Source organism: Crotalus tigris, unplaced genomic scaffold (assembly GCF_016545835.1).
Source record: "Crotalus tigris isolate CLP2741 ecotype Arizona unplaced genomic scaffold, ASM1654583v1 scf7180000023780.715972, whole genome shotgun sequence".
Lineage (NCBI taxonomy): Eukaryota > Metazoa > Chordata > Lepidosauria > Squamata > Viperidae > Crotalus > Crotalus tigris.
In genome coordinates, this window is record NW_024100181.1 from 437,600 (window position 1) to 498,547 (window position 60,948).

At 37.9% G+C, this 60,948-nt stretch overlaps 2 protein-coding genes across 5 annotated transcripts; one reads left to right on the plus strand and one right to left on the minus strand.

The window, feature by feature from the left end:
- Positions 1–6,520: 6,520 nt before the first annotated feature.
- CRBN (cereblon) lies at positions 6,521–36,323 on the plus strand. 2 transcript variants are annotated; one of them, XM_039321673.1, is made up of 12 exons: positions 7,173–7,233; positions 10,599–10,960; positions 17,427–17,539; positions 18,458–18,660; positions 19,220–19,369; positions 22,680–22,842; positions 28,574–28,636; positions 30,380–30,464; positions 31,213–31,328; positions 32,246–32,310; positions 33,647–33,778; positions 34,796–36,323. In XM_039321673.1, the coding sequence occupies exons 3-12, from the start codon at positions 17,456–17,458 to the stop codon at positions 34,977–34,979; spliced, it is 1,245 nt and encodes a 414-aa protein (XP_039177607.1). In that variant the 5' UTR covers positions 7,173–7,233; positions 10,599–10,960; positions 17,427–17,455; the 3' UTR covers positions 34,980–36,323. The 2 variants fall into 2 exon arrangements, with proteins under 2 accessions (XP_039177606.1, XP_039177607.1); XM_039321672.1 differs by lacking the exon at positions 10,599–10,960 and having other exon boundaries at positions 6,521–7,233.
- Positions 36,324–42,199: 5,876 nt separating this feature from the next.
- On the minus strand, positions 42,200–51,868 carry TRNT1 (tRNA nucleotidyl transferase 1). 3 transcript variants are annotated; one of them, XM_039321674.1, is made up of 8 exons: positions 51,732–51,868; positions 51,261–51,420; positions 49,000–49,193; positions 47,742–47,880; positions 46,532–46,658; positions 45,893–46,086; positions 44,743–44,996; positions 42,200–44,357 (listed from the first exon to the last, which is right to left on the minus strand). In XM_039321674.1, exons 2-8 carry the CDS (start codon positions 51,418–51,420, stop codon positions 44,109–44,111), a joined length of 1,317 nt encoding a protein of 438 aa, XP_039177608.1. In that variant the 5' UTR covers positions 51,732–51,868; the 3' UTR covers positions 42,200–44,108. The 3 variants fall into 3 exon arrangements, with proteins under 3 accessions (XP_039177608.1, XP_039177610.1, XP_039177609.1); XM_039321676.1 differs by lacking the exon at positions 51,732–51,868 and adding an exon at positions 51,596–51,722; XM_039321675.1 differs by lacking the exon at positions 51,732–51,868 and adding an exon at positions 51,525–51,722.
- Between the last annotated feature and the right edge of the window lie 9,080 nt (positions 51,869–60,948).

Below are 60,948 nucleotides of genomic sequence, written 5' to 3' on the forward strand. Positions count from 1 at the left end.
GAAATCTCCTTTTTACAAGCAATTAATCATCTCTGTGTTTTCTAAGATTTTATTCAAAATATATTTATAAATAGAGTCTGAACGGGTTTCCTCCATTTATATCATATTTGAAGACATTCTCTTTTTGGGGGAGACTATATTTAAACACAGTCACTCAATATCCATCTCCTCCCAAGTTTCTTAGTCTATTTCCTTTACGCAAATTCCAAGAGAAAAGAAAAAAAAATAGCAAGAGCGATACATAGTTTTAGTAGAAGATGTCCCCCAATGAGTAATCAAAGTTAATCAAATAATCAGTCTTTTCAGAAAACATAAAAAATAAGCAAAAATAATACTCTCCAGATGCATAGCCTCTTAAATTTTCTCTAAAAGAAAATTTTGGGGGTTCCAAAGTATTCAAAAATAGAATCAGCCATTAAAACAAAAATAGGTTTCGTCCTTTTCTTAAGCTTCTCCTCCCCCCATTTAAAACGCCACTTCAACAAAAAGGGGAATAATTCCAGAAAAAAAAACCTTTTCACAGGTAAAAAAAGAAAATAGAGGTAAAAAAAAATCTCACCGAATCTTCCATGGTGGGTCTGCTTGCTTAGATGATCTTATGGTTTACGGTTGGCGCAGCTAAATGATCGGCCATTTTACTGGCTGATCTTTACCCTGTCGGCCCAAAGGAGATACTCGGTGCACAGAGGATGCCGCCGCTCCTCTGCAACCATCCAAGAAGCCTCCTCTAAGGGGTCTACCAGCAGGGGAAACTCGATCGGCAAAGGGACAACGCCCTTCACTCGACCGCACCACCGTGAACCAGAACCGGAAGCCAATACCTGGTGTTTCTTAATTTGGATAGTTTTGAAGATTTATTTATGGACTTTGCATCCCCCCCCCCAGTTTAGGAACCAAATTCTCAATTCTTACAATTATAAATCATTCAATCATTGATGTGCTTATACTGTATTTTTATATTTAAATGTTAATTTATCTACTGCCATCTCTATTTTACTGCATAAAGTACTGACTTTTGAACTACAGAGAATACCAAAATATTTGGCTACAATCTAAACAAAAATATCCCTGATTTCCAAATATTTTGAGTTAATCCAGGTCAAAGAAAGAGAAAGTTGTCAGAAAAATTATTTAGAAATTTGGGAGCAATGTTACTTCTTATTCCTCCAGAGTTAAAAATTTCAAGTGCAGCACTTCACTAGCTTCTATTAACTTGGTCTTTTTGTATTGGGCTGTGATTTCCCAAACCATACAGCCTACATCAGGAGTGTCAAACTCGCAATGCCACGTGACGTGTCGTGACGTATTGCAACTTTTTTCCCATTGCTGGCAATGGGGTGGGCATGGTTTCAGCATAACACATGTGGCCTGCGGGCCGGCAGTTTGACACCCCTGGCCTACATTATTCCTTGCAATGTAAAACTTCAATTAAACTTTGAGCTTCAAAATAGATGTTGGTATTTATCTAAGTATTCATGTGTCCATGGAGAATTCTACAAGTGCCTGTCAAGTTTCCTTTCTTTCCTTTTTTTAAAGCTTTTTTTTTCAATTTTAAAAATGCACCATTTTGCTTTCTGGTAAATGAATCTCAATCTTCTCTTATTGGTTATAGCAAGTATTTAGGAGATTATTCATAGCATGGTCCCAAATTCTAGCGATGTTCATCAGCGCCTTGATTTTACATATAGAGGGGACAGCATGTCTATCTATGACTTTTATTTGAGACATCCACTTCAATCAATTCAATCACAAGTAAAATATTTTGTCACAGAGATACTTACTAATTTACTGGCAGTAAGTATTCAACATTCTTTGTTTTGTCACTAGTGTTTTTTTATTTCTAATAAAACTATCTTTCTATCTATCCATCCATCCATCCATCCATCTATTTTCTATAGCTGCGTAACTCAACCAAATGGGCAGCGTACAATCTTAATTAAGCAACTGGTTCATATCCGGCTGCAATGCCCCGGAATCCCATGATCACCTTTAGTGACCTTCTGAAAAGAAAAGTCAGTGGGAAAGCCAGATTTACTTAAGAACCAGGTTACTCACTTAACAACTGCAATAATTCACTTAAGAACTGTGACAAGAAGGGTCATAAAATGGGGTAAACCTCACCTAACAATTGTCTCACTTAGCAACAGAAAATTTTGGCTCAATTGTGGTCATAAGTCGAGGACTACCTGTACTCCCTTTCTAAGGATATTGTATTACTAGGTAAGTATAGATCAAAACAGAATGAAAGCATAGGAAATCATTAATTCATTCTTCCTCAATAGATTCCCCTCTATATAGAGTTCCTACTCTATATAGTTTTGGGATAAATATGCCATTGGACAAATGGTTCATACGTCTACTGCTGCCCTTTTATATTTACACTGAAAAACCAAGCAAATGAATACCCACTGACATCTGAAAAGAAGCGTAATAGATCTCCTTGTGTAAGCTATGTCCTTGTCCACTCAACAGTTTATTATATTCTTTCTGTGCTGGAATCCTAATGTTTGGAGCTGATAAATATCTCTACCTCATATAGTTTTATGAAAACTGTGGTTCATATCCCCTTCTCCAGTACTTGTGCTTCACATATCTCATTCACATACACAACTCCATATAGTAATTTTTTGCATTTATCCTATTTATCTAGCCTTACTGCTTACCAAATGCCATTCTATTCCAAATTAAGAGGGTGTAAAAAAAAATCAGCTATATGGTTATTCCTCACACTTATAAGTGTCACAGCTTTCACTAGTCCAGTGGTTCTCAACCTTTTTAATGCCGCGACCCCCAACCGGTCGTAAGTCGAGGACTACCCAACCGGTCGTGAGGACTACCCAACTGGTCGTAAGTCAAGGACTTTCCCTACCCGGGAGTGCCATGCATGCGTGGTGCCATTCCCTGCGCCGGCCGAAGCATAGCTGGCAAGCGGCAGAGATGGCACAGGCTGACCACCGGCTGGCCCAGCCCAAGGGAGGTAAGGCACCTGCCGGGCCCCACGCACACCAGCAACCCTCCCTGCGCCCGCTGGCCTCCCACCCCTGGCCCTCTTTTACTTACATTTTTAGTAGTTGCTCAGCAGGGAGGGGTGGGATCTTCCACACAGCTCGCCTTCGCTGCAGACAACTTGCAGCACCGTTTGCAGAATGGGACTTTTGGCGGGCTCAGCAGGGCAGAGACAGCCTGGACAATTCCTATTGGCTTTTGAAAGCCAATAGAATTAGACTCTATTCAAGAGAGTCTATTCTATTGGCTTTCAAAAGCCAATAGAATAAAAGGGAGTAGCACAGCTAAGGAAAAGGGGGAAAAAATGGCAGACTGCGTTGTTTGGCGACCCCCGTGAAATGGTCATTCGACCCCAAATGGGGTCCCGACCCACAGGTTGAGAACCGTTGCACTAGTTACATATATCTATTTGGATGCATTGCAACAGGTGCACATTTACAGTCAGTGCAGCATCCTGTAGTCACATCATCATTCTCATGCTTCACAAATGGCTTTTGACATGCAGTTAAAGGAGAATGCAAAAATAAAATGTTGTGATTATGTGATTTTAACAACCATAGTGACTTGCTCAATGACTGAATGGGAAGTGAGGATGTAAGCCTATCATGGTCATGTGATTTTCTACTACGTGACCATGGCACTTAGTGACAGATTTGCTGATCCCAGTTGTGGATTCTAGGCGAGAACTACCTGTACTTCATTTCATTTAGAGGTTAAGTATAGAAAGGGGGGGGGATCACAGTCATGATCCTGATTTTTTGTCTCGATCAAGAATCATGAAAGCAATAGCAATTGTTCCCAAGCAGTTTAACTGATATATGGGTGTAAGTCGCCCAGAATCACTTCAATAGTGAGATGGGCAGCAAATGAAATTAAAACAAAAACACCAAACCTAATGGCCAAGTCAATTTCCTCACCAAGATAACATTCAATGGAATAATTTAACAGTTAAGCTAGATTGTTAAAGTTGAAAAAGAGCTGAATTACTGAAGCTGTTTGTTCTCTCTTCTTAAAAGATGTGTTTTGTATGTTTTTATAGTATACAAAGAAAGGTAAGATTTTCCTTTCTAATGAGTTATTCTAATTCATGCTATTTTAGAAAAAGAATGAAAGAGCACTTTTAGATTGACAAATGGAAAGGGCAGATAAATATGTATTAATGTATTGTTTTATTAGGCTCTATATTAACCTTGGAAAATACTACATCATTACATACAATTCTGTTCTTTTAAAAACAGTAAAATTCTTTAATGCATTCTTTGGTAACATTATCAAAAATGAATTAGTGATAATTCAGGAAATTTATGTGTAAAGCCTTGTTTCTAAAAAATATACCTTGTTTCCAGACCAGATTAAGCCATACTATATAATATAAAAATTATACATATGTTAAGAGAACTATAAAGAAACAAAATATGACAGTCTAGAGGCCCACATCAGGCTGATATCACAATAAATAATAAGGCAGTCTACTTACATAAAGGGAACAATAATTGCATTTCACAGATAGAAACAAATCATGCAACTTTCTATCCAACTCATCAGTATAAATTCCATATATTTTATGGGCAGTAGAAAAGGGTAGATTCACAGACAGAAACAACTCCACGTAATCAATGCCCCAGTATTTTGAACTACAAATATTTTGCCATTGGACCTTCTGACTGGATCTAGTGAGATAAAAAACTGGAGACATCAGATTTTCCACCTTGCAAATCATTTGGTAAGATCAATAAATCATACAATCTGAAAAGTATATACATTATTATAAAGAATGCTGGTCTAATTGATGAAGAAACTATTGATTGTTTATATCCTACATTTCTCTGAAGATAAATTCAAAACATTACAAGTGGGAATCTCAGCTTCCAAATGAGGCATTGATTGGGTTCAAATATTATTTGCATATAATACATAATTGAGTTTTCAGACTACATCATTAAGCAAGTTATTTGGGATGACTTACTAAAGCTTTGTAATCATAAAACATATTGACAGATCATGGGATTTTTAGAAAATGAAAGAACTTGACATTTAAGACTTAAATCAAGGTATTCTTTTTTTCAGTATTGAGGGAAGTTAGCCCAGAGAAGGAAATATTAAAAGGGCAGAAAAATATATTTTTCCTCAAAAGGATTTTTTAAAACCAAACCTGGCCCCAAATCTATCTCTCTGCCCCAAGCAAGAGCTAGCCCCATACAAATGCAGATGTAAAACCATCAGAAAGTTGAAGCCAGAGCAATCAAGACAAAGAGAAAATCTGCAGGCCCCACTCAAACTCTAGGAGTCATTAGCCCCATCACCTGGGAAGCAGGATATGATAATAGAATTAAACCACAGATATCAAGGCCTAGAAAAACACTCAGAAATAGCCTCAAGGTTCATGCCACAGGAACAGGAAACTATTCCAAGTAAGGCTAGAGCGGGTATAAAAACCTACTGCCCATATGCTCAACTCCTCTTTCCTCTCCTCTGCTCTTTCTTGCAAAGACCATCTTTCTGCTTCTTCAATACACTGTAACCTTCTTCCCAAAGTAGTCGCCATGTTGCTTGGATGAACCAGGATGAAGACTTACTTCTGATAGTATCATTAACCCAAAATAAATAGGGTGGTCCTGCGATAAGAATCCCATCAGTACCAAGTGAATAGTTATGCCTTCCTTTCTCAAGGAAAGGTATCACAGTAAGAGAGAATTTGATCCTCTCATAGGAAGGAGTTCCATATCTATGGCAACGTCATGGAAAAGTCCTTATTCCTAGTCATTATTTGCCAAATCTAAATCTGCTGATTGAACATAAGCAGAACCTCTCCATTCATACTTACTGCGTGTGTTGGATGATTTGGGTAGGGGGGTCTTTTGAATATCTGAGTATTAAACCACTAGGGATCTATAGCAAGATTAAAATTTGGCCTGCCACCCTGCAAGCAATGTAGTCACTTAATAACTGGGTAGGTGCACATTGCATCTGTTGCAGACTTCAGGCCATTTTGTATAGTGATTGCAGCAATCCAATCAAGATGGGAATCTGGACCACTGACACTGGGTTGTCTTCTTAGCTGATATACCAACCACAATATAGAGCCAGCTTCCCCACTCCCATGATATCAGTAGATGTACCAATCAAAAGGGCACCAAGCACAGAGGTATCTGCGGAGGAGTCAAAATGTGCAAGACAGACAGGTTTGCAATTAAAATTGCCATCCTAACCCCAGCTTCCCTTCCCATGTTTCTTCCTCTGTGCCTTTTGCAAAAGATTGGACCATTCCATAGAATCCTTCATAATGCCTTCATAATCCTTTGAAGGGAAGACGACCTCATGCAAAACGCCCATTTTCCAAACTTGCAGGCTGGACATACTCAGCCATCTCGTAATTCTGCTGCTTCCACAGATTCAGCAGCAATTTTTCTGACCTTCACTCATTGCATCACAGCCTCCAAAACGCAACAGAGTCTGCAATTTAATCTTGCCTAACCTTTAAAAATCTAGACTTTTTTTAGTTACAATTTATTAAATCAGGGGTTGGATTAGAAGACCTCCAAGGTCCCTTCCAACTCTGTTATTTTAAACACTTTATCCGATAGAGATGGGCGGTTAAGAAATAGTATATATTTCTTTAGGCCACTATATATAAATCAATCAATGAATCAACCATAAACAGAACCAGTCAAACTTTGGAAGCCTCGATGCTTTTCACCTTTTCTTACCCTAACATTTCTGATTACAAAGTGGGAGGGGCCGCAACCCTCTACGCCCCCGCCCCAGGTAGAAAACTAGAGAGGAATCTGCTTGGTTTCCATTTTCAGGGACTGCAGTACCCGTGAGAAGCGATCCGAGAACAGCTGTTTGCAGGGTTTATAAGACTGCGCCCATTGATGCTAGCAAGAGTAAAGAACTTCCGCGGCTGCTCCTTTTTCCAGTGCAAAGAAGGGCATCTGGAAAGCGAACGGGCAAACCTCCGGCGCGCCTTCTGCCTTAGACACGGCCGCCGTTTCCACTCTTGGGAGATGCACCGTAGCGGGAAGCTCTCGGGCGAGACAAGCCGCTGGGGGCAGCAGCGGAAGCCGCCAAGCTCCTCTCTCAGGGGCCTCCACCTCCTCCGCCTTCGCCTCCGCCCCTGCCGGCGGTGCCTTCCCAGACTCCTCTCCGGGTAAACAGCGATGGCCGCAGATGAAGGAGGCGGAGAACAGGATAACAACATGGGAAACCACTTGCAGATCCTCCCCGGTAATAGCCGTTGCTGCCTTACGCCGATGGGAACCGGGGAGCCTCCTGAGCGCGGCGGGGAGCGCTTGGGGTAGAGGAAGAGGAGGCGTCGGCGGTCGGGGGGTCCCCGAAAACAGGCGATCAAGGGGTTTCGGAGGGGAGGGCAGAGAGAGAAAAAGCGACACCCGCCAGTTGTCCTCCCCACCGATTAGGGAGAAAGACCTGAAGTTCTGGAAGGCGTGCGCACGGGCTTGAACTGGGCGCAATTTGGGTTTCAGGCCAGGCAGGGGCAAAGGGAAGAAGCGAAGGGGCAAAGGCTGGGCCTGAAGGAGGGCTGAATCGCGGATGGTAAGGAACTGAAAACCTGTGTGGGCAAGAGCAGGGCATAACTAGTGGGGGACCTGATGCGTCGAAATCTAGGGAAGGGAAGAGATGGGTCTGTGTCAGTGTGGACGAGGAGCTTTGATTTTCTTTGATAGTCAATAGCAAAGCAGTCAAGGAAATGAGATCAGTCACCATTTCCATTCTGGAGTATTTTTGCGGAGGATAACTCTTAGGAATTGTAGTACAGGGATGGGGAAGAGGGATGGACCATGGCAGAATTTGCAAAGCAAGAACTGGTTTAAATAAAAGCCAGGATGCGGGATTGGGGGTGGCACATGAAGAGAATCACTCCTATAATTTAGAAGAGAGATCTGGAACTGGGTGGTGGGTGGTGTGGAGTGGGGGGGGGGCTTCCTGACTACACGTCTGTCAAATGCACAAAAATCTTATCAAGAAACTGCATGACATCTCTTCATCAGCCATGACAAGGAGGAAAGGAAGTAAGTTGGTGATAATTAGGATACCTTGTATTAGAGATGACATCCAGAACTATAATAATATGGGTGTCCATGATATAAGGAGCTAGAGTACTGAGACTTGTAAGGTCACAATATTAAAATCTCCACTGACGATGTTACCTAGCCTGGTAATGAAACGTTCAGAAACCAACCTACAAGCTCGGAGAATGAACCTTCACCTTTATTAAAATCTCTTTTTCAAAAATATAATCTAAGAAAATAAGGAGAGTTGCTATTTGGGGGGGCACAATATAAAGTGAATTAAAAAGCAAAAAAAAGGTTTGACTTACATGTGGTCAGTCAATTAATTCTGATTATTTTGGACATCGTAAAACCTTTGAACAGGGGCATTTCACCAAACTGTTACAGACTTTTGTAAATATAGTCTTGCTGTAAAAGCTGGTAGCCTTTCTATTTACATTGGTTGCAGAAAAGGCAATTTGTCATTTTGGTCAGCATGGAACACAGGCCTCTCTCTAAGCTGTTTAATACAGAAAACGTATGCAGACAGCCCTCTACTGTTTTTCTAGGAAAAGATTTCTCTGCTTCAGCAACCAACCAGAAAACCTTTTGCTGGCCTCCTCAGATGCCTATCTGGAAATCATTGACATTTTTGTGAATTTGTTTAGCTTTTTTTTTAAAGAATCCTTTAAATCAATGATTATTAGCATACCTTGTTTTTTTGAAAACACAACTGGTTGCTTCATTTTGTCTATCCTGAGACTAATGTCACACAGTGTCATTACATGATTTTAGAAATGCCCACTTAGTCTTTCTTCCTATTTTTACATTATTTTGTAAACCCTTGTATCTCATTAGTCACCTTATTTTCTAAACAAAAATGCTTTGAACTTTTTTTCTGCATATAGATGGCATATAATTTTGATTGCTTTTTTATCCCTTACTTGAAATTATAATTGTAAATTATGTTTATAAATTATAATTTACATTTTCAGCTTAACAGTTAACCCAGGTGATATTGTACAAATATTTTTCCTGGGTAGTCATTGTGATTTCAAAACAAAATGTTATATGATTTATAAATTATCCTGTAAGGCAGGCTTCCATTCACTCCTTCTCCATTCAGCTAACTTTAGGGGAGCAGAAAACTATTAAAATGTTATGTCTATGATGAAAACAAAATAAATGTTTTTAAAACAAAGAAGTACATGCCACATGAAAGTAAAATTCATGTTCCCTAATAAAGATGAAGATAGCTTTACATAGAAAACAAACAAAGGCTGAAGTCTTGCTGTTTGCTGTAGACTGCTTAATTATTGATGTAGAAAGGGAGAGAAGTTATAGTGATTTGGAAATGTGAAACTGAAATATATAACCTTCAAATGAAAAAAAGAAGGAAAAATGTCTGCAAATACAGAATGTGTAAAATGTCCCAAAGCTGTGAACACAGAGTTGTAATGTGCTTTCCTAAAGTGTTTTATGCACAGGCTAACAGGTACTTAGAACAGTAGTGAAATGCTATTTGTATCTACTGTTTTATTAGCTTTATAGGGCCACTCAATTTGCAAGAACAAACTGGGTGACTTATGATTATGAAAAAACATGAAATTGAACTCAGAATAAGGTACAGTGTGCCTTTTCTACTTGAAACAATAGGAAAATAGAAAAATTGAAATAATTATAGTGACAGGAATAACTCAGGCCATCCAATACATAGCTCATTTGAGAGTTTTTAGGGCTTGGGAAGGGATAGAAGGATTGGGGCCATCCAAACCTCAGAGAGAATTATGTTCAATAGGGCAAGCACTGCAACAGAGAATGGTCCTGAATCCCACTAGATGATGTTTCATGGAAGAGACATGAAGAATGTGCAGTCTGTTGATTCTCATGGGATAAGCAGAGACAGTTGGAGACATACAAGTCACAGACCTTGAATTTCACCCAGAAGATTATATGAAGCAAACACAATTTGTGAAATAATGGTTTTAGGTGGATGCATAAGTACTAGCTCCATTATATTCTGAACCAGTTTCCATTTCTGGGTAGTTTTCAAAAGCTTCAGGGACAGCCCCATATAGTGTGTATTGCAACAATCTAGATGTGAATAAGGCAGGAGTGACAGTATGTCCTCCTGATTGAGGTGCTATTGATGCACAAAATGGATTTATGCAAAGTTTCTCTTGGCCAAGTCTGCCACTTCTTCCAGGAGGATCTGAGAATCCAAAAGGATCACCAAAGTATATATCACTTGTGTTTAGGGGAGTATGATCCCTTCCAGGACCAAAAGTGGAGAGTTCCCAGAGTCAAGGAACGCAAAACCTATAGCCCTTCTGTTTTGCTAGATTGAGGAAAACCTGTTTTTCTCTAACAGATCCTACAGGCTCCAAACACCAGAAAGAATCTTGATGGCATCTCTTGGTTGGACTAGTGTGAAGATATATAATTGTGTATCATTGACATACTGATGATGCCTGATTCTGTAGTGATCTTGCTCAGCAGTTTCATATAGAAATTAAATAAGACAAAAGTAAGAGTAGAACTCTGGGATATTCCATAAAGCAAGATCTTTTCTCCCCTTTTCAGCACTAACTGGAAATGATTGTGGAGGAAGGAGGAGAACCAACACAATGCTGTACTTCTCACTATTAAACCTCAAAGCCAGTGTCTATCAATGGTAACCAGAGAACCAAGAGTTCGAGAAGGGCTACAATGGACGGATTGTACTTATCCCAGTCTAAAGCCTGACTGGAAGGGTTCTAGATAATCCATTTCCTCCAGAACTCGCTGAAGCTTCAAGCCAGCCATCTTCTGAACAAATTTTCCCCAAAAGGAAGGGTAGAGACCAAATGAAAATTGTGCAGCATTGTTAGATCTAGGGAAGATTTCTTGAGAAGGGTTGAACCTCAGTCTCTTTGAAAGCTGGAGGTAAACTTTCTTCACTCAAGGTAGCATTTCACAGAGTTCTTTTCTTTCCCAGGGATGATTGGGTTTACCTGAACAAGATCATTGGAGATCTGTCGCCATATATAACAAGAATGGAAAAAATGTGTTTGCTGCTCTCACTGCCAAAGGATCTTACCTGTGTTGATTAGATTCATTCCTTGTCTTTCTCCAGCTGTGTTCCAGGTTTCCCTTCTGCTTTTCTTTTGCTCTTCAGAGGATCAAAGAGCTTTCATCTACCTAAGGACAGAGAGAGGCTGCAAGGGCACAATTCAGTCCAAGGATATGACTGTCCCCTCGGTCCAAACAATGATACCTTAGATCAGTGTTTCTCAACCTTGACAATTTTAAGGCATGTGGACTTCAACTCCCAGAAATCCACAGCCAGCATTGCTGGCTGTGGAATTCTGGGAGTTGAAGTCCACATGCCTTAAAATTGTCAAGGTTGAGAAACACTGCCTTAGATGAATATCAGTGATGTTCAGTGATAAACATCAAAGCCTCAGAAATAACTCCAAACTGCCTTTTGAAACCCCAAATAGTCCACTGAGTTCCTAGTACAGATTGGTCCAATAGCAAGAAGTGGTTATAGAAAACTTAATATAAACATGGAGTGATTTGCAAGAAATGACAGTGATGCCTCCCAGTTCTAGATAATGTTGTGAAATACAAGCTACTACAATGAGTATTGACCACTTCTGTAAGTTGATCCCATAGCTACTTCTATCAGATCCATGTTGTCAGGGTAATCATGAGCGTCCATGACCAGAAAAAGCATTAACATTTTGTAGCACTAATAAATTGGATAACTTCAATACCAACCCATTTAGAGGCTCAATGATCTCTGATAAGGGGTCCACCATGTAGCAGAAGATTAGTATAGAAGCAGTGGTCCCACATAATCCCTAGAGTTTTAATGTTAGCAGAAACTCATAACCAACTTTGTGTGGGGCAGTGTTTCTCCCAAATAATCTTAACTTCCCCATTATCCCTGTCCAGGGATTTTGGGTAATGCTATATTTAGGAACCCATAGTCAGCACTGGTGAAATGCAATCTGCATAGAAGGCATCCATTATAGTTGGCTTACTCCAGTACAAGTCATATTTCACTGAAGGCTATAAAGTTTATCAGATTCAAATTCTCCCTTTTCCTCCATGAAATTTAGGGTTGGTGCATGCAGTTCCTGGATAGTTTGTACAAACAATTATCAGATTTAGTCCTACAGAGTATTAACATAATTGCTTAGAGTTTTTTTTTCCCTTAGTTACCAGCCTGAGTACTGATAAACAAATGGGGCTTTTTCCTCACCTTCAACAGATGTGCTTGCTTGATCTGTGCCATTAGGCAATTTATTGATAGCACAAGTAGTGTTTTTCCCTTGATTAAAGTTTCTACTTGAATGAATCTTTTAGTGGAATATGTGAATAATAAGGGATACTATGTATAATTTTGATTTAAGAGTTATGAGAAAGAATGTTGTTGTAGCTGATGAAATAAATGAGAAGTGAACAACATTTTTCAGAACAAGAAATACACAACTATTTTCAGACCAAGTACTAGTAGTAGTGGTTGAAAGTGGTGCCAAACTAACTGGCAAGGCAGGAAAAACCCCAAATTTGATTTATTATTAGTTTTAATTAATCAACTACAGTTGAAGATTACTTTGTATATACTCAATTTTCTTCATTTGTCCTATTAAAACTTAGACTTCTTCAGCAATTTTTTTAGGATAATAATAAAATTGGAAGGGACCTTGGGGGTCATCTAGTCCAACCCCCTGCTCAGGCAGGAAATCCTATACCATTTCAGACAAATGGCTGTCCAGTCTCTTCTTTAAAACTTCCATGTTGGAGCATTCACACTTCTGGAGGCAGGTTGTTCCACTAATTAATTGTTCTAAAACTGTCAGGAAATTTCTCCTTAGTTCTATGTTGCTTTTCTCTTTGGTTAGTTTCTATCCGTTGCTTCTTGTCCTGCCTTCAGGCGCCTTGGAGAATAGCTTGACTCCTTCTTTTTTGTGGTAACCCTGAGATATTGAAACACTGCTATCATGTCACATCTCATCCTTCTCTTCATTAAACTAGACATATCTAATTCCAGCAATCATTCCTTATATGTTTTAGCGTCCAATCCCCTGATTATCTTTGTTGTTCTTCTCTGTTTCTAGAGTCTTAACATCTTTTTTACATTGTGAATGCAGTATTCTAAGTGTGGCCTTACCAAGGCATTGTAAAGTGGTATTAATACTTCATGTGATCTTGATTCTATCCTTCTGTTAATGCAGCCTAGCACTGTATTGGCTTTTTTTGGCAACTACAGCACACTGCTGGCTCATATTTAAGTGATTATCCACTAGGACTCCAAGATCCCTCTCACAGTTACTACTATTGAGCAAGGTACCATTATATCATATTTTAGAAGCCCACATGTAACTCTAATGCTTCTGTGTTGGCATCCCAGTCTTATCAGGACTTGATTACTGAATCTTAAAGTAAACATATTTCTTATAGGAAAGTTAATATGGGATCATTTACAATATTTTTCTAAACATTAAAACTATATGGGCCTGAATGTTTTCTGATTGGCAACATGTGCCATCTATAGGCAGAAAAAAGAGGGAAAGAGAGAAGATTTATATGGTTTCTTCAAACTGTAGAATTTTTCCCTGCAAAAGTTAAGCAAATCTGTGCTTACTTAATTCTTGGATTGGAGACTACCAAGAGATTGTAGATTGTGGGTAGGCTTGGAAACCAAATGATAATAATAATCATAATCTGGGAAGGAAGCAATTGCAAGCCAAACCACTTCCCTATTACTGCTAAGAAAATTACAGAGACTGTCTCACCAGTAATCAAACTGGACTCAACAGTATCTTGCTGTATCGAGTGGGCTAGGTGTATTCATCCTGCCCATTTTCCTCTTTCTCTGATTAATATCAAATAGAGCAGTTAATTATTTTTTCAGAAATAGGTATTTGCAGCAGAAGCTTCTATGCTTGAAGAGGTGCACTAACCCATCAGTTTTCTGTGCAAATAGAGAACTTAATCTCACATTGTCCCTGGGACTTTGTGTCAGTGGAGGTGATGCTGTTCTTCTTTTGGGAAGGAATCATATAATCTTTAGTTAGCTTTCTTCAAAAGTAGGGTTTAGTAGTATTTTTTGCATTTTAAAAGAAAGGAGAAAGTAACTTCATATTGTATAGATATGATTTGATTCCCATATGTTGTATTAGTAGGGAAAATATAGCCTGACTGAAGTAGCCTTCTTGGATTTTGCTTGGAGATGCTAATTACTTTTATATGGAATAGTCAATATATCTTGATCTTTTTCTGTTAATTACTGTTTTGTTTTTCTTCTTTCTGAATATTGGTGCCAGAGCCAAACTGACACAAGTGCGTCATCACACATTTTATTAGTTAAGTTTCCTACTGTGTTTAGGAAGAATGCATGGCTTTTGTTTTGCATCTGTGTATTTTGAGAAACAAAACTTCTCTTTCCATTACCGCTGCTGTTTGGTGTCATAATGGGGCCATATTTGTGTCACTTTGACACTATAATTCAGTGTTTGCTGACTTTGCAGATTTCATGTATTTCTAAAGAATCTAAACTGCCGTATTCAACAAGTTTCCTAGAATCCTTCAGTGGGCTCCCAAGGTGCTTTTTCACTTGCAGTTGTGAAACAGCCAGCCGGCTGCTAATTCTTAGAAGATGTGCATCTTCACTTTAAGTTCCAGAAGATCAGTTGGTGCAGATTATAATTGTGTGTATGTGTGTGTGTGAAATCTGCATGTAGAATTAGTTGTGTAATGCAAACATAACGGGCTTCATATAAATTGAATAGAGACTGCAATAAAGCCATGGTCAAAATTTGTCTGTGTGTGCTTCAGCTTAGAAAATTAACTAGGACAATGTATTACAAATTAACTGCATTTAGTAATAGTGGCATCTTGTTTAACAGCTTCATTTCCTGAAATATAGTGTCGAAAGAAAAATCTTCATCAGGGTCCAGTCAAGGCAGAAATAAACAAATAAACAAATAAACAAAATGGAGACTGCTTTAGAAAGAAGAGCAGAACCACAAGACATGTGGTTCTGGAGCAGCTGATCACATGTTGCTGGGAGTGGTGGGTTTTTATGCCTTCTTGGGATTTTGTGTTTGAGTTGTTCCTGTGGCACGAACTTTGACCTGAGGTTCAGTGTACCCTTCTGTTATTCTAATGGTGGTGGGTTAATCCTATTATGTCCTAAAGGTCATAGTGGCTGATGACTATGTCCTCTGTTGGATTTTTGGGGGTGAGGGGTTGTTGGTTCTAGGGATCTTTGTCTTTCTAATCCCATCAGCTCTAAGCTTCCTGGCTCCAGTCTTTCTGAAAGGATTATCAGATCTGCATTTTTATAGAACTGGTTTCTGCTTGGGACAGAGAGACTTGGGGTGGGTGGATGGTTTCTGCCTTTCAGATCCTTTGGAGAAATATAATATTCTGCCTTTTTAATATTCCCCAAAATATTTCCTTCTCTGGGAGAGGGGTGCTGTCTTCCCACAATAATTTTTGTCCTGGTTCTGCTTTTTTTGTCTTTTTTCCATTTAGCTTACACACAGCAAAGCCATCAATGCATAATTTGAAAAAGGGGTTTGCTTTCTAGTTGGCTTGCTGTAGAGCCGGATGCTAAGGGAGTGGCTCGCCCAAAGTCACCCACCTGACTTCCCTCCCTATAGGAGGACTTGAACCTGGGTCTCCCTGCTCATAGTTTTGTTCCGTAACACTACAGATAGTGCTCAACTTACAACCACAATTGAGCCCAAAATTTCCTTTGCTAAGCAAGACACTTAACTGTTAAGTAAGTTTTGCCCCATTTTATGACCTCTGTTGCCACATTTTTTAAGTGAGTCACTGCAATGGTTAAAGTTAGTAACATGGTTTTTAAATGAATCTGGCTTCCCCATTGACTTCGCTTGTTAGAGGGTCACAAAAGGTAACCACATGACCAAGGGACACTGCGACCCTCATAAATACATGCCAGTTGCTAAGCTTCTATTCAATTTATATGAATTTTAATCATGTGACCAAGGGGATCCCGCAATGATCGTAAGTATGAAAAACGATCGTAAGTCACTTTTTTCACTGCTGTTGTAACTTCGAATGGTCACTAAATGAATGATTGTATGTCGAGGACTACTTATACATCTTCCAGTCTGTCACCCTAATTTCTTGAAAAATTCTTAGTCTATTACGTTTACATTGTTCCTTATTTATATTCTTAGTGCTTTACATTAATTACTTTTACATTATTCCTTATTTATATTTATAACACAATTCCTTAAGAAGTGGAAAAAAAATGCAAACATTGTGGATTGAAAAGTGCTTCCTTGAAGAGAGATGGATCTGCCCTGAGGCAACCGTGGAAAATGAAAGTGAAAAGGAAATGCTGCTTTCTTTTTTTCTGTCATGTCCTTTTAGCATGGTAGTAAATATAACCTGTGTTACTTTGATGGTAGCTAATTTTAAGGCATTTCAGGTCTTTGGATATAACAGGAAAAGGGTGTGTTAGACCTCGGAGGTATTACAGAAAGTCTCTTGGGGTTTTTTTCCATGGTGCCACTGCAGTAAAATGAGTCATCCTTCCTCAGGAGCTTTAATTCCTCAGCCAATATACAGTGCAAATTCATCAACTGCTTTTCTTGTTGTTATTTTTAAAAAGAAAGACAATGTAGAGAATCCAAACAGACCTATTTTGAGGTAAAGAATGAACCATATCTTAGTATTAAGAGTGAATGGCAACTTCCTGTATTTTAGAACAGTAGCCCCCCAACCTTTTGGGCACCAAGGACCGGTTCTGTGGAGAGAGATTTTTCCGCGAATCGGAGGGGACGTGGTTTCATGTGCTGCCTGCATCCTGCGGATGGGGGTTTGCTTGTTTGCGTGGACCAGTTTCTGACATGCCATGGACGGGGACCAGTCCATGGACCAGGGGTTGGGGATCTCTCTTTTAGAAAGTTATACCCATTAATGAATCAGGTACTGTACTGAAGGGGTTAAATATGATGCACAAGTAGTTCTTTGTTTACTTAACTCAATGCATGAAATAAAAACTGAGCCACTTTGATGGAATATGTAAGAAATAGTGATAATTGTGCAGTACGGAGCTTAATACTGCCCTAACAATACTGAAACAATTTTTTCCAAAGTTCAAAAATCACTCTCAAATATAGGCTGTAGCCGGTTGCAAGGAACAGAATAAAAATCAGATGACTCTCCATAGGAAGAGAGCCTATCTCTGTGCTAACATATTTCTCCATTTCTAAGCATGCAATATTCCTCTTGATGTTCCAGCCACGTAGTAGATTGTAGATGAAACGTAAAATAGTTTTCAGGGTATGGTTGACTGAAAAAGGTGTTCTAATTTTTGTGGTTTCGTGTTTGAGTTACAATGTTTTAAAAATGCATTTAAACTTCTTTTGGACTTGTTAGCCGAGAGTGAGGAAGAGGATGACGTTGAAATGGAAGTTGAAGATCAAGACAGCAGAGATGCTGAAAAGCCAAACATCATTAATTTTGACACTAGTCTGCCAACCTCTCATGTGGTATGTGAACAGTGCTGTCATAGAATATCTGCTTGCCTTTTTGTAGGCTTATTGAACTTAAACAGTCTGTTTCTTTGGAATCAGCATACCTAAATTCATAATGCTAGCAGCTTAATACTTTAGGTACTCTGCTATAATTGAACTACTTTTGTTTATAGTTTGCAAGTATCCCTTTTTGCTTGTGCACATATTCAGGATTATTATTTAGCAAGTGGATTTATTTTTTGTATATAACATTTATTTTCCAATGTAATCAAATGCAGACTCGCGGCGCCTAAGCAGGCAATATTTTGACCAAAGTGAATATGTAAGCAGGAGAATTGAATATGCAAACATGTTTCTCATCTTGGAATATTGTGTTCAGGGTGAACACAGAATGTTCACTGCTAAAAAAAGAAAAAGAAAAATTGAGGCTAGGTACACTTAACATTTGTTTTATTATGTAAACTTTTAGACAATCACAAGCTTTTTCATGAAATATTTTGGTTACTGTCCCGAAGGTGTTTTTTCCAAAAGGTAACTTTCTTGGGTTTTTTGTTTGAAAATATTTAACTTCTAATCCAAGAAGCTTCTCCCATTTCCTACCAGTCAATTGGATAAGAAATAAAATGTTTTCAGAGGAAAAAACCAAGAACGTCCAGTTGCCTTTAGGAAAAAGTACATTTGGGGCAACCATGACCTGAATGATTCAGACTCTCCATAGATATTTCGGTTACTGCTTGATGTATTCTCTTTCAGTAGTGTGGCTCAAAACTACTACCGGTAGTAGCTGCCCTGCTTTCAAGGGTCAACCATTTTTACACTATGTTTCTCTGAGTTTATTCCAGGATTCTCTGTAGATTTTGTATTTATAAATTGCAAACGAAACTGATAATCCTCCCACTTAATTGTGTGCGTGTTCTTTTTTAAAAATGTAAGTATTTAGGATCAGACATGGAAGAATTTCATGGAAGGACTGTCCATGATGATGATAGCTGTCAAACAATTCCAGTTTTACCCCATGTGATGGTAATGCTGATTCCTGGTCAAACATTACCTCTTCAGCTTTTTCGTCCCCAAGAGGTTAGCATGGTCCGGAACTTAATACAAAAAGACAGAACCTTTGCTGTTCTTGCATACAGGTAACTATGTAAATAAATATTCAATTCCAAGGTCTGGAGTAGATACTGTGATCTCAGGCTGAACAGGAATTGTCCCATTTAATTTAATTTTGAAGAAATTATTTGAACTTGTATTGCATGACTAAATATTAATATGACTCATCTATACAGTCCTTATTATGGAAATAATTTCTCCCAGGCTTTGGGGCAGAGCAAAAGTTAATTATATAAGCCCCCTCAGTGAAGCTTATATAATTGTGATTTTGAGGGGATTTAATGATGCAGTATTATCCAATGTCTCTGCTGAATGTCAAAGCAAAAATACTGAGAGCCTTTTGTTTTAGGATTTTCTGCTATGATATGTCAAAAAGACTTTGTTTCTTACTCCTTGAGTCAAACATATCATAGTATTTTGTTCATAGTATTTCTTGTATAAACAGTTATTTATAATACTACTTATGATCCATAAGTTCCTGTAATACGCTTAAGTTCTCATTGATTTTGAGCATACTATCATTATCACTTGTAACATTATGTTACAAGTTGCTCCTTTATCACTCATTCTAACTTTTTCTTTTAGCAACATACTTGAAAGAGAAGCACATTTTGGAACGACAGCTGAAATTTATGCCTATCGGGAAGAACAGGAATATGGAATTGAAACCGTCAAAGTAAAAGCTGTGGGAAGACAGCGGTTTAAAGTACTTGAACTAAGAACTCAAGCTGATGGGTAAGAAAGGAACTATTTATTCTCGTTAAGCAGGAGAACCTTTTAACATCCAATATATTCTTACTATTTTATTAGTATGAAATAACCCACTTTTAATCGTCAGGAATTTCTATTTACCAGCTGCTTATAATAGTATGAAATCTTGTATGGTCCTGATCCTGGGTAATTGTATTTGCTTTTGTGGCTGAAGTATTTAGTAATAATCTTAATTCATCTTAACACTGTTTAAGTATCTTCAGGGAAAAATCCTATTAATGTTACTATCCATTATCCCATTTATTAATTTAAATTAAATATTTCAAAAACACATCCATTTCTTCTTGAAAATGTGCTGCAGGCATAAAAAATATGAGTTGATGGAACTCATGACAGTAACATTTACATTTAAATAACTATGTATTTTACTGTTAATAAAAGATTAAGGAGCATCTATTGACTATAGATAGACACAACTATGCACAGTTGTTTTGGAAACGTGGAAGTCGATGTCAATGTATTTTTTTCAGGATTTGTGTGACCTCAACCCTGGGTTTCTTCTTGTAGCCATCCCTTCATATACAGTACTTGCCAGTTGAGAGCCTTCATAGTGTTTTAAAATTAATTAAAGTTGACTAAGGAATGAGCTTGCTTTACAAATTATTTCAGACTTACTCAGTTTGTTTTTCCTGAACTATATATGAATTGGAATGCATTAAAAGATAAAATGCAAATATGCAAATTTCAACTCAATAGTATAAAAATTGCATAAAACATATTAGGGGAGTTATAGTTTAAAAAGAATTTGTGTCCTAATGAAAAGTGCACTCAAAAATTTACATTACACACACAGAAAGGGTGAAATCCAATGGGAATTTAGAGCACACTTTCTGAAAAGGAATCTCTGACTAAAATGGGATGAGTGAGCTATCATTTGCACAGTTCCTTTGTACAGTGTATTGAAAATAACGTATGTATTTTCCCCAGTTGAAAAAAAAATACCCTAGGAGTATAGCCATTTGAACACAAGATGGCAGCATACATTAATGTCACAAGTAGCTGTATGTGCTAAGAAAATGTTTTGAAATAAGATTGATAAATCTTTCATGACACTTGCAGTCATCTTCATCCAGATAAAAACAGACGCAGCCAGAATGAGAGCAGGAGAATTGTGTTTGTGTCCTGTTTGTGGGTTTCACGTTGGCACGTGATTGACCATGGTGGAGCTAATCAGCTGGAGTAGGCCTTGTGTTGAATACTGTCCAGCTGTTCTGATCTTTAAAAATTGTAGATCGTTGAGCAGGAGAGCTTTGCTCTGTTATCCTTATAAATTTGCAAGGAATGGCCCCGAACTCCGTCCAAATGTTGCTGCTGAATTGTACTTTTTAATATGACAGCTGGAAAATTTTATTAAACACTTGGGATATAAATGTACTATATGTTCCTATTTCACAATAACAGTTTTGATTGGATTTAGAGTTTTTAATTTTTGTTTAGATTAAAAAAAATAATTAAATCAGATTAATGCTTGTTCTTATTTGGCTCACTATTCCCCTCCTCAAAAAAAAAATATATATATATACTTAAATGCCAAACTCTCTCCTTGGTTATAGTGAAGAAATCTCATCTAGAAAAGCTAGATCCTGTTGGCCTTTCACAAGGCTTTAAAAACCTGAATATCTATCTGAGCCTGGGACTTGGAATGTGTTATTTAGTCCTGTTACTTAGCTTTACTGGTAGTTGATTAACCATCACAGTTGCTGTTCATATTTAATTTGTGGATGTTTTTATTGTTTTAATGTTTTTTATTGTTTTATAATTTTAAAATTGTAAGCTACTCAGAGTCATTTGGTTAGGTTGGGTAGGTATAGAAATTGAATAAATAAATGATATAGGATTTCCTGTCTGAAATGGTATAGGGCAATGATGGCGAACCTTTTAGAGACTGAGTGCCCAAACTGCAACCCAAAACCCACTTACACATTGTCGAGTGCTGGGCAGGTGTGGCCCTTTGGGTGGGCGTGACCCATTGGGTGGGTGTGGCTGTGGTAATGGACGACTGGGTGGGACTAAAAAATTCAATCAATCAATTCCAACTTTGCAAGATCTTTTTTCTCCCGCAAGAAGTTGAAATTGACTGATTGAACCTTTTTTTTTTTTTTTTGCACATGGCAGCGGATACCTAAAGTGAAAAGGTTTTATAAACCCAGCTGAAGGCCTAGGACTGGGGCGATGGCGTGCATGCCCACAAAGAGGGCTCTGAGTGCCGCCTCTGGCACCTGTGCCATAGGTTTGCCACCACTAGTATAGGGTTTCCTGCCTGAGTAGGGGTTTGGACTAGAAGACCTCCAAGGTCCCTTCCAACTCTATTTTTTATTATTATTATTATTATTATTATTATTACTACTACTACTACTATTATTCAGATGTTCAGATTGGATTTGGCATTTTTGTCTACCAATCAAGTCCTTACCAAGGATCCGGGATAGGCAGAAGTAGATGTTTGATGGTATTACAGATATTGTCGCAGGATGGAAGCTGTTCCTAGTAAGGCTGCCTTTTGCAATTGACTGATGGCGAATTTGTCAATGCCAATGATGTTCAAGTGGCAGCCTCTCAAACACTGGAATACTGCTTTCATGTCCCCCCTAGTTCTTCTTTTCTCTAGACTAGCCATTCCCAAATCCTGCAACCGTTTTTCATATGTTTTAGTCTCCAGGCGCTTAATCATCTTAGTTGCTCTTCTCTGCACTTTATCCAACATCTAAACATCTTTTTTTGTAATGTGGTGACCAAAACTGGATGCAGTATTCCAAATGTGGCCTTACTAAGATTTTATAAAGCGGTACTACTACTTCACGTGATTTTGATTCTATGAATATGTTTATACAGCCAAGGATTGTATTAGCTTTTTTGGCTACTGCTGCACACTGCTGCCATTTTTCATATGGTCAAATATTTACTGAAAAGTATCAAAATTAACTAAATGAAACAAGTCACAAAAAAGTTGGGACCAGAACTTTACTATTTGGCTTTAGAACTGTTCCCATTTTAAAAGAACAGGATAAGGTCTGATGTGAAACAACCGAAACAACCGAAATATAGCTGGGGAACCTCTGAAGTAGTCTTAAGTCAAAAAGAAGGGGGGAGGGTATTTATATGAAACATAAAATAGATATTTTTAGAAAATATTAAATTAAAATAAGCAATGTCCTGCTGTGATTTCCAAGATGTTTATGCAATTAAAGGAGGTAAATAAGTAAACATATTTGTGTTTCCCATAGAAGTGAATAGGTGCAGTTTTCATACTTATGGCTCTTTTTTTTTTAATCAGCCTACAGCAGGCCAAAGTACAAATCCTTCCTGAGCGGGTACTTCCTTCGACTATGTCTGCAGTGCAGCTGGAATCCCACAGCAGATTGCACATTTTTCCTTCTTCTAAGCCTGAAACATGGCAGCATCAACAGATACATCAATGGCGACAGAAATACCAAAAGGTCAGAAGTTAATTATGTTCTTTTGTGACATTTCAAAAATCAATAAAAATTCCATCTCTGTATCTCTTTAAAAAATGTGATGATGTCTATCGACGCTGCTTCTGTTTTAGCAAGCTGCCTGTTGTTTTGGTAGCTTATCAGTTGAAACCAGCACTTGGTAACATATTTTATGTTAGAAAGTTAGATATGAAATAATACATTCGAAAGTTAAAGAAGGCGGTGATGAGGAGTAAACTTATTCTCCACCATCCAACTACGGGATGATGGTGCGTACAGCTTTCGGAATTGAGAAGCAGTATGAACAGCAAGTGGAACACTTTTAGGATCTGCAACTAGACAACCAGTTTGGAAGGGTTGCAATTGGGAAGATGCTAGCCTTCATGTTGTTCAATAGGAATAGGTAGAACAAAGATCAATAGCTCAACTGAAGTTGTAGCCTACAGTGCAAAGTCTAAAAAACTAGGAATTCTGAGATTTGCATTCTTAGCACCAAATTGAAAGCATCAGGTTGGTTTTTGACATGAACTGCATTTATGAAACCAGGTCATGAAAGCAGATGAATCATTGACAAATTCAAGATCAATCTGATTGTGTGCTGTATTTCATATATTCACAGGAGGCTTATTAATTAATACCTAGAACAACAACATGCGTACGAATTGCAGGTGCTAAAATATCTTAGGGAAACTTGTAGATATCCACAATAACCAATATGAATTCAGAGCATGGAGGGAATGGATAAAGGAAATATAATGGCATGCCTTGGTGTTAATGGAACAAGGTCATTGCACAATGCATTTTGTGGAAGGTTTCATTTATGTAATTTTCTCTGGGATAGCTATCCAAGGTCAGGTTGGCTGGCAGTTTTGACCTTAATGCAGAATGTAGTTGTGATGTTTGATATACATAAACCCTGTGAGAATAATTTTCCTCTTTCTTTGATCTAAAATGTTTTTATATAGACTAGCAGAAGGTGATAGGTTGATAGTTCTGACATTTAACCTCCAGGCTGTATGCCTCATGCATGCAAATGTAGATGATTAGTCTGTTTTATGACTACAGCATTGTAAGTTCAGTTTAATTCAACAGTGTTTAATTAGAACACAGATCCAAAACTGACCTCAATATTAAACAAGTATTCTACATTTTGCATCTGGAATCTCCATATTTTACTCCTGATTATTCCTTGACATTTTCCCTTTAATTATAGCTTATAGACTGTAGGCAATTGCTCTTTATTTCTACAGGGGTGGAAGTTGAACTTTTGAATTCATCTGATGTCTTTATCATAGTTGAAGGACCAGATTGGAATCCATAATGATTTTTACTATATGTACTCTCTCTCTCTCTCTTTTGGGTGATGAGAAGATGAGTATACCATACGTTCAAACATCACTTCAAGGGGAAAGGAGAAAGGATAAAACTAGCAACTATTTCTTCATAGTGGCTTTAATCTCTCCATAGAAATTCAGGATATTTGCTGCCACTAGAAACAATAAGAGAAGCCAGAGCAACCATTTTGATGACGTGTAGAATTTAACAAGAGAGCCAGTTTGGTGGAGAGATTAAAGCACAAGGCTAAAACTAGGAAGCTGTGAATTCTAGTCACATCTTGGGGTATAAAACCAACTGGGTGACCCTGGGCTAGTCATTCTCAGTCAGCCCTAGGGAGGATGGGATGGCAAACTACTTCTGAAATCTTGACAAGAAAACTGCAAGCATTAGTTTAGGCAGTCACCAGGAGTCAGCAATGACAAAAAGGCACAAAAGTGTTTAATGAATCAGTGAAGTCTTCAGGAATAAAACTTATCCTGATAATTAGCTCGTCTCCTAGAGAGCTGTATTATATAGATAAGTAGATCTTAAGTTGACATTTAAATTCTCTGGAGAATAAGATGCTAAAGTATATTCATACAAAATCTTGCCAAAGTAGGGCAAAGCAATAAAAGCAGGAATTTAAAAATGGACTTGAAAACCAAGAATATAAAGTAAAGCTTTACAAGAATTTTCTCTTGTCCCAAATTCAAGTTAAATTATATTAAAAATAAAAATGTATAAAACTGGAACTATGACTTGTTCTTTGATCAGAGGAACAGAAAAAAATGTTTTCTGTTCCTAGGTATATAAAAATAGATAAAGGGTTTTGAAATCTGAAATTTGTGCTGCGTTCCTTGGCATTTATGATTGCATATTTCTTCTGTATGTCAGTCATGCACATTTTTATATTTTAATGAGTTTTTTATGCCTTTTAGGGATCCGTAGTGACAATTTCTATCTTTCTGCATTTTTGTCCTTATCTGTTTCTAGCCAGATATCCCTAAAAATTTGTTTCCCTGTCAGCATAAAGCAATCATATATTATTTGTAAAGGCATGCTTTCATAATAATCTTAACTTGTTTGTGCACCTGCTGTGATAACTTCTTTCAGTTCAGAGTTAAAAATTCAATTATTCCCCAAAGCACTAGTTTTAACTATTTTTTTAAAGTCTTAGAATAATCTTCCAGTACCAGATTCTTCAATGCTTTAGTTTATGATTAGAAAAGCAAGGTTGTTTTTTTTTTCCCTGTAATGACTTTCTGGTTTATCTTTGTTGATGAAGGATAACTTATTTCTCTTGTGATAGGTGGTCTTTAATGCTCATTCCCTGCTAACAGCTGTGCTGGGGGAAGATGAGGGTTATAATCCAGTGTAGGCTGAAAAAGACTGAAATGGGTGTGACTTTCATGAAAAGACCTCAGGATTCTCATTCTTGGTATTTTGCACGATCGTACTACATAAAGGCTATGTATTTGTTTATTTAGAGACAATGGATCTTTCAGTGGAAAGTAAATGGAAAAGACTACTGAAAAATAAATGGAAAAGACTTCTCCCTTTGTATTTGATTTATTGACTTCCCAGATGGGTTAATGGGACACTCCAGGAAACTCCTTGATCCTATCCAGTTACCTTTCCCTTCATTCAACTTTGCCAAACAGCAAAATGGCTGTCTGAGGAAGCTTTGCAAATAGCTGAGGAAAGAAGGGAAGCGAAAGGCAAAGGAGAAAGAGAAAGATACACCCAATTGAATGCAGAATTCCAGAGAGTAACTAGAAGAGATAAGAATGCCTTCTTAAATGAACAGTGCAAAGAAATAGAAGAAAACAACAGAATAGGGAGGACCAGAGATCCCTTCAAGAAAATTGGAGATATGAAGGGAACGTTCCATGCAAAGATGGGCATGATAAAGGACCAAAATGGCAGAGACCTAACAGAGGCAGAAGAGATTAAGAAGAGATGGCAAAACTACACAGAAGAACTATACAAGAATGAGCTTAACATCCCAGATAACCACAATGAGATGGTCATTGACCTCGAACCAGACATCCTAGAATGTGAAGTGAAATGGGCCTTAGAAAATCTGAGCAACAACAAAGCTAGTGGAGGTGACAGTATTCCAGCTGAGCTATTCAAAATCTTAAAAGACGATGCAGTAAAAGTGCTACACTCAATTTGCCAGCAAATTTGGAAAACTCAACAGTGGCCACAGGATTGGAAAAGGTCAGTTTACATTCCAATTCCAAAGAAAGGCAATGCCAAAGAATGTTCAAACTATCGCACCATTGCACTCATTTCACATGCTAGTAAAGTTATGCTTAAAATCCTACAAGCTAGACTCCAGCAGTATGTGGATCGAGAACTACCAGAAGTACAGGCAGGATTTCGAAGAGGCAGAGCAACTAGAGATCAAATTGCCAACATATGCTGGATCATGGAAAAAGCTAGGGAGTTCCAGAAAAACATCTACTTCTGCTTCATTGACTATGCTAAAGCCTTTGATTGTGTGGATCAGAACAAATTGTGGCAAGTTTTTAAAGAGATGGGAGTACCAGACCATGTCATTTGTCTCTTGAGAAACCTATATGCGGGTCAAGAAGCAACAGTGAGAACCGAACACGGAACCACTGATTGGTTCAAAATTGGAAAAGGAGTCTGGCAAGGCTGTATACTGTCGCCCTGCCTATTTAACTTATATGCAGAGCACATCATGAGAAAGGTAGGGCTAGATGAATCAAAAGTTGGAATTAAGATTGCCGGGAGAAATATCAACAGCCTAAGATATGCAGATGATACCACTCTAATGGCAGAAAGTGAAGAGGAACTAAAGAGCCTCTTGATGCGGGTGAAGAAGGAGAGTGCAAAAGTTGGCTTGAAACTCAACATTAAGAAAACCAAAATCATGGCATCCGGCCCTCTCAATTCCTGGCAAATAGATGGGGAAGAAATGGAGGTAGTGACAGATTTTATTTTTCTGGGCTCCAAGATCACCTCAGATGGGGACTGCAGCCAAGAAATTAAAAGACGCTTGCTCCTGGGGAGGAAAGCTATGGCAAATCTAGACAGCATACTAAAAAGCAGAGACATCACCCTGCCAACAAAAGTGCGTATAGTCCAGGCCATGGTTTTCCCAGTTGCAATGTATGGCTGTGAAAGTTGGACCATAAGAAAGGCTGAGCGCCAAAGAATTGAGGCCTTTGAACTATGGTGCTGGAGAAGACTCCTGCGAGTCCTTGGACTGCAAGGCGTTCAAACCGGTCAGTCCTAGAAGAGATCAACCCCGACTGCTCTTTAGAAGGCCAGATCCTGAAGTTGAAACTCAAGTACTTTGGCCACCTAATGAGAAGGAAGGATTCACTGGAGAAGAGCCTAATGCTGGGAAAGATTGAGGGCAATAGAAGAAGGGGACGACAGAGAATGAGATGGCTGGATGGAGTCACTGAAGCAGTAGGTGTGAATTTAAATGGACTCCAGAAGATGGTAGAGGACAGGAAGACCTGGAGGAACGTTGTCCATGGGGTCGCGATGGGTCGGACACGACTTCGCAATTAACAACAACAAATTTTTCTCCAATCCATCATCCATTTGCACCATGTGCCCATAATATATCAGATTTTATTAGTGATTGTAAATAAAGAACTATCTACCTGTACACTCTTTCTTCATTTAGCGATCACAGATCCATTCCATAAATCAGAAGCGAAATGGTTGCTGCCGTCTTATCCAGATAAAGTTATTTCAAGCAGCAATGCCAGTATTACTCTCACTTTGGCATGCATTCTTGTCAAATGTAGAAATCTGGTTGCAAGTGTTAGCATTGCTTGGAAATTTTTAATTTTTCTTATTGCTACTATTATTATTCACAAATGGCCACTAAACAAGGTAACTGCTAAATGAGGAGTGGCTGTATTCACCTTTAGTTAAAGAGGCAGAATTTAGCAGATGAAAAAAGGACAGTGTATGTTTACTCTACCCTATGATTATATCCAATTTTAATTGGATTTGATGGCTAGAATTTGTAAAAATTACTGCATTTCTAAAATAATAATGATGATGTGTGATTATATTGCAATCCTTGGAATTAATACTGTGAAAACTAATTTGATGGTGCCTCACCTTAGTATACATATGTAATTTTTAATTCAAATATATATGCGCTTGGGAATAAGTTTCATTCATTTTAAAGCAAATTTCTGCCGCTTCCAATTAGATGTTCTGAAATTCCAAAAGTGTGCTTGTTCCTGGTTATAGGGAGCAGAGCTGAATAGCAATGCCACTGCAAGATAAATTGAAAGTGGAAAGGACATTATTATATAAAATATTTTAAATTGGCTGACTTTTTAGAGGTGCTCTCTCTTACCTTTGTTATGTAGAAAAGTATAGATCTATAATAAAGAAAATATTTTTGTGTTAACAGCGCAAGTTTCACTGTGCTAGTCTGACTTCCTGGCCATCGTGGTTATATTCTTTATATGATGCTGTAAGTATCAATGAAGATTTCCATCCTGCTCTGTATTGTGTTCAACCTTTTGCACTCTGTTGTGCTCTTTTGCATTGCCCAATAATCTTGTGTACATATAGTGCTTGAACATGATTTGAATTGTGCTTTTTACTCTGCTTAATTTATTTGCTTTATTTGCATGCAGAAAGCAACCTCACCATCTTTACATCATAAAGATATACTGACATAACTCCAAATTAAATAATTCAATAATAATACAATAAACAAAACGTGACCATTCTCCAAACATCTTGCAGAACAACTATCTTGATTAGCTTCCTGAAGTGCAACCATGAGGAGCTCAGCTTAATCTGAAGAAAGGGGTTACTAATCTAAGGAACATTGTCTACAGATTCCACTCCTCAGATAACAAAGCCCTAGGAATCTATTTAAAAACAGTGGGATGTGTGCACTGTCACATTTAAGCAGGAATGTGCACAGGAGGCACTGAAATGGGCATTGCCATACAATTCTGAACTATATAAGTCCTTATAGCTTCAATTTATATCTATAGGTATTTTGAATTCTACCTATAAACCTATTGGTAACCAATGCAGTACCCATACAATGAGTGTAGTCTCCAGTGGCAGCCCATGTAGAATATATTGCTGTAATCATGACTTGTGACAGTAAGTGCATGAATTATTGTGGCTAGGGTCTCCCAATCCAGCACTGACTAGAGCAGTCAGTGCTGTTTCGGGCTCTTAAGTGTAGAAAATCTGCTACTCCGCAGTTTGTTTTTGGCTGACAGTCCCCTGTTATGGTGCCATTTTTTTTTTCTCATTCTAGGTTGCCACCCCCATCCCAACAACTTTCCATAGAAATTGGTGGCTGAAGGCTAGGCAGTTGTTCTCCAAGCTTTTCAGGCCCACAGTGGCTCTTTGATGAGGAGATGTGTCAGTATCTTCTTAAGGAGATACCTTTCAAGGAAATTTTACTTCAGGTTTTCAAAGCAGATCTGATTTTACTGGAAGTTAGAGGTTTTAAGGCTTTTCTACCCTATTTATAGAGACCGCTTTAAAGTATCAGACTTTGTTTTTATTAAAGGTATGCCATTGCTATCGACAAAGCATCATAGAAATGTGTACAATTAATAAGTAAAATAAGATGTCTTCAATAAATTAAGCTCCTTCTGTTGGTAGAGTTATAATCCGTATATTGCCACTATTTCCTTTTTGCTTTCCATTCTGAGCTAATTGTTAGTCTACTTGCATTTGGTATATAAAGGCGTATAATTGGAATAAGTTCATGAATTCTAGTTTCTGGTTAAAAAAAAATCATTTCAGGGCATTGTTAAGGTTTGTCGACTAGCTATGCCAATATCTCACCCTTAGTTTATCCGTTTCATGATCTAGGTTCTAGGGCCAACTTCATCTCTTCATTATCTAGGGCCAACTTCATATCCATTCTGTCAATGGAGGAGAACCTTTGCAAAAACACAGTAGAGATTTGTGTCAAGTAATTGGAAGAGGGGCAAATCTGTCCCTACTGAATTTTACAGACAAGGGAGGAGATGGTCCTTATTGCCGGTGAACAAGATGATTCGTCTTAATGTTGTTTGTTAATATTTCCCCCAGCATTCAAAATATAGCATTTTAATTTTAAGGAGCTTAAACTGCAGTTATAATGAGAAATGCTTTTTCTCGACAATTCCCTTTTTCTTATTTTGTTAACAAAAAAAGAAGTTTTTATGTTTAAATTAGGTTTTTCTTATAACACAAGGAAACCTTGATGGAACGAGTCAAGGACCAGCTTCATGAATGGGATGAAAATCTGAAAGATGAATCACTTCCATCAAATGCAATAGGTACATTATTTATTAAATAATGAATTATATTGGTGGTAATAAGTCTTCATCAAATCAGTTTATTAGTTAACTGATCCTACAATCACAACTGAGTTACAAACCAACGTTCTGCTGCTTTGTATATTTATTGTGACTTTTTATAAAGAGGTGAAATTGCATCCATTTACCCAAATTGTTAGAAGAACACCAGGAAAACATCAGCAGTGCTACACGTTACATTCCTGTGTGGAAACCATTTGCAATATCTTGTGTGTTGCAGCTAATAGTTGTTGAGTTACAATACATATTTCCATTAATATGGGAAATCTAATAGGAGAACGGACAGCTTTATGTAGTTCTGCAGATGACAACACTGTAACAAACAAGAACTATTACTGTAAATACCAGTTTGTCTTTCCTTTTTTTAATCTGGTTATTATACATTTGTCCTAATTTGCTGTATGTATAATGTGGCTTTATAGAGTTGCATCAGAAGAGCAGTAGCATCACTCTGTCAAAATTGCAGATCTGCTAGTTTTTTATAATTATATTGTTCCTTAAGATACTGTGGTATTACATGTATAGCATGCAAACTATAGTAAAACTAAGCATAGTTAATATCTTCCTAGAGAAAGCAGTCTGATTTGTTCCAGCTGATCTGAAGTTAAGAGAAGTTAATTGTGAATAGTGATAGGTTTTAATGCTCTGCCTAGATGTAGTTTGGTTAAGTCTTTTGTCTCTCTTCAAATGAACCTTGTTTTTCTTTCAGATTTTTCATATAGAGTTGCAGCATGCCTACCAATTGATGATGTTTTGCGAATTCAGCTGCTTAAAATTGGTAGTGCTGTTCAGAGACTGCGCTGTGAATTAGATATTATGAACAAAGTGAGTGAGTAACTCTTAACTTCCTTCAGTTGTATTATGCTTAACAAGATTCACTCCCATTGGGACTTATTTTTGGGGAGACTTAAATGTGAAATGTATGCTGAAAACGGATCACCCAATATTTTTATTGTGTCCTGACTATTCAAAATAATAATTGTTTTACCTTTTACTGGTATGATATCCAGAGATGAGGGGCTATCCCACATTGTTGTAGCCATGTGAATATTTCTTAACATGGCATAAGGCTTTTAAATTAACAATTTCAACTTTTCTACCTAGTGATGATTTAGCCTTCATGTGATTGTTTGAACATGTGAAACATGTACATGTGTAATTTCATTTCTTATTAAACCAAAAAAAAAAAAAAACTTTAATTAGGTTGTATGTCTGAAGAGCAGACCAAAATTTTGCATGTAGTTTACCAAAGGGTTAGCGAGCTGTGGGATGGGAGCACAGATGTTTACCATATATTTATGGATTATTTCAAATAATAATAATATGATACCCTTCCAAAGCAATAATTATTTACTGAAATAATTATTCAGTTATCTGGTTCTAGTCTTCATGGCAAGAATTGCATGTTCCAGAATATACAGTAAAAACACATTTTGCAGCAGTTTTGATTTGAATAAATGTTAAACCCAATTTATTTGTCTATAATATTTGGATAATATAAGAATTAATATAGTTATTGTACAAAAACAGGAGGAATGACTATTATCCATATTTACTGCCTTGAGTTACTTATCATTAATAAAGGCAGGATAAAAATAAAATTAATTGTTTAGATACTTATTGTTATTTGAATTGTAGAATGGCAATTTATATCTAAAATCTTTTATAAATAAAAACTTGAGTTTCTTGATCCAGAAACTCAATTTTCTTTTCCTGTATAATATTTGCCTTCTTGTTTGTAGTGTACCTCTCTTTGCTGTAAGCAGTGTCAAGACACAGAAATAACTACTAAAAATGAAATATTCAGGTGAGATTTTAAAGTTATTTTGTACATCTCTTAGTTTGTATTGTCTCACATAATATGCCATCGTGAGTTTCTTGAAAAAAAAAAAGCAGGATACCTTTTAATAAAAACAAACAAATATGAAATTATTATCTAGCAATTATCCAGATGTCTGGGAGTTGAGTAATGTATATTAATTCATAAAGCTTTTACGTTCTTTTCAGATGATTAGGTTTCAGATCAAAATAAGACCTGTCCAGGACACCATAACATCATAAATCAATATAACATTACTGATATTAAAACTGAAAAGTGATCACAAAAATAATAACCACACATGAAACAATGCAGTAAAAGTCTTGATGAGGATCTTCAGCTAGTAGTGAAAGTTGTGACTAAGGAAAGAGGAAATTCCACAATTGGGCTCCAGGGTCAAAAATAGCCTGCCTTAAGAATCTTCTGAATTATTCACAAGAATAGGTGTGCTTTCCTTGCTCAATCTCAATTGTAGAGATTTATAAAAAGGCATCCCATTCAAAATTATATAGGGCTTGATACAGTGGGGCAAAAAAGTATTTAGTCAGCCACCAATTGTGCAAGTTCTCCCACTTAAAAAGATGAGAGAGGCCTGTAATTGTCATCATAGGTAGACCTCAACTATGAGAGACAAAATGAGAAAACAAATCCAGACAATCACATTTGGTGGCCCACTGTATGTCAGAAGCTCTTTGAACTTGTCCTGGTTGGATATTAGCATCCAGTGCAACTCCTTTAGGACAGAGGCAAAATCCCTGTAGGTGGATTGCATTGGCAGTCCAAGATACAGTATTTTGCACTTGTATCTTCTGAATTGTTTGAAGAGGTTCCTTGGTTCGTTTGGACTGACCGTCATCTAGGGTAGCTAACCTCACTAATTCCTAGAGGAATACATATCTATGGTGTCTTTGTCTTGATGGGATGTTGCTTATAATATTGGCTCTTACTAAGCTACAGTCTGCATGGCCTCTCCTGATAAAGATGATACAGAGAAATAGAGTTAAGTATGATCATATTGATGGCTTCCATATGTACAGGTGAAAATTGGAAGAACTTTGTGAAACAACATAATTTTATTCTACTTCTGAACAATTCTACAACCATAGAAGTTGACAAAGATGATTCCATAAATATGCAAAACAGCAAATATTACCTTTGGCTTCCATTATTATTGCCAATACCTATTTTTTGCAGTAACCCACGTGTTGAAGGCTTTTTGAAGCTTGGCTGATATATCTGTTAAAATACTCAGTTAGGGATATAGTTCTTGGAAAACAATCACTTTTGTGCTTTTGCCATTATCATGTTTTAAAACTCTTTGTAGTTTATCCCTATGTGGACCTATGGCAGCCTATGTGAATCCTCATGGCTATGTGCACGAGACCCTTACTGTCTACAAGGCCTGCAATCTGAATCTGAATGGCAGATCTTCCACAGAGCACAGCTGGTTTCCTGGGTAAGTTATTTTATTTTTTTATTTTATTTTATTTTCTGTTTTTTTAATTTTTGTTTTGTTTTATTATTTATTTTATTATATTTTATTATTTTATATTTTATTTTATTATTTTATTTTATTTACACTGCCCACCTCACTATTTCAAATGGTTGGCTTATGGCAATATAAGGCACTAAAAAGATTCAATGCTAGAGATAGATATAAAAGTATTAAAAGATTACAATTAATTTTAACAACAGCTAAATAAATGAAAGGTTTAAACCAAGAGCACGGATGGTACGGAGTAGATGTTTGTCTCTTGCTCCGTCAACCACCTCCAGCATATGTGTATGGAGATTCTCAGTCATCCGGGTCATAGTTATCCCAAAGATGCTTTTCCACAAAGAAGAAGCTTCAGTGTGCCATTTTGCATTATTTCTCCATTACTGAAGCAAAAACTACCTTGCATATGCCAAGCCATCAAAGGAATTAAAATGTAAATAGAAAAAAAAAAAATGAGAAGTTCATTAATACCATCTCCTTAATGCTGAAGGAGGAAGGAAAAACAGCCCGGCTTTTTCTCCAACTAACGAAAAGCTTCTATTTTTTTTTTAAAGCCATTTTAATTTTTTTATGACTCTAGTGTATGTTTAATTTGTGCCAGCCATATGTGGTTTAACCAATTCTGACATTTATGGGGAAGTACTCTCAGTCCCCATATATTATTAGAATGTCAGTGGTTTTGAAATAGTGCCATTTAGGAATCTGATGCTTTAATATTAGAAGAGGTTTCTGGTTTGTGTTTTAGAAAAATCCTGGACAAAGTAGTTTAAGGCCATTTCTGAAATGTTATTGTTCGCATTCAGTTCTGCCATTATGCAAATGTGCATGTACGTGAATCCTTATTTTAAACGCTGTAATAAATGTTGATAGTTTGAAATCTGCTTTATATGATTTTAGAGCTATTATAAATGTCTTGCCGCCTTGTAAATATATTTGTCAGTCATGAAGGCTAACATAAATGCTATCCACTTCTAGATATGCATGGACTATAGCTCAGTGCAGCATCTGTGCAAGCCATATGGGTTGGAAGTTTACTGCAGTCAAGAAGGAATTGTCACCTCAAAAATTCTGGGGACTGACCCGTTCTGCTCTGCTGCCAAGAATTCCAGAAAAAGAAAATGAATCTGGGCAAGAAAGATCGCTAGTGCTTTGCCTTTGATCTGGGCACCTTACTCAGAACAAACTAAAAGTAGTTTGTGTCTCGAAGAAAAAAGTATTAAAAGTATCTGCCTCTGGGATCTGGTTGTATATTTGAACTTTATGAAAAAGGCACTGTTACTTCCGAAGGCCCTGAAAAATTTAATATTTTGAAGATGTACAAAATGTGAAACGGAACGTGAGAATAAAGCAGACAGTTTCATGTTTTCTGGCATGTACTGAATTGAACAGCTCGGATTTACAGCTGCTCTTTAATAATGTAAGAAGACATCTAATGTTGTTGAGGAGCTAAAGCTGAGTAGAAGTGACATGAAGACTATATAACTTAAAAGTGTGCGTAATGATAGCTATAATCTATTGCCCGCTGTTTTAAGGTATTTTCCTGTAGAATGTGGTGAATTTACTAGAATACCTGTTTTCTACCTGTATGAAATAGTTTACAGGTACCACTAGCATTTGCTTCAATAAGCCTTAAAAAGACAAGGAGACCCAGTCTTCTAAAAAGGAGTGTGCAGCTCCTAAGATCAGACTCTAGCTCAGCGGTCCCCAACCTTTTGAGCACCAGGGACCGGTTCCATGGAGAAAGGTTTTTCTGCAGACAGGAGGGGGCATGGTTTCATGTACTGCCTGCATCCCGCAGAGGGGTCTTTGCTTGTTTGCGCAGCCCGGCTTCTGGCATGCCGCGTCCGGGTGCCGGTCCACAGACTGGGGGTTGGGGACCCCTGCTCTGGCTTACTGTAGAAGCACGCATTGAAGCCTGCTGCTCAGAAAATCTACGAAATGCAACTCTGGTTAAAACCAGACTGTTTGTGTTTGCTTTATCTCCTTTATAGGATTTTCACTCCATTTGGCATTTTCAGATTTCCTTTTTTAAAAAAGTAGAAATGTAGGTTAGTTGTTTCTGCCTCTAGCAGCATAATAAAGGGTATGATTTTCGAGATTGATCTCTCCAGTGCATTTCAGTTAATCATAACACAAAAGTTTATAATTAAATGTTTTGAAGCATTATGTATCTTTTTACGTGTCTAGGGACTTGACATCGCAGTTGTTCATAAATTATATATTTGGTATTGGAAAACAGCAGACATCTTACTACTCTTTGTAATTTCTTATCTGAAGCTGAGGGATTGCGGGGTAATAATGCTTCTGATAAAAACTTGTTTTCAGGAGATAGTATGGTATAGAAATGGGTGCCAAAAAGAAGAAATAAAGACTTAATACATTGTTTTTTCCAGAATGCACTTCAGTAAATCCACAGGTATCAGATTTGTTTCATAGAAATATGTAGTGAGCTTGTTAATAATATGTGTTGAGTTACCTTGCTGAAATAAAAACTTTGCTGAAACGTTTTTAGTAATTTCATACATACTATCATATTTCCTGTGAGATGTTATTTTGAAACAAACATCTAACTTTAATGATGGCATTTATTGTATTAGTTGAAAACATGTTCTGAGTGTCAGTGTCATTCACCCCCAAGACTTAATGTACATCAGCAAATAAGTTTGTGACTCAGGGCTAATTACTTCTACCTCTGGTATAGTGGCATTTTATTTCTCATCACAGTTACAACTGAACTGTCTTCTTGTGCTTCAACACCGTCTCTCACCTAGTCAAAAGCAATATTAGCTGTCATCTCTTTTTGAATAGAGCGAGATAAGGGCATCTTACTGAATGAAAATTTTAGATTATTTTTTATTTTTCTTGTGTTATAAAAATGTATTGAAAGCACTTGATTGGGGGGGGCAGACTGTAGTGAACAAATACAATACTAGTCGCCATACTAGTAGCTATGCATGGACTATATAACTCAGTGTAGGATCTGTGAAAGCCATATGGGTTGGAGGTTTATTGCAACAAAGGAGTAACTTCTTCAATAATTAAAGTTATTGTGGACTTGGTTTTTCAAGTGGTGAAGTTCCTGAAGTTCTGGTTCCTTTCTAGTTTTGTTCTGCTATGGATGAAGTGATAGCCAATAAGTTTAATTTTCAGCTCCAGTCTGTGCATCGTTTTTATTATTTTATTTTATTAAATTTATCTAGCTGCCCATCTCATGAAAAGGGACTCTGGGTGTTACACAACAATTAATTTTAACTCCTTATACCTGTTCCTAGTAAAATCCCCTCTCACCCATTTCATTTTTCTGCCAAGAATAAAATGTAACGCTTACATTGGAATATCCATCTTAATAGATCTATTCTCTTTCTCTGTCTTACCATATGGAACAAGGTTTTTATTCGCCACAATTCAGATGGAGGAGTGAAGTCCTATTTTTCAATCAGTCTTGGTTCAGTGGCTCCCAGGGTGTGTAGATTATCACAAATGTGCTAAGATCTGTTCCTGACTATTACGCTCATAAAGGTGAAAGAGCTGACACATTAGTCTCACTTTTCATTGATACAGCTTTCCCACAAATAGCCTGCATCATATATGGCTAGGCCCCTCTATCAAAATGGCAACAGATGAATGGCAGGGATTAAAGTTATGCTTAAAATTTATGTGGTTTGAGTTTAATTAGAGTTTAAGCAAGGCTTTCTTAAAAAAAAAAAATACTTGGACCCTGACATAATTTATTGAGATCATAAATAAATATTTTTTCAGTTTTCACTTAATGTTGACTATTATGTGTGTTGCCTCACTCTGTGATAGATTTAAGATTAATAAACTAATAGCATATTCTAATTCTTAAGTAAGCATGAGTTCAAGTTACTGCAAAGGTAATATGCTGTATCCTGCTAGTGTGAAATTGGCTATTGTCCTCCCAATTAATTCTGCAAGGCATATGCTTTGTAGCAGGGTGTCAAACTGCCGGCCCGTGGGCCAGATGCATCATAGCGAAACCACGCCACCCCATTGCTGGCAATGGCAAAAAAGTTGTGATACGTCATGGCACGTCATGTGACATTGCGAGTTTGACACCCCTGCTTTATAGTTTCAATATAGATCCATTAATGCATCTCTTTATTAGCTCAGTTTCTCTATGTTTGTATAAGTATTGTGGGGTTTACTTCCAAAAATTGGAGAGAAGGGGAAAAATGGGAATTAACGTGTTTAAACAGATAATAAAATGAATTAGTTTCCCTTTCAGTACTTACTGCAGAAACTAAGGAAATATTACAAATATTTGCATCTTTATTTTTTTTCTAAAAGCAGTACCATTAAGACTTTAAATCTGAAAATTTATTGCTGCATCATAAAAAGGTTTTATTTTGCTTGTCACTGTCTTTTTAAACAAACCATCTTTTTCTTGGAAGCAAACCAAGTGAAATGAGAATAGAATAGAATAGAATATAGAATAACAACAGAATAGAATTTTTATTATGCTCACTGATTTAAATGAAAGCTGTTGTGATTTCAACAAAGTACTTTTATATCATTTATTCTTATTAAATTTCTAAATCAGACATCATTTGGTAATTCGTTATGATTTTCAAACTAATAATGCTTTAATAGCAAATCATGACTGAATTGAACTTACATTTTCCTTCTGACCCAAGTATATTCACAACTTTGTATATTGCTATCAGTATTTTTCCAGTTGGGCCTAGTGGTTAAGGCATCAGGCTGCAAAGCAGAAACTAGGTACTGTTTTAGCCATGAAAGCCAACTGGGTACTGTATATTCCGGCATATAAGGCGACCCGGCGTATAAGATGACCCTCGTCTTCGGCACCAAGTCGCATGCCTAGAAAGTCATACGCCGGAAACTACCGTTATTTCCGGCGTATAAGACGACTCGGCATATAAGACAACCCCCGTCTTTGGCACCAATTTTAAAGCTTGCGAAAGTTGTCTTATACACTGGAAAGTACGGTAATTTGGGCCAGTCAATCTCTTTTAGCCCACCTCATCTCACAGAGTGGTTGTGAGGAAAATAGGAAGGTAGATTAGATGTGTTTGCTGCCTTGAGTTATTTGTAAAAATAATAAAGGCAGGATACAAATAAATGAAAAAAATACAGGACAAATAAAATCTCAAAGGCTGAGAGAATCACATTTTTTGTAAGTGGTCTTTATAATAAAAATTGTTCATCAATCAAAGATCTGTAATCCAAAATATTCCATCATCTCAAGCAATGAAGTGTGTTTCTCTTGCAGGGAAATAGTTCCACAACATAGCTCTGAAAGTCAGTTAATATTTATATTTGTAGTTCAGGCAGGCGAGTTTCAAAATAGTTCATCCCTGCCACACCGATAAGCAGCCCAAAAGTCCCCCCCTTTTCCCAGCTGCAGTCTTCAAATGTGAAAATTTCCAAGGACAGACCGTAAGAATCTTATCTAAAACTGGGCTTCAAGCCAAGTTTCCTTTAGGCATAGCAAATTGTAGTGCCATAATTCGCCACTAGATACCATTAGTGCCGTTTTCCAGCTTTTTTTAAAAAAAGTCTCAAAAACATTTTTAGTCCCCAAATTTCAAAGCCATATATGTGATTAATTCCAAATTAATCTTGTAATTTTCTCTTTTCCCCAAGTAATTAGTTTGCCGCTTTTCTTTTTGTGAGGGAATGAGATGGAAATTCCCCTTCCCTCTCCCATTGGGGGGGGTGCTTTGGGTAGTTTTTTCCAGGAAGAAGTCTTAGAGTCTCACCCAGTTTCATCCACATTGCTGAAAGGTTGCTTGTTAGTGCTTATTGTCTTCTGTTGTCAGTAGCCAGTCTTTCCCCCGCTGGTTTGAAGGGCTTCCTCGGATCAAACGGAAGGGCTGCCACCCTCCTGCAATCAATGAGGGTCCCCTCCTTGCTTGTCGCCTCTACAGGGTGACTTTCGACCGTTTCCAGGATCCCCAGTGGGGCAAAATCACATGTGAAAGACGGAGCCCTGTCTTCCTGAGCCCATTTCACCGCAACGGCAAAAACGGAAGCTCCAGAATCACACATTTTTTATTGTGTGTGAAGCAATCAGCTTTTTAAAGAGCTTCACATTACTAAATTCTATTTAGATCGAAGTCTCATAAATCATTACTATTTTCCTCCATGTGATGATGCTATTTATGTTTTGATACCTCACTTTGATTTACCTTTTGAATTTCATTTTCAGAAATTCATTCTTTTTGCTTTGTCAGCTTCATCATGGGCTTTCATAAAGAAACATATTTCTTGTTTTAAACTGAATCTTGCTTCAGTTGTATGGCTGAATGCACTCAAAATCATAAAATTCAGATCATACTACAAATAATCTTTAGCATTCTTTAAAAGTTGATAAATACAACCTCAGATGAACAACAACTCTTGACGTATTACACCATGTCATCATTTATTTTACAGAAATATAGGCAAAATGGAGAAGCCAGGTGTGAAAAACTAAGTACACACTTAACTGCTTCCATAGGTATGAAGAGGCTAAGTAGCAGCTGCTAATCCCATGCCCTTGATCAATTGATCATCAGCAAGTGTGATCACCTCTATAAAAGCTGAAGTTTTAAGAGTTTGCTGGTCTCCAGCCTTAAGGTGTATGTTAACACAATATCAAAGAGTAAAGACATCAGTAATGATCTTAGAGAAGCAATTGTTGCTGCCCAACAGAGAAGCAACAATTGCTTAGAGAAACAATTGTTGATGGGCAGAGAGTTATAAGGCCATTTCCAAACAATTTAAAGTGTGAAACATTCAAGCCATTTGCCAATCTTCCCAAGAGTGGACATCCCAGTAAATGCACCCCAAGATCAGTCCATGCAATGCTCAGGGAGTTTGCCAGATATCCAAGAGTTACTCTATAGGCCTCAGCATGTTAAATATTGAACTTCATGACAGTACAATTAGAGAAAGACTGAACAAGCATGGTTTGTTTAGCAGTGTTGCCAAACAAACTCTAAAAAACATGGCAGCACAGTTTAGGTTTGCAAAGTTACATCTGAACAAATCGCAAGATGTCTGGAACACTGTCCTTTGGACAGGGGAGACCAAAGTGGAAATATTTGGCTATAATGCACAGTGCCATGTTTGGCAAAAACTAAACACGGCATATGGCATAAACATCTCATACCAATCATAAAGCACAGTGGTGGAGAGGTAATGATTTGAGCTTGTGTTGCAGCCGAAGGACCTGGGCACCTTGCAGTCATTGAGCTGACCATGAACTCTGTATACCAAAGTATTCTAGAGTCAAATGTGAGGCCATTTGTCCAAAAGCTAAAGCTTAACTGACATTGGGTCATGCAATAGGACAATGATCCCAAGCATACCAGCAAATCTACAACAGAATGGCTGAAAAAGAAAAGAATCAAGGTGTTGCTCCAGTCAAAGTCCACACCTCAACCCAATTGAAATGCTGTGGCGGGACTTCAGAGAGAGCTGTGCATAAACAAATGCACTACAAACCCTAATGATCTGAAGCAAAGTTGTAAACAGGATTGGGCCAAAATTTCTCCATGATATGAGAGTCTGATAAAGTCATACAGAAAATGCTTTACTTCAAGTTATTGCTACTAAAAGTTCTACAACAAACATATCAAATTCGCAACGCAATGTATAGGAACTTTTTCCCCATTGCCAGCAATGGGGTGGGCGTGGTTTTGTCATGATGTGTCTGGCCCACAGGCTGGCAGTTTGACACCCATTGTACAAGCTAGTCATAAGGTGTACTTTGTTTTTCACATATGGCTTTTCCATTTTGCCTTTTTGTTAAAATCAATGACATGGTGTAATATGTCATGTGTTGTTCATCTGAGGTATTTACCTACTTTTAAGAACTGCTAAGGACCGTATGATTATTACTATATCCTGGTACGTAAAAGTATAGAACTCAAGAGTTCTATGTAATTTTTTTCACATGACTGTAGTTCCTCTTTGCCATTTCCTAACATTATGGACCTTGATTCCCTAAAACATCCACTGTATTGTCCCCCTTGTAAATTTTAAGTATTTTCTTTAAATCATCAGCCCTTTTGCATACACCATTTTGGACGTGTCCACAAGTCCATAAACATTGAAATGGCAACAACTAAATTTAGAGATAAAAAGTCTGTAGAGCAAAGATTACGAACAATTTGGCCTATTGTGCTCAGATCTCTAATTATACTTTTGTATTAATTTGTGCATCTGTCAGTAAATGGGGGTCTCTGACCATAAACAGATTAGTAACAATCATCCTGCAATCCAACCATAACTGTGGTTTTCTCAGGTTGCTATCCATATACAAAATATTGTCTGTTGTATATTTTCATTCCAGAATTGAATAAGTTTTTCAGATTCAAGCTTTTCCATTAGAGCAGCATACATTGAAACTTTTTGCAGGATAAGCTGTAATGTCGGCCAATCCCTCCAATCCTAATAGCATAGTGGTACTCTCCAAGTATGTCTCTAAAACATGTGCAATCTAAAGTGAATTCCAGGAGAAAAGCAAATTAAAAACAAACAGAAGTTTTTAGCTTTCTAGGTTAAGGGACGTAGAAAAGTATCATGGAAATACATACAACTAGTAGTCGTCAACTTATGACCACAAGTGAGACAATAATTTCCACTGCTAAGCAAGGCAGTTGGTTGTTCAACTGGTTGTGCCCAATTTGCTACACTTTTTTGCCATGATTAAGTGAATCATTGCAGTTAAGTGAATCCAGCTTCCCCCACTGACTTTGCATGTTGAAAGACTGCCCGGAAGGTCGCAAATGGTGACTGTGTGATTACCATGATGCTGCCATTATGGTAAATACATGCCAGTTAATATGCACCTGAATTCTGACCAGGTGACCGTGGGAATGCTATGACAGTCATTAAGTATCACATTTCTCAGTGCCATTTTAACTTTGAATGTTCACTAAACAAATGGCTTTAAACTGAAGACTATCTGTAATGCATTCATTAGGGTTAAGGTTGTACTCTCCATTTTGTCCCCGTGCTCATATTCCCGAATCAATATTCTTCATGTACTGACTTAGAATTAAGGGAAGGTACAATATTAGTTGGTTTCTGATAAACCAATTTCTCAGAAGGACAGAGAAAATGCAAAATACAGTACATAGGATAAAACCTGACATATATTAAGATGGCCTGACAGCATTATGATCAAATTAAATATTAAATTTTCCATTATTAGAAATTGGTTCTCGTGAAGTCTAGACTGAAGAAATAGTCATATTTATTTATATTTCCTCTTTCTAAACTGCCCATCTCCCTCAGATAATTGCAAATTAGAATTTGAAACTGCATTACCACCCAGAGATCTTTCAGCATGCACCTTGAACAAAACCTCTTCTGTACTGTATTGTTCGCAATATAAAATTGGCTCCTACAGGTTGCCACCTAGTGGATAGAAACTTCTATGTCATTATCCAAATTCATCAACCCAGCAAGAACATTTTCACTACAGTCCTAAATATACTGCCAAGAATTAATCCCACTGAGCTTATTGTAACTCATTTTGCAGCATTAGGTAAGACTTATAGGATCAAGTTTATAAACCCACTGTAGGCTTTTGTAACATATTCCAAGTTAAAAAATGAGGAAAGCTGGGACTTTGTGTAATTTGTATTTTAAAAAATCAGTTTTTAATTAGTTCTCAGAATCTTTTCAGGTGCATAGAAACAAAATGAATGAAAAGTGCTCAGCTCAATATAAATATTAGAAATGCTATCCTTGTACCTAAAAGCTTTTTTGGAATAACTAGTAAATCTTTTTCAGTATCTAAAACTTCAGGTTGTTGTTGTCCATAATGTAATTTGAATTTCAGTGAAGTGATAATGTTTGACAGCATCAGCTGTGGCTAAAATCTGACTGAGGTTCAAGATGATATATGCTTGCTGAGAGTCAGCTCCACTGAATGGATGGGAATCATTTTTGGATAAACAGGAATACAACTGCAATGTTAATTTCCTTAAATTATTTTTCCTTGCTTTTTAAAGTCAACTCAATCCAAAGAACATTTTTGAACAACCCAGATAGTCAGTCAATCTACATACAAGTTTGTTTGTGAGTCAGTGCAACTTGAAGCGTACATTTAATAGTTATTTAATAGTTGAGTAAAAGAATATGAAAGTTATTCATGTATTACCAACCAGATGAACACAAAAACTACCCTATTTGTTTTGGAACTGAAATACAAATAGTCCTAATATTTAGAAATGAAATGTACCCAATAAAATATGCATGTACATGTGAAACTTCATACAAAATTATTTAGTTTCAGCACCATTTGCTTTCACGCCTTCTTTACATAGCTTAAAAGTTCTTCTTTATTCTTTTGATAATCACTTTTTTTCCACTGTTCTCGTAACTGTAGCAAGAGGGGCCCAATGTCTTTTCCTGATGAGATTCCCATTTGTCTTAAGTCATGACCAGTTACAGGAAAAGAGGGTAAAGACCATTCTTGCATTTCTTTCAGAAGTTGTTCTTCTCCTTGGTACTTCAAAAGCTCATGGATTCTGGATGTTGCACAAGACTCCCTTGCCTTCACAAATACAACAAAATGAGAAATATGAGCACAGAGTATTCATAGTTCTTAAGTTCCAATGTAAAACACAAAATATCTCAAACCAGATAAGTCCTCAATCTTCTTAGAGTTCAGACTTTACTTGGCACCATTTTTAAAACAATAAGTACAGAATTTTCTATTTTTTTGGTGAGCGTACATTAAATGTTTTGTTTGTGGTTACATACACAGGGGAACCCAGTCTGTATTTAAGGAATCAGCATTCATCTTCTCACAGCCTTCTTCCTAACTCCTAGTTTATGTATCTGAGATTAAATCAAGAGGACAAAGATGCCTCCAAATAGATCAAATAAAAAGCTGAACAAAAGTTGAGAATTATCCAAAAGAGATTTACTGTACTTACATCTAAAATGAAATCCTGGTACGGTTTAAGAGGCATTGTAGTATCGGAAGCTTTGGTCAAGTCTCTCCTGTGCTTCAACAGGAATAGCCCCAGGTTTTTTTCATCTTTTGATAGTTTCAGTCTTAAATCCAGTTTTGAAAGATCACACGGAACCTTTAACAGTGACGTTAGAATGGTCATTGGTTTGGGGAAAAGATTCTGGACATTTTTACAGACTGTATCAAACTCCTGTAAGTTCCCATTAACAGGTAATCCTGAGGGGATACATATAAAGAAGGGTTTTGAGAAGAAGGTAACTATTAGAAAGCAACAAGAAATCAACTAAGATTGCTAACAAAGCAGTACATGGAATTGCTAGAAAAGCAGAATGTATCATTATTATTACAAGTAATGGCAAAATCAAACTCTAGAGCGCTGTCACTTCAGAACCAATGTAGAACAGGGTTACAGATTCAAGGCTTTTTTAGACCTAGGCCAGGGGTAGGCAACCTTGGCTCTTTTATGACTCGTGGACTTCAACTTCCAGAATTCCTGAGCCAGCATGGCTCAGCTTGGAAACCTCCCCCTTTTCCCTCAGCATGGCAGGCTCAGGAATTCTGGGAGTTGAAGTCCACGAGTCATAAAAGAGCCAAGGTTGCTTACCCCTGACCTAGCCCAATGTTCTATTTTTCTACCTTAACTTCAACTCCCAAAATTCCCCAGATAGCATATCTACAATGTCCTAAGAAATGCAGAGATACTCATTTCAGCAGTTAATATGTCCTTCCCAAATCTTGGTGCACTGCAGTTGTGAGATTCCAGTTTCTAAAATTCCCAAGCCAGGTTTATTGAGGAACTCCAAAGATCTTTGAAGAACAATGTGCCCATTATCAAAAAATAAATGATGTAACTAGTTACTCAAGAATATGTCCTCAGATAATTCTCTATCTCGCTATGGAGATTCTCAATCATCCATAGATGATTGGTTGTCCCAAAGGAAATCCCTTTCAATCAGTTAGAACTAAAGAAACTTCTTGGATGAGAAGTGAAACATTTTCAAAGAAAATCCCTCAAGAAACTCAAATTGTCTTTTGGAAAAGGCACCATTAAGATATTCTCTATCTCCAATATTCACATCTGTACAGGAGTTAACATCTATTAAGTTTTTTACCTATATAATCAGTTACTGTAAGTTCATACATCAGATGAATGAGTTGATTTGCGTATTTCCCAACAAGAATTTTTTTCAATTCTGTCCAAATCCTTTCGCCAGATATTCCAGCCAAACCTTTGGCATTTTCTTTGATGGCTTCCAGAGTTTTGGCATCATGATCATCAGGCCTTTCAGCTATCCTCCCGTAAAATCTAAGGAAAATAATTTCAGCCTTATAATTCATTTTGCTGAGTTATAGGCATCACATTACCAACCCCGCTGTTCATAGCTTGACTTTCAAGAATTTTGGAACTGGGTAAGATGGCAGAACAACGTGCCAGTATATGCCAAAGTGTTTACACTCAAGTAAAATTCACTCTACATTAACTCAATATGGTCACTGTAAGGACTTAGAATACAGTTGTTTTTATAAATATCCTGGTGCAAATATATTTAGGCAAACTGAGCACCAAAGTGAAAAGGGCAAAGATTTGATGTCCAAATGCCACTAATACTGAGTGCCATACACAAACCAGGAAGTCAATGCTCTGTAAGTGATCTCCAAGTGAAGTGTAATTAAGGAATAAATAAAAGAACATCTAGCTCTCTGCAAACTGGCCAGTGCCCCATATCATGTAGGAATATAAAGCTATTTACCGGAAATAGCGAAGAATTCGTAAAAAATCTTCTTTTATTCTCTGGTTGGCTTCTCCTACAAATCTGATCTTCTTGTTTTTTAAGTCATTGTAACCACTGAAGAAATCATAAAGAGTGCCATCCAAACCTATCAAGCAAGTGAAACATATTTTAACAAAAATTACTTAGAAATTCATTTAAAAAGGCATTTTCTGAAACTCCATCCATCTTTAGCATTTGATCAGGGTCAGAACAAGATGACCAGCAATCATGGTAGGTAGTAGGATGAAACCTTCACTTTGTAATACCAAAGCTAAAAAATATTGGTTGAAATGATTAGCATCAGCTGATAAGAAATGGATCTCATGAAAAGTGATTACTTAGGAAGGAAGCCATTGTATATTTTTTAAGCTACTGATAATCCATGGATTTCTTTAAGCAACAATCAGCAATTTTAATAAGAACCATTTTATATTAATCTATATAACATGAGCACCCAAAAATGTGGTGTTCCTTTTAAAGCATGTACCAAATCTTGTGAAATTTCAATAATTTCAGCACTGAGATCTAATACAGGAACGCTGCCATATTTCAGGGGAAATTGGCTAGCTCAAAAGACTTTAACATGCTTTATTTTAAAGGATAACTATTTAAATTTAGGGATTCTATGTGTGCCATTTAATGGAATTATAGGCATCACATTACCAAGATGGCAGAACACTGTACCAGTATATGCCAAAGTGTCCTCATTCAAGCAGAATTCTGTCTACATCAACTCATTGTAAGATGTCCATAATATCTATATACTACTGAAAATCTCCATTCGATACTTTTGGATGAATTACTCCTAAGGGAATGAAATTAGTTTTGCCTCAGCTACAGTCATGCCATTCTTATTTTCAAAGTTCCCTGACAGCTTCCCACAAACCAATGGGGAACTTGGAAGGAACATGTATGGTTACCAATAAGCCTATGATATGAAAGGAAGGAGCAGGAAAAAATGAAAAAGGAAGGACAAAGTATGGAAGGAAAGAAGAGGATGGGAGAAAGATTTCTAATGCTCACTGCCAGCCTCTCACAAGAAAACTCAATCAGTTGTTGCCTTCCAACTCCTAGTTAGGCTTAAACCTGGAACCACTAGAGATAGGGTTGACATAGAACATTCAAGTGAGAGAACAATCCACATTTATAGGACCACCATGCCATCTTTTAAGATGGGAAAATAGCTTACCTAGGAACATAGAATTTATGGTGAGATCTCTTCTTGCCGCATCTTTTTCCCAATCAGTTGTGAATTCTACTTCTGCATGTCTCCCATCAGTACGCAGATCAATTCTCAGTGTGGTAATTTCAAAGTTCTCCTCGTGGAGCTGCAGCAAAAAAACCCCAACTTCTCATTTGGCTAACAGAATCCATTTTAAAACCTTGCATTAAAATGGATAGAATGGAATTTTGAAAAAAAAAATCAATCCATCATCTGTTTTGTTTCCTGCATGAAAACATTCCTTTGCCTGTATTTCCCCCCTTTTACAGCTTATAACTGAGGGTGGGGGTTTATTGGGTTTTGAATTGGGAGTTTTATTTCTGTAAGCCGCCTGGAGTTACCTTGAGTCGGTTGGATGGCCATATACAATTTCTTAATAAATAACAGACAACTCTTTTTACAGTATTTTCCTTTATCCAATGACCCCTCAAGTCTGCCTCCACTTGCCCCAATGCCCTATGTGGAATTCCTTCCCGCCCAACATGGAAGCTAATTGTCTTCATCTTTTTTGTGCTCAAGTACATTTTTTCTTCATACATCAGTGACAACTATTTATCCATCAAATTTATAAGTTTTAAAAATACTATGTAAAAAACATGTACTACATAATGCTTTGATTATTCTGTGTCTTCTAATTTTTCTAATTATTCTATGTGTTCTAATTTGTAGGACTGAAGACTCAGCCACAATTGGACAGAGGCATTTCATCTTATCCCATGTGCCTCAAGTTCCTTTAGTTTGGCATAGTACTCTAGGCCTTCCTTCTCCAAAATGGCTTTTCTGCAATTCCCAAACATCATGGTGAAAAAGTAGAGTGACTAGCCATTGAGAGGATGGCAGTTTCAACATATGTGATAGTACAACTACCTTTCATGGCAAACAACTATTATCAGATAGCCTCTGAATATTGTCATGTTCTGCATACAGCCCACTTCTCTTTCTCTTCTAATATTTTCCCACATTTGCTGACATTATAGTCAGCTAGCAATGAGGTCAGCTTACAGGAAGGGACAAAGAAGGTTGCCTCATTGCAACAATGTCTATATTTTTCTATTTACCAATTAAAAAAAGAAAACAAAGATATATTTGCTAGCTTTAAAGCTCAACATGAGGACAATTTAGACTTTTTTATAACCTTAGGAATATAAATCTATAGACACTCCTCTTCTACCCAAATACTTTTTCTGTCTATTTTTCATTTTAAAAGTTTGCAAAATCCTTTTACCCTAGCGGTGATGGTTCCATGTTTTTCTCCTCTGTTGTTGATCATACGGACACCCTTGGCCTGGAACATTTCTTTCATCTGACTAGGTGTTGCAGTAGTGGCAAAATCAACGTCTTGTGGTTTTATTCCACTGAGTAAATCCCTTACAGCACCTCCTGCTATTCTTAGTTCATAATTTTCTTTATTAAATATTTCTGTAAGTAGAAATGGGAAAAAATTATAAAGACAAAGTATACATGAAGGAAGCCAAGCAAGAGAAATTATGGTATAATGACTTTTGATTTATGTGGAATTCCTCATGCTAGATTTGTCCAAGATAAATAATGCTCTAAACCTAACTTTTAATTCATAATTTACAATTTAATTTTGTAAATCAAATAGAGTGGGGCCTCATTGGTTCAGTTATAGAATATGTTATTTATAGACAATTTGGCTGTCTTTTGGCCTGTGTGCATGCACTTGTGATGTGTCCCATCGTGAACAAGACCTTTGCTCATAGATGGAGAAAATTTAAATCATACTTTAATTTTTTAAAAAATATCTTATTTCTGTGCTTTAACTTAAAGAAAAAAGAAACCATTGAAAATTTTCTTTTCAAAAATTCATGCACTAGACCACATGCACAGTAGTCTTGATGAGGATTAAGATCAATCAAATACTGCAGAAGTGGTCTGTATTTTCACTTGTATCATTAAAGCATGAAAGGGCAATAAATCTTAAGTCAGTGAGGGCAAACCTTTTAGAGACCGAGTGCCCAAACCGTAACCCAAAACCCACTTATTTATTGCAAAGTGACAGGGCCGCATCAGCATTGTGGTGCCCTGGGGGTGGGGGTCAGGGAGATGCTTCTGAGTGCCGCCTCTGGCATGCAAAAAATGGGGCACAAAAATGGGCCACCGTGCGGCAAGGCGCAAACACGGCCACCGCCGCGCTGCAAGGTGCAGATACAAAGCAGGGCTAGTGAGTATCATGCAGGCACTAGCCCCATCCCATTTGCAGCACATAAAATGCTTCCCCCTCCCTTTTCTTCCAGTCCACCACCTCTACTCAGGCTTGCTAGTTGGCTGCTTCGCTTCCTTCGTGCTGGGTGGGGCTCCTGCTCCGGGCAGCAGTGGCGGCCTGATGGACCTGCTGCTGCTGGTGGTGGCGCATGTGCCAACAGAGAGGGCTCTGAGTGCCGTCTCTGGCACACGTGCCACAGGTTTGCCACCACTGCCTTAGGCCTTCCAAAATTTCTTATAGATATTGATACAAAAACATGCTTGGCATGTCTGATATTACTCAGGCAGGCATATTCTAACAAATCACAAAAGCAGCCAAAGAATCCAAACCATAGTGTAAAATGAAATACTTCATGTAAATTATATGTCTGGATTAAGCATTTTAAAATATTTCTCCAAATTCACCTCAGCAAATCTTGAAAATCTCAGTTTAACATAAATCAAAGATAGTTCAACATAACATCTACAAGTAGCATATATCCTTTGAATGTGACACTGCACTGGAAACAGTTTGATACACCCATCTCTGATATGATGAATGAAAAGAATCAAATTTGTCCTTCTGAATAATACAACTGAAAAGTCAGCAGGACTGGTTTGCAATCCTGGAGTGAAACTTATGTTTGATGCTTAAAGTCTCAATCTGTTTTGATTGACAGTTTGAGAGAGAAATCTGTATGTCTTTGTGGCCCATGTGACAAAAGACATTCAGGTACTATTGTACACCAGTGTTTCTCAACCTCTACAACTTTAAAACATGTGGACTTCAACTCCCAGTATTCTCTAGCCAGCATCCATGTGCCTTAGAAGTTACAGAGGTTGAGAAACACTATTGTAATCTTTTGAACATAGTTGTTAAAGAAATCTGGCTGTTATGCTAGTTATAATCCCAATGCAAAAGAGAGTAACCTACTAGTTTATGTTGGTATCCTGGTATGCACCAGCATGAGGTATTTTATTGCTGAAGTTACTACTGGAATAAAATAATTGCTAGTCATAGTGAAACACAAGCACTAATAGTATTAAATCACGAGTTCTTGTTCATTGTTGTTTTTACAATTATCAGGAATTCCTAGTCCAAAAGAGGGCCGAGAAATCTGCCTTCCCCCACAAAGTGCAGAACTACATCACGTGGCAGAAGTAAACCGATCTAATAATGGTAAGAGATACTCCAAGCAGATGTTCAAGCAACAGCTGGAGGGCCACAGGTTGTCCATCCCAGTTCCCAAGCCACCTCCCAAGAAAATGAAGCACCTGTACCTGCAATGCCCTTCAGTCCCGGGGTGAAAAGAGACTTAAATTCGGAAGACTCTATCTTCATGGTTCTGAAATTCCGACAAAAGCTTGCGAGCCCTACTCTGTTGCGGGGAGCAAGGATTTCGCCTGCCTTATAGCTCAGAAGAACGAAATGACTCCACATCTTTAAAAAAAGAAACAACGAAACGAAACCACGAGTTAATGAACACCCCAGGAAGGCATGGTGCAACCCAGAGGCCCGGCAGACGCCCTGAAAATAACAATTACGTGGGTTGCGGGTGGGAGAAAGCCCTTTGCACAGCTAGGCAAAGGTGGAGTGAGCAGCCGGAAAAACTCACGCCACGCTCGGTTTCCGCGGCCTGCAAGGAATCCCCGCACCGGCCGGGCGTTTCAGTCCATTTCTCCCCCTTTTTTCCCCTTCGCAAGGCCTGCTGGCCAACCTTCGCTGGCGAGAGAAAGGGCAGCCTCACTCACCAACGAACTTGGGGTGGGGGTGGGGGTCTCCGCGGCTTTAAGCGAGCGGACCCAGCAACCCCGCAGCGTCAATTGCTGCCAAATAAAAATGAAGGTGCGACTTCCGAAGCGGGAGAGCAGGAGGCGGGCGCTTGCAACGGCGTAACTCCTCCTCCGCGTCCTTCCCAGTCGAGGGTGGCGCTTTTATCCGTCTGGAGACCCGCTCGAGACCGCGTAGCTGTCCTCTGTAGCTGTGCGCGCGCTTTTTTCAGTTGGCTCTGCAGGATGGTTCGCCGCCTTGTGGAGTAACTTCGGCAATTGCTGAGCGTGGCTAAACTGGCATTTTGCTTGTGTCCGAAAGAAGCGGCCTTTTTCAGGACTCAGGTCGTTATCTTTTAAGGCTTGGTCCACAAATCACGATAAGCCGCGCGTGCTTTACCCATCCTGTGTTAAGGATAACACAGCTGGCTAGGCTTGCGCAGTACGATAAGCGAGAAATCACAGTTAATATTGGAAATGTTAACCTATCACGGGTTTTTATGATTCAGTGAAGTTTGTGAATCCCGCTCTCACAGTGGAACTGAGGGGCCGAGGCCTCTTCCATGCAAGTGAATGCGGGATATTTCCTAGGAAAGCAAACTTTGGGTCCCGCCCCCCGAAATTCTGCTACTAGCCGCCTAGATTTTCGCAGCCTGAATCTAGTTGTCCTGTAGGGTTAAGAGAATACAGTCTGGATATCCTTCCCGTGTGGGAAAACTATGGGAGAAAGGGACTCTTGACATGCAGCTTAGGAGGTCTCTTGAATCTTGTATCACGTGTAATTATTTCCCTTCTCATTCAGACTACGGGACTGGCTGGATTTGCATGGGCAGGCAGCAACTGGCCTGTTATAGGATCCCACGTGGTAATTGTGCTAGAGTTTGCAGCCAAACGGGGATGTATCTTGTGTTCCACAAAATTTAGTAGGTGACCACTGAGATACTGTGGTTCTACTGTTTGTATTATTTTGTTTTATTCCCCTTTGTGATTTTACTAGGATAAATGAAAGCTAGTTTTGTTACACCAGTTTCTAACAAATAGTAATATCTGTTGACATCTGCACCATAATAGCTTCTGGCTCCTTTAGACAGAACAAAACAGAACAGAATAATAGAGTTGGAAGGGACCTTGAAGGTCTTCTAGTCTAACCCCAGTGCTTGGGCTGGAAGCCCTATACCAATAGTTGTCCAATTTCTTCTTTAAAAACTTCCAGGGTTTGGAGCATTCACAACTTCTGGAGGCAAGTTGTAGACTATGATTTGAGTATGTGAACTCTCTATAAATATATGGCAGTGTGTATGTATTTCAGGGATTAAGACTAAAAAAAAGAACCCCAGATAAATGATCTTGAGAGCTAGGTCAAAGAGCTTTACTGACTTTGAAGAAAAATTGATTTAATATACTCTTGCAGTTCTATAATGAAATTCATCTTCATTTGAACAAGATAAATTAGGTCCTTTAGTGCCTGATTATTTGCTAGTAGGCCTCTTTTCAGAAGCATATAAGTATTATGATCTCAATATAGATACCAACTACAACATTTTTTTCTTGGTGCTAGGTAGCCACATATGATCAAGAAAGTCTTAATAATATTAATGTAATGTAGCATTTCACAACCTTGGCAGCTTGAATATAGTTGTACTTCAAGTCCTAGAATTCTCCATCCAGACTGGTAAATTCTGGGAGTTGAAGCCGAAACATCTTTTGAGGTGCCAAGGGTTCATAACTACTAGTATAAGGTATTGTTTTGGAATATGTATGACAGCTGTGAGTTGAAATAGCACAGCAATGCACTTTATCATAAGGTGGTCAAAATGTCACAAATATGTGCTTATGAGTCAAGCAATGAAAAAATTGGTAATAATAACACAATGTAAAATATTCAGTAATTTTTATTATCAATTGATAGAAGTAAAGGAAAGGTCTTCAAAAATGTAATATTGAAAGAGAAATGTAAAATTGAATTTGCTGCAGTGGAAATTTACTGAGTGGAGAAGCAAGTATAGTATATGGGAACCAGGAAAGGAGAGAATAAAGAAAGAGAAACATGCAGGCAAAAATTAGATGGGTCTTAGAGTGGGAAAGGAAGAAGACAAGCTATAAAAACATCTGTAAGAGAAGATAACTAGCAGAACAGGAAAAAACCTATTTTTCTAAGAAGTCATAAAAAACGGGGCCAGAACTCAGGCAACTGAGCATGTGCAATTAGTTGATTAATATTAACTGACACACCTTGCATAAATCATCTCTTAATTTTCATGTACATGTGATGTATGATTTAGTATGTAGCAGGAAATATGTAGGAGGTGGTTGGAAAGAGTGTAACCTCATAGTACCTCAGCCAATGGGGAAAGAGGAGGGATGTGCGGCCGGGGCAGGGATGTATAAAGAAGGAAATATTTTGGGTTGGAACTTTGGAGAGAACCAAGCTTTAATAGCTTCTCTCCCCGCTTATTGCAATAAACGAAACAAAAGGCCTTCACTGTGTCTTGGCTGGTTATTGGTCAGGTGAGCTTGCCTCTGGTCACGAAGGAAAGTAGCCAGGAGCGCATAACATCAATTATTAACAATTCTTGATGTTGCATCATTTGTCTAGGGTCCCTATTTTGTTTTGTTTGTTTTTCCTTTTTATAAGGCTATTTTAATCTGGGCTATCATGTCTGTTCGATGTTTTTATATTTTTTCTCATTTCATATGGTGCCCAGAGTCCATTTGGTAGCTGATAAATTCAAATACATAAAATAAATATAAATATTTATTAAACATATATCATCCCATAATGGTGACCTTTAACAGTTTACAAAGTAAATAATATAGACATCCATGATACAACTATCAGACAATTTCATAATGAAACCTCTAAGAAGCAGCAATGATAATGAAAACAAAAAGAAAAAAATGTTTCAGGGCTTAAGAGAATATTGGCTGGAATAATTCAATTTTCATAATTTTCCCATAGTTCAGCTGGAAACTTGATCTTCATACGGTGGGTGGAGGAGGGGGAGGAGTGCTTTGCAGTTCAAAACTTTGGAACTACAATAGAAAAGCAGTGCTTTCTAGGTTCTACCTAGGCATATTTTGGAAATGTAGGACTATATTATATTTGATCTATATAATCAATATTATATTTGATCTATATAATCTAGTGTAGGGGTGTCAAACTCACCACGTCATGTATTGCGACTTTTCCCCCATTGCTGGAGCTGGGGGGGCGCAGTTTCAGCATGATGCATCCGGCCCGTGGGCCAGCAGTTTCACACCCTGATCTAGTGGGTCAGGCTGATTGTAGTTGGGTCAGGAGAACTTGCAGTTAACTTTAACAGGCTTTGTAGGTCAACACCAGCACTTTAAATTATAAGTGACAGAGAGTATGGCCTCCACAGAATTCCATGCTATGCGCTTCCAAAGTTGAGAGAGACAGTATGTATATGGACTACTGTTATGTGCTCTTGGCTACTTTCCTTTGTGACCAGAGGCAAGTTCGCCTGACCAATAACCAGCCAAGACACAGTGAAGGCCTTTTGTTTCGTTTATTGCAATAAGCGGGGAGAGAAGCTATCAAAGCTTGGTTCTCTCCAAAGTTTTAACCCAAAATATCTCCTTCTTTTATTCATCCCTATCACCGGCCGCTACAGCCCTCCTCTTTCCCCATTGGCTGAGGTACTATGAGGTTACACTCTTTCCGTCCGCCTATACACATTTCCTGATAACATACTAAATCATATTCACATATACAATAAGAATAAGAAAAATTATTTTCTTATAGTTATTTTAAACTCAGTATATATTTATGTCTCCATTTTAAACAATAAGTTCTTTTCCTGTTCTCCATTCAGCCTTTCTTTCTGGCTAGCCATTTCCTTAAAAAAACTATTTATCTATTTTATTACTTCCCTCTTCCTTTCTCAGACCCAACTATTTTTGCCTTATCTTACTTCCTTAATGTTATCTCTTTCTGACTCACCATCTGTATTTTTTTCTATTCAATTAGTTTCCATTGTATTGTAGGTTTTAACTGTCTCTGAAGATTTATCATATTGATGTATATTTATCACTACCATAATCTGAATCAATTTCCAAGTTGTCTTTTAAAATAATTCAAGTAAAACCAATGAAAATGTGTAATTTATTTGCTTCCACAAAATGTAGTGTAACTTACCAAGTTAGATGATTTTAAAAGAAGAATAAACAGCTTCAGAGTTCTTATTTAGTTAGCATGATGCCTTTGTGGGGCATTCACTTGGAAGTGACTACATAATGGACCAGTGCTTTCATGAATTATATAGGCTTCTTGATGGTGATTGTGGAAAATGGGATGCTAGACTCCATGGACCTTTGATCTTATCCATCCAGTTCCTTTGGCATTGTTATCCCTTTCTAATTACTGGAATGCAGCCCTAAGAATGTTTCACTGATTAAGTGATGGCATTGCTCCATTAAAAGCAATTAACACTCTGCAAATAATCTGGCTTCAGGGCCATTTTTACACTATCAGACAAGATGGTTCTGGGGGGGGGGGGAAACCCTGCTGTTTTCTCTACAGAGTGAATCACCTCCAGAGTCAAGTAGTTTTCCTTGATTTCTTCTTGTGGAAAAGAATATAATAAAGTAGATTGTCTGTGCAATAGGATATTGATACAAAACACTTGGTTTATACTGATACCAAGACAGAGTGAAGATATATTTACTATTCTGTGTTTTTATAGCCAGAAACCCTAACACATAAATGTTCCAGGATACTGATATCCCTTAGCAGTAACACACTGAAGTCTGTACACTGTTCACTTTGTCTTAAATACTGTTTGCTTTTGTAATGAATGTATATGTCATCAAGTTAATAATGTCAATGTATTTAAGTATGTTTTACGTATTGTTTTTGTAAAATGCTAATCCATGTTGGGACTACAAACCATTTGAGTTAGCAAGTTAAGGAACTGTTCATAGCTCTCTCTGTGTGTTCATATGTGTGCACACAAACATAGCATCATAAAATGACCATGGAATTGCAATAAAGCAGACATAGTAAGTTTTAGCATTTTATGCCAGATTGGCTGCAGGCCCATAGAATATAATTAAACATGAAGGCTACATAGATTACGACAACAAGACTGGACAAATGTGTCTTTTGTATGATGTCTTATAGATAAAAGTGGCACAAACTCTGGAATTTTAGGAGTTTTCACAATAGCCAAGGATTATTGCTTCAGCTGCAAATTATTGCAGCTCATTAGTGAAAGAAACTCCTTTACTGCTACTTGTATAAATTATTTCTCTTTTAGTAAAGCTTGATTCAGTGTCCATCTTAGTTTTTTCTTTACTCCTTTCTAAGTCAGCTTTATTGGATTATGATCAGCCCGTATATTAGTTTCTATCTTAATCTCATGTATATTTGTTCTTAATTCAGGAGACATCCATATCATGTCAGTTCTAGACCATGATTTCTGCCTATTCAAATAAAAGGTATACTGGATTTTTTTGGGATTTTATTCTCTCCACATATCCCGTATGCAAATTTCTTCTGTCATTTTAAAAAAAATCCCCTTTCCCTTATATTACTGCTTCTATAGTCTAGTTTTCCATCTACAATTGCATTAAAATTTCCTACTAAGTAAATATTTTGATATTCCATTTCCAATATTTTCTTATGTAGCTTGTGATAAAATTCTTCTTGTTTGTTATTTGTAGGGTAGATTTGATTTAAATCTATTTGATTTAAATTACGATTTAAATCAAGTCAATTTAAATCATAATTTAAATCATGATTTAAATCACTAGTAAAAAGGCTTGATTTAAATCAACTCGATTTAAATCATAATTTTTAAAGAGCAACTGTCATTTCTGTCCCGCAGAGGCTCCTCCTCTGACCCGCTGTTGACTCACCGACAGTCCCATTCATTTTAATGGGATGGCTAGTCATGCGGCAGTGACATAACAAGGTGAGGGACGTGGCGGGCAGCAGGTGAGTGGATGCCTGCTAACAGGCGCTGCCATGATGGATCTGAAATGACAGGTGCTCTTTAAATGTAAGGACTCATTCTTGCTGGTAGTTAGAATCTTAAATATTATTTGCAAACAAAATGAAGGTTTCCTATTTAGAATAATAAGCTGTCAAGTTAGTAAAACAGCGATATCAGAACCGATTTTAGGTTAATGGTTAATCACAGATAGTTGGAAAACTACTCAAGTTCTTTTAATTAATTAAAACACATAGAGCCTGGTACAGATGCATTTCTCTTCAAACAATCATACAATTTGTAATGTACATAGATTAGCAAAACAATGGGATAAAGCAGTGCTTCTCAACGTTTGTGTGACAGCGACCCCCGTCACACAAACGTTCTGCGACTGACAATTGAATCTGGGGCTTGACATCTTTCCATTTCCTTTTGTTCTCCTTCTAACTGATACACGTATTTAGAACTCATGTTCTGCTTTATAACTCATGTCTTGTCTTATGACTGTAATACACGCATTTAAGTTTCATGTTTTGCTTTATGACTTATGTTGTGTCCTTAGCCTGCAAAGGCAGGCTCGGGACATTGCAATGGTCCCGGGCAGTTGCAAGCTGACCGGGACCAGACAGGCTGGCGCCGGCTTCACGCACCAAATGTTGCTATTCGGTCCGGGGAAGCGTTCTTAAGAGAGGCAGAGAGGCCTGTGTGCCTCAGAGCTGTAACGGAGCAGAAGAGACAACAATAAAGGCTTCTTGACCCTACGAGATGCTCTGTGCTTATTCGCCATTAAGCCGAGGACTCAACACTGGCGACGAAGGTGGGATGCCTTACAATTAATTAAGAAGAATTGTAAGCTTACCTAGGAGTCCTGAGAGCAGCTAGGAAGACGGCGTTAAACTCAGCACCTGCCTGCCAGTACAGCGTAGCTGGAGGTAAGCTGGCTGATAGACCCTTTCCTTACACAGGAGAAAATGCCGAAGATAGGGAGACTCTCTGAATTTGATGTCACGCACCCAGAAAGATGGGAGTCATATGTGGCCAGAGTAGAAAACTACTTGAAAGTAAACCAAGTAAGAGAAGATGACTTAAAGGCCGCTACTTTGCTCTGTGTTTGTGGTCAAGATGCATTATAATTGCTGAAAATTTAGCAGCCCCTGCGCCTCTTGAATCTGTAACCTACACAGATTTAAAAAAATTACTAAAAGAACATTTTCAGCCCAAGTTGTCTGTTATTGCATGGAGGCATACTTTTGAACAGAGGGATCAACGAGCTGGTGAATCAGCTAAAGAATACATTGCAGCTTTGAGAAAAGCAGCTAAGCCTTGTGAGTTTAAAGACTTAGAAGAAAGGTTGAGAGACAGATTTGTATGTGGGCTTAGAAACAGAGACTTGCAGCAGAGACTTTTTGCTAAGGAAGACATATCGTTCCAAGATGCCTTGAGGAGGTTACTGCAGAAGAGGCAGCAGGTGGGGCAATCAAGATTATGAGGCCTATCAGAAGCACTCCAGAAGCTGTTTCCGTGCACCATGAGGGAGTCCAGGAGAGCTCGAAAGAGGATCCTGAAGAAGAGGTGGATCATCTCTACCCAGCCAAAGAAAGGAAGCAGAAGGAAGGCAAAGAAAAGTCTTCAGCTATACCCAAGTGCTTCAGGTGTGGAGGTCGCCACAAGAGGACCGACTGCAGATTTCGTTCTGCAATCTGTAGAGCATGTGGAAAGCAAGGCCACATAGCAGCTGTGTGTCTGGGCCATCAGAAGGTACAACCCCGAGAAGAATTGCGCCTGAAAGGTACCAGGGTCCCCAGCCAAAACAGGGTGGGTTCTGTGCTTCACGAAGAAGCATTTATAGGACAGGCACACACAAGCCACTCAAAAAGAAACTGTCACTTAAAGTGAAGTTGCAAGGAGTTCCATTGGTTATGGAACTAGACACTGGGTCTGCACTTTCAATTATTTCCATTCACACATTCAGAAAGATTTGCTCTAGCAGTGGGTTCCAGGCCAAGCTTAGGCCAGCCAATATAGTTCTAACAGACTTTCAAAACTCCAAAACTCCTGTTGGTCTTCCATAAGCTACTTAAGACCTGGCTTTTCTGGCAGGCCTGGGGTTTAAAAAACCTAACCCCTGGATGATTGTCTTTGTACTGTTGTTTTGTTATGTTTTATGTGTTTTTTATTGTTAGCCGCCCAGAGTCCTTCGGGAGTGGGGCGGCTTATAAATTTTAAAAATAAAATAAAATAAGTGTGTGTTAAGGGGGAGGCCACCCTTAACGTACAACATAAGGATTTTGAAGGTCCATTAGATGTATTGATAGTTGGTGAGTGCCCGAGTCTCATAGGACTCAATTGGTTTGAAGCCTTGGGAATACAAGTTACAGGGCTTAATAGCTTGCAAACAATAGGTCCACAAGAAGTCTGCAAAGAATATGCAGATGTCTTCAGCCCACAGATGGGTACATAGAAAGGGCCCCCAGTTTCCTTAAAATTGGACCCCACTGTCACTCCTATCACAGTAAAAGCAAGGAGAGTACCGTTTGCTTTAAAAGGAAAAATTGATGCTGAATTGGACAAATTGATTCAGCAAGGAGTCTTAGAAACTGTTGACTCCAGTCCTTGGGAAACTCCCATAGTCACGCCTCTTAAGACTAATGGGGACATTCGCATCTGTGCAGATTACAAATGCACCCTAAATAAGGCATTGCAACAACATGCCTATCCTGTACCTGTAGTTAGCCATATTCTGGCTTTCCTCAAGGGGGGGGGGCGTGTTTTTGCAAAGCTAGATTTAGCACAGGCTTATCAACAGTTACCTGTTGATGAAGCTGCTGCTGTAGCACAAACCATTGTAACACACGGGGGCATTCAAAGTCAAAAGACTACAATTTGGAGTAAATGTGGCTCCTGGAATTTTCCAAAGTGTAATGGAAAATACCTTGAGGGGTATACCAGGGGTTTGCCCCTATTTTGATGATGTTTTAATAGCTGGAGACTCCACTCAAAATTTAGCTGAGAGATTGAGGGCTGCCCTGCTGTGGTTCCGGAAAACAGGCCTCAAGCTAAAAAAAGACAAGTGTAAAATTGGGGTACCTTCTACAGATTTCCTGGGATTCAAAATAGATGCCAATGGGATTCATCCTGCTGAGTCCAAATTAAAAGCTATCGTGCAAGCTCCTAGGCCTAAGTCCAAAGCTGAACTACAAGCTTTTCTGGGCCTCTTGAATTTCTATAATGCATTCATTCCTAAC

Bases quoted from the DNA above. Each gene is read 5' to 3' on its own strand.
- TRNT1 (XM_039321674.1), bottom strand. From the start codon at position 51,420: ATGTGGAGTCATTTCGTTCTTCTGAGCTATAAGGCAGGCGAAATCCTT. The intron at 49,194-51,260 runs GTACAGGTGCTT...TTCTACTTACAG, and splicing joins GGGACTGAAGGGCATTGCAG to AAATATTTAATAAAGAAAAT. The intron at 44,997-45,892 runs GTAAAAAACTTA...GTATCCCCTCAG, and splicing joins TACAGTAACTGATTATATAG to GATTACCTGTTAATGGGAAC.
- CRBN (XM_039321672.1), top strand. From the start codon at position 7,167: ATGGCCGCAGATGAAGGAGGCGGAGAACAGGATAACAACATGGGAAAC. The intron at 18,661-19,219 runs GTAACTATGTAA...TTTTTCTTTTAG, and splicing joins TTTGCTGTTCTTGCATACAG to CAACATACTTGAAAGAGAAG. The intron at 30,465-31,212 runs GTACATTATTTA...TTTTTCTTTCAG, and splicing joins ACTTCCATCAAATGCAATAG to ATTTTTCATATAGAGTTGCA.